The sequence below is a fragment of the Arvicanthis niloticus genome, chromosome 5 (genome assembly GCF_011762505.2).
Source record: "Arvicanthis niloticus isolate mArvNil1 chromosome 5, mArvNil1.pat.X, whole genome shotgun sequence".
NCBI lineage: Eukaryota > Metazoa > Chordata > Mammalia > Rodentia > Muridae > Arvicanthis > Arvicanthis niloticus.
This window is the reverse complement of record NC_047662.1, coordinates 94,948,215-95,001,959: the sequence shown is the minus strand read 5'-3', so window position 1 is coordinate 95,001,959 and position 53,745 is coordinate 94,948,215. Positions and strand designations below refer to the sequence as shown.

Genomic DNA, 53,745 nt, shown 5'->3' with positions numbered 1-53,745 from the left:
AGACAGCTGAAAGCTGTAATCTCAGCTATTTTATGTTTGTCAAGAAGGCATAAGCCCCTGTTAGAGTTCAGGGGTGAGGGCAGAGATTTTTTTGACAGTGAGTTAAATAGCAGTAGGGAAAGGGAGGAGGGTAGGGGCTATATGCTATGCATACACTTTCTATTTACATTTATACTGCCATCTGCAATCTTTTGGGAATAAAATCTGTCACAGCAGGAGTAGGGGAATAAGGGAGCAGATGATAAATTAGATGAATGGGAAACAGATACCAAGATGAAAATTTTCAACATAATTATATTTAAGATTGCATCATAGGGCTAAAAAGACAGCTCTGTGGTCAGGAACACTGGCTGTTCTTCTAGGGGGAAGAAGATTCCCAGCACACACATGGTGACTCATAACTGTCCATGCCTCTAGTTCCAGATATTCTGATGCTTCTGCAGTATGAGGCACACAAGTGGTATATGGACTTACATGAAGGCAAAACACCCACAAACATGATGTAAAAATGAAAATGAGAGAAAAATAGAGGGATGGTTAAAGAGAGGTGTGATGGCTATTCTTGGTTGTCAACTTGACTACATCTGGAATGTATGAGGGACAGTTATATCATGATAGGTGTAATTATGACCTGGTTAAATATATAAAGTGTGTGTGATTGTATGTGGGGTAGCTACATTTTGTTTAGGTGTTATTGTGATACCTGGTTATTGTTATCATTTTGCAATTAATCATGGCCTAAGGAAATATGATTGTGTGTAAAGTTGACAAATGGTAGACTTGTGGTGGCTATTCTTGTTAACTTGATTACATCTGGAATAAGCTACAATCCAGAAATGGAGGGTTTGCCTGTGAGAGATTCTTTTTGCTTCTTTTAAAGTGGATGAAAACAGTTCTAGTCCAGACCTTTGAGGCTGGAAGATACACACATTTGACCTGGCTCTTGAGGAAGGAATACACATCTTTAATCTGGGCTATACCTTCTGCTGGAAGTTTATGTAAGGACATAGAAAAAGGAAGCTTTTGCTCTTTGCCTGCTTGCCCTTGCCTTGACAGCACATCCATTCCTTCACTGGTATTAGAACCTACTTCTTTGAAATTCTAGCATATACTAAAGACCAGATGAGACATCAAGTCTTGTGGACTTTCCATCACAGCCAGCCACCGCTGGGTTATCTGAACTGCAGCCTGTAATATTATTCTGTAAATTCTGTTATTCTAGAGATCTCCAATACATGTGAGCTTGATTTGTGCCTTATCCATGCTTCCCCCAAAAGCTCGTTTTGACATAACACGGCAGCAAATGATTTATTTTGAGGGGTTAAAAGATACACAATGGGGCCGAAGAGATGGCTCAGAGGTGAAGAGCACTGACTCCTCTTCCAGAGGTTCTGAGTTCCATTCCCAGCAACCACATGGTGGTTCACAACCATCTGTAATGGAATCCAATGCCCTCTTCTGGTGTGTCTGAAGACAGATAGATACAGTGTAGTCATACAAATAAATAAATCTTGAAGAAACGAAAAAGATATACAGTGAATGGTTGGCTGGGGTGGTTGCTTACACCTACCTATACACACACATGAAGAGGTGGGGCAGACAGATATGAATCAATGTGAATTATTAGCCAGTAGAGAGATGTGCTAAGGGTGAGACTCTATACTTGTCTCCTTACAATCTCCCAGAATTTGAGGACTTACAATCATGTAGGAGTGAGGAATGCAATCAGGAGTGGAATCTGTATCTCCAACTCTGTTAAACTGATCTGTAAGAATTTTCCCAGTGAGTCACTGAAGATTAGGTACAGCCCTGTTCCAAGCTTTAGAATTCCATCCTGCCTTATCATCAGGCTCTTCTTAGATTTCCCTTGTCAACTAGTTTATCCAAGCAGGAGAAACTGGTTCTAATTGTTTTTACTTGTTTTTTTTTTTAAATACCTATTCTTATTCTATTGATGGTTGATTATTGTTCGCTACCAGAAAGTATTCCCAAATTGCATAGTCTTGAGGTTCCCATTTCATGAAGTATTTTCAGACTGCAATTCTAATGCATCATAATCCTGACCTTAAAAGAAAATCATCTTTTAAATGAAACATAAATAGTGCGGGTTAGCTAGTGTTCCAGACTAGAGGTTTTTGTCTACCATATTCTAGAAAAGTGCTAAAAGGAGGGAGAACTATTCTTAGAGATTAGGATAGCATGAAGAAGAGGGAAGTGATTTCTGGTAGTCTTTCATGTCCCTCAAAAACATCTTAGTGAGCACAGGTCTCCAGTAAGCACTGTACTGCTAGCACTTGTGGGAACTTCAGAGCTCTCCAAGATCATGGAAGAAGCAAAAGGAGTAGCTGTCCTTGTGAGATACTAAGTGCCAAAAGCTAGAGAAAAATATTCGATTTTTATTCTCAGTTTAGTTGTGATTTTTTAACGTAATTTTTCTAATCAACTCAGAGCGAACAGCTTTGATGATAAACCAACCTGTATTTCTTTTCCCACTTGAAGCTGCTTTTCCAGCAGGAAAGGGTAAGGACACAATGTCAGTTGCCCTAAGACGAAAGCCTCAAATGTTCTTGATATTGCAATTTACATTGAGTTACAAAGCAAGCAGCATAAGCCCTGCTCCCTGTCCCCTTTCATGCTCTGGCTACCTATTAACTTACATTGTAGGGAACCTAGTGCCCTTCGCTCTTCCTTTGTGTTTTGCTTTAGGAGGTTTTTAAATATGATTTTTTTATACAATATATGTGTGTATACATACATAGTGCGTATGTGTATATGCACACTGGCACATGCACATGCAACATATACTCCATATAAAGGTCAGAGGACAATGACCTATAGTACCTTTACCTGATGAACCATCTCCCTGACCTCTTGTTTGTTTAAAACTCGACTGCGACTATTTGTTTTTATCTGACCACTAATTTAAAAACAAAAAAATCAATACAGTTACTTCAGGACTCTGAACTTGCAAAAACATACCTTTCCAGGCCTAAGTTCAATACTACGAAACTAAAATAATAAAAGCAAATTATGGGCTGGGGGTGATGACTCAGTGGTTGAGTGTTTGCTGTACAATCAGGAAGACTACAGTTTGGATTCTAGCATCCATATAACAACCTGTCCTTCCTGCAAATACCTACAGCTTCAGCTCTGAAGGATCTGATGCCCTCTTTTGGCATCAAAGGTACACACATCTGCACATCTGTACACACAGGTGGGAACACACTTTAAACATTTTTAAGATGATGCAAGCTGAGTTGCCTCAATAAATGTACAACATTGAAATACTGTACTTTCTGTGTGCAGTGAAATGAGAAATGATAGAATCCTCAGGATCATCCTACCACCAGCAGACGTCTGGTTTCCACACAGCACTGATAGTAGGTGTGCTCAACCTGTAGCCTACAAGCTGCCTTCATCCCAGGGTAACTATGAACAGAACACAATGTGTTTGCAGATGATCCAAAGGTTGGATTTATCCTGATTTAAAGCTAAGAGAAGCTCGTGTGAATTTGGCAATGTGATGCTGCAGTAGTTTTCAGATGCAGAAAGCAGGGCTGGGGAGATGGCTCCATCAATAAAGTGCTCACCACTCAAACTGTGAGAACCTGAGTTCCACCACTACCTGTGTAACAGCTGGATGAAACATGATTCTCTGTACATATGTGCAAGCACACTCACATACAACACATATCTGTAGAATAAAAGCACAGAAAACACATTTATTCTTTTGGAAATATGTTGGAGTGTTTCACTATTATCTGTATACTGAGGTGATCTTTTCCTTCTCATTTTTGATGTATCTTCTATTTTCTAAAGTGTGGCTACTATAGAAATCATAAAATTTCCATGGTGAAACAAAACCCAGCAAGAGAGGGAGTCTCTTATGCTACTTGAAACTTGAAACATAAAGTTTATGTAAGACAATTGATCTTGAACTGCTAACAATTTTATTAGGTTTTACCAAACGCACACTGAGCTCATAGGTTCAACTATGTAAAACTGGAAAGCTTATGCCTTTTACATTTCATAACGTTTTTTAAAATATAAAGCTTTTGTGTACGTTACCTCAGTAAACAAACAAACCTGTTCCCTTGGAAACTGTAAGGTCACTATTCTAAAACAGTGTATTGAGCTGTGTGTAAAGCAATGATGCCCTCTGGAGTTACTGACAGACATGCAGCCAACCTGTTTTACAGAAGGGTACTTGGCTGCCTCTTAATGTTATTTCATGACCCAGGGACCATGTTACTCCTGAGTATTAAAAAGATGCACAAGTTTACAATCACTCCAGACATTAACATCACCTCCAAACGACTCATTTCTATATAAATTTTGAACAGCATTGCTCTGGAGTAAAAAAAGAGTAGCTTCTATCTTAACAATAACATGAATGGTGAATTTTGCAGTCGCTTATCCAGTTGTAGCCAAAAGTGTTTCTTTCCATTCTAAATTCCCACCTTTTTACTTCCAGTGCATTCTTGTATGGGAAACAAGATAATCAAATTCTGCATGTACAATCCAAATGTCCCCATGCTGAGTCTCCTTCTCAAGAAACAGGGGCCATTATGGTTAAACTATAGGGATCCAGACACTGAGATTTCAACTCATAATGTAATGAATGACATTAATGTGTACCTACTATTAGGTACTGTGACTTAGGACAGTGTGGGTACACCCAGCTGTGTGCACACTGAGGCCAGAGCAGGACATAGTTTTCTCTCTACTGACTTCCACCTAATTGCCTTGAGAAAACGTATTTCATTGAATGGGAATCTCATGTTGACTAGCTGGCCACTGGGCTTTTACCTGTGTCTATGCTCTAATGTTAAGAGGCACAGGTTCAAGTGGCCATGCTCAGCTTTTGGATACTGGGGGTTTAAGCTAGGTCCTCCGGCTTACAGGTCAAGCACTCTTAGCCACTAAGCCATCTCCTCTGCCTCAACTGTTTTTTTTCCTAATGAATCTACTAGATTCAATTATATATTAATATAAATTATATATTAATTTATATATGCAACTGATTCAACAAAGTCAAGAGAATAAATGCAATTTCCCATGCTTAAAACCTTCCTACCATGATTTTTATATAATCACCAATTTTGTGATTCAGATCTATCTGGTAACTTATTTAAATCATCTCTACAAAATAAGCACATCAAATACAAAAAGATGTGCCATCCTCAGAACTAATCACAGGTGCCCTAAGGCCACTTCTAAAGCCACAGAAAAGACAGTTTGAAATATAATTTGAGAATATGAAATTAAATGTAGAATCTAGAAATAACACTTTAAAACTTAATAATTGCTAGATACTCTATTTTTTATTTCTAATTCTCATTTTAAAGAAACAATAAAGTGATACATAAAAGTGAATTTCATTCAGAAAGAAAGTAAAGTCATTACCCTTTAACAAATTTGCTTTAATCCCAAGAGATAAGCCCAGAAAACAGTGTCTTCTCTTCCATCTTGACTCATGGAGTAAAACAGAGTGGAACTTTCTATAATGTGTACCAGATGTTCACGTTTCCTTCAAATGTCTAATACATTTTGTACAGCAGCTGGTCTTTTGGCAACTTTGTGGCTTCTTTTTCTTCCGCCCTTCTCTACCTTTCTTCTTCTTCTTCCCTTTCAACCCCCTAGATAGCACAGAAAAAAAAGGACAGAGGGGAAAGGGAGTGATGTTATCATTAGACTTCCTGCCAATTAGGGGCATCAAGTTCCTTGGGGCAAGCATCAGGACATCTATTTTCTTCTTGCTTCTTCTTTGTTCATGACTGCTTAACAAACAGCAACCAACAGCAAACAATCAACAGCTCACCTTTCAGGGCCCTAACATTTATACTCTGAAGAATCCCCAGAATTCCAAACCTCACACAATCACAGAAACTATCTGCAGCTGGAAAATTCATGCCTCTGCTAGAGCACCAGGCGAATTGTAGTCACCTGCTGTGGACGATCTAAAGCAGCCCATATCCCACACCTGGGATTAAAAAGAAAACAATCTTGCAATATTTCTGTGTTTTTTAAAGACACCAAAATTCTTACTCTACATTTTCTTACTTGCACACACATATATATAATAACTCCATATCTTTGAGCCTTAATAAGATTAGAACATTTTATTGAAACTACTACTTTAGCTATATGAAGGGCAAAGAAAACATCTGAACTTGCAATTGCCTCCTATCTGAAACCCAAGTTACTTAGTATGTTTGTGTGACGGTTAATCTTGGTTGTCAACTTGGCTGATCTGGAGTCAACTAAAAGACAAGTGGCTGGCCATTCCACTGATGGATTTTCTTAATCAGACTCTCTCTCAAGAAGGAAGTGCACCGTAAAAGTGGGCAGAACCCATGCAGAAGGAAGGTCTGGCTTTCCACCTGCTTGCCTTCACTCTACTGACAAGTACATCTATCTTGTTCCTGCCATTGCTGCATCTCTTCATTCATATTTGAACCAGCTTCTTCAGGCGGCCAGCATAAACTGAAGATCAGTAAGCTTTTCAAAGGATCCCCAAGGCCCTAAGCAACAGCTTGGTGCTGCTGAGACAGTCAGCCTCGTGAAGGGTGCGACTACCAGGTTCTCAGCCTCTCTAGTGTGAAACAGCCATTGATGGAGTACCCAGATCCTAATGTAAGCTAACATAATAAATCCCCTTTAAATATGTTTTCATGCTATCATCACTTTTGTTCCTCTCAACAATCCTGACTATATACCTTAGAATAAGAACATTTTCATAAGTTATCAAGACTTGATTTTATTGGGAAAAAATAGCTTTAGCAAATGTGAAAATGTTTTCTTTGTTGATTCTCCACGAGGGGAAAAAAAAAAAAAACAGATGTGATCTTCTACAAGGAGAAAAAAAAGTATACAAAGAGGAAGTTTTGAGACAAGTTCTGATGATAACATCTCACAGTTTGTCAGTCACCCTAGTGAGGAGAATAAGAATGATCTCAATGTGTTCTCTGACTGGACTGCTCAGTAACTCCAACTGATTTTCAAATTGGGGGGTAAATTACTAGCAACAAGTTCATCAAATTTAGATTTGTCTTGAACAGGAACATTATAGAAATCAAGAACATCTCTGACTCTGCACATTTGGTGAAGCCTGGAGTTAGGTACTGCATGGCCCAAGTCAGCAGCTAAGTCTGCTAAGAGTCTGAACTTCACATGTCCATCATCCAGGGAGATATCTTGCCAATTATTAGGAAGAGAAGAACCAAGAACTTCTTTCATATGAGATTCCACTCGACTCTGGAGATCATTGGGTGGTGTGTACGCTCGACTTCGTAAGGGCGGACACACCAAAACAGGTTCTTTTTTCACTTCTTCCACTGTCTCAACCACCACCGGCTCCTTCTCCTTCCTGAAATGATCAAAAGCAAACATCTGAATGTTTGACGGAAGCCAATAAACATGTGACAGAATCTTACTTTGCAATCAAAATCAAGTATTTTGCACACCTAGGACGTTCTAAGCACAGTGGAGCGGAGCAGAAGAGTGAGACGGAAATCTACTCTTCAGACGTGCAGTTGAATCAACTGCTACAAAAGAAAACAAAAACACAGTACATATCTACATACTAGTACAAATTCTAAAAATAAGTGAAGGACAAAGATAAGAGAAATTGTTCTCTTATATAATTGTTCTTATTATAGGAATGGGAGTCCTATCCTCTGTCTTAGTTTGGTTTCTATTGCTATGACAAAACATCTCAACCAACTTGGAGAGGGAAGGGTTTAATTTCATCTTACAGCTCCATATCACACTGTCACTGAAGGTGTCAAGGCAGGAACCTGGAGGCAGGAGCTGATTCATGGAAGAGTACTGCTTACTGCATCGCTCCCATGGCTTGCCCTGACTGCTTTCTTACAGCACCTAGAACCACCTGCCAGGGGATTGCACCACCCATGGTGAGGCAGACTGTCCCACAATTTTCAATCAAGAAAATGACCACAGTCTTGTCGACAGGCCAATCTGGTAGGGACATTTTCTCAGCTGAGGCTCGCTTTCAAATGATTCTAGCTTGTGTCAGACACAAAACTAGGCAGCACATCCTCCAAGACCTAACCCCGGTACACCTACCTAAACTTACCTCCTGCCAATTTCCATTACAGGCCTGCTCAAACTAAACTATATTGTTTTCCAAACACATTGCCACGTTCCTGAAACTTGTTAGCTCATGTTATACATCCTCCCTTACATGAAACACTTTGATCTTTACTTATGGAAATAATACTTACTCTGGAAGTCCTAAGACAAAACACATGTCTCCTAAGAACTTTAACCTGACTTCTCTAATCAATATTAAGTTCTTCTGATCTTTGCAGCAGTCTATACTGCCCATTATATCCCATCCTATATAAGTTTTAATCTTCATATATTCTACCTCACTTACAAGATCAGAGCTTGACTGGAAAATTTCCTGCTGTATGTGAGAGACCAGTCTGTTTACTGTAATATATTTAGTAGCTGGCTTCAATCTACTTGATGACAGTAGCACTCCTGTCCCGGGTCACAGCAACCAACGACACTGCCAACATTGTCTCTTGAGAACCACCAAACCACTGTAAGATCTTTAATATAATGGACTATTTTGTTAATTTGATGTTCTTTAAAAACAAGCTTAGCAACTGCTTAGAAGAGAATCTAGCTGACATACCATTCAAATGCCTTGGTTTGTGAACTACCTGTAATGTGTTTTTCATAGACGTGGCATCTGACTGAAATTGACCATCCCTACTGAAAACAGAGCACCAGAAATGAAATGTTTAGCCAAAAATATGCTTTGGAATACAATTTTTTTTTTTTGTCTACTTAAGACTTTGTTCCACCAACTATAAATCATTCATCCTTCATAACTTTTGATTAACATCTCAGTACTTGTGATGGCCTGAATATATTCCTCAAAATTTCTTGTCCTGGACACTCTGTAATAGGTCATTTTAGAGACAATTAGAGGACGTGAGACAAGGAGATTGGGAACTTCATAAAAGCATTAGTGGTATGACAGAGACATGCTTGCTGTCTCACCACATGCTACCCTCCACTGTGTTATGACACAGCAAAGAAGGCCTTCTACAGCTATAGTGCAGATACCAGTGCCATGCTACTTATAAGTCACCCATGTTCAGTCATTTTGCTATGTCAATGGAAAGGAGACTAAGACTCTACTAAAGTATTCTAAAATAAACAATAGACTGAAAGAGCTTCCATTTTTGAAGAAAGCTAATCACTATTTCAACAAAAGTTCTCCAAAGAGTTGTTTGTTGAATTTTTGCTCACTCACCTGCCATAGTCCTCCAGTCTCTTCCCATACATTTCATCACTTTCAGAATAAGATGAAATTCAGGTAAAAGACTCAACACTCCAAAAGATAGAGTGGCTAAAAATTAAAAAACAAGGGCTAGAGAGATAGCTCACTCACTAAAGGTGAGGCTCAAAACATCAAAATAAAAACCAAACTCTATATGCTGTCTACAAGAAACTTTTTTTTTAGAATCAAGGGCTACACTGACCAAAACTGATAGAAAATAAGGTATTCTATGGGAATAGAAAACAAAACAAAGTAGGAATAGCTATACTTATATCAAACCAAATAAGCTTTGAAAGGTCATTAGATAATAATAAAATGATCAATTCAATTGGATATAAATAAACATGTACCCAATACCAGAGCACCGAAATATACAAAGTAAATAGGGACAGGCATGAAAGAATAAATTACCAAAATAACAGAACTCAATAACACACGTTCAACAAATAGTGCTTAGGCGATTCACATAGAATACGAATAAATGCTGAACTTTAATAACACTGTATACCAAATACACACACACACACACAAAGCTTTTAATTTAGCATCCTCCTTTACATGAAAGAAACACTTTCATCTTTATTTCTCAAGCACATAATGAACATTTTTTAGGATCGATTACATTATACCACAAAATAAACCTCATGAATTTAGAAGTTCAAAATCATACAAAATAGCCTTACTGACCACAAATGAAAAAACTAGTCACCAGTAATACAAGAGAAAAAGAATAATAACAAATGTATTAATACTAAGCAATACGCCATTGGGTCAAAGAGGAAATAAAAAAAGGAACTTCCAGGATTATCTTGTTATGATAAAGAACTGGAGACTTGGCTTTGTGGGTAAAATGCCTGCCAAGTGTGGTGGCTTGAATAGGAATGGCTCCCATATATTTGAACGATCGGTCACCAGACACCATTAGGTGGTATGTCCTTGTTGGAGGAGAATGTCATTGGAGGAGGACTTTAAGGTTTCAAATGCTCAAGCCAGGCCCAGTGTTTCTTATTTTTCCTGCTGCCTGCAGAGACATAGAGCTCTCAGCTACCTCTCCAGTACCATCCCTGCCTGTGTGCTATGCTTTCTGGCATGATGATAATAGACTGAACCTCTGAAACAAGCCAGTCCCAATTAAATGCTTTCCTTTATAAGAGTTGCTGTGCTCATAGTATCTCATCAATAGAAACCCTAAGACAACAAGCAAACACGAGAACTGAGTTCAATACTCAGCATCTAGGAAAGACAACTACCAGAATGTATACATGTCTGTATCAGAGATCTGGGGAGATAGAGAGGAGGTCTCAGGGCTGGTTAGTCAGTCTAGTCAAGTAATGGGCTCCAGGTTCAATGAGAGTCCATGTCTCAAACTATAAAGTGGAGCATGACTGAAGAAGACACTCAACTTTAACCTCTGTCCTCCACACATATGCACACAATCACACACACACACAATATCTTGAGTTGGGTGAAAATGTGTAACATAACAGCGCTGGCTACTTTTATGTCAACTTGATATAGCTAGAGTCATTTGGGAAAAGGGAATCTCACTTAAGAAAAGGCTCCCACAAAACTCGCCCACACGGGCAAGTCTGTGCCTGAGGTATTTTCTTGATTAATAATTAATGTGGGAGTGCCCAGGTCACCTTGGGTGGTGTTATACTTAGTCTGGTGGTCCTGAGTGCTATAAGAAAGCAGGTAGAGCAAACCAGAAAGCAGCACTGCTCCATGGTCTCTACATAGTTCCTGCCGCCAGGTTCCTGTTTTGAGATCCTGGCCTGACTTCTCTAGATGATGGACTGACTGAAAGCTGTAAGATAAAATAAACCACTTGTTAGCATCGGGTGCATCCACAGATAACTAGAAGTGATTTCACAGCAATTAGGCATCTTTACAGCTTAGCTATCAGACCCAGAGATGAGACACATAGCCGCTGCATTCATCCCTTCACACATGAGCCAAGACACTCCCCTCATACTCCCTGTCCATACTCTCTTTCCTTCCACCTTCTCCCAGAGGCTGCCTCTGACTGACTGCCTCCCAGTAAACCTCCCACATGAGACCTGCTGCATGCTGTCATTTGTTCAGGACCGCGCCACTTATTTCTAACACCCCTTCCTCCTCAAGTTGCTTTTGGTCATGGAATGCTATCACAATTGAAACCCTAACAAAGACAATAATAAACATAAAAAGAAAACCTGCTCTAAGTTGAATTTATAGCAATAAATGATTACATCGCTAAAGATTTTAAGGAACTTAATAGTTAAAAATTTTAAGGAACCACATGAAATTAAAAAAAAATGTAAATCCCTAAGTTAGCAAAACAAATGCAATAATAAAGAGCAGAGCAGATACAAATCTCATTAAAAAAAAAAACAACGAAACTAAGAGCTGATACAGAAAACCTTAAAACCTCATGTGATTAAAATTAGAAATACAAGGAGATACAAGAGATGCTTCAAAAATAAAAAGTCACAAAAGGGACCTGTACATGCTGCAGAACCTAAATGAGGCAATTGGAGGAAAAAAAAAACAAAAACAAAAACAGCAAAAAGCATCCCAGGAAATATAGGGACCAAATAGCTTCATGTGATAATTATACCATACATTCAAAAAAGAGTATCGGCCTTTCTTAAACTCTCCCAAAAGTGGGAAGAAACACTTCCAAAATCATCTTATGAAACCAGGACTAAAGTCAAAGATACCACAAGAGAGCTACAAGCCAATACTGCTGATGAGCGCAGATACAATAATGGAAATAAACCAAGTGCTGTAGCACATCAAGAAGACAACTATATGCCTGCAAAGTTTGTTCAACATACACAAGTCAATAGTGATAGGACACATTAACAGAACGAAAGTAAAAAATCACATAATCACTTCAATATTAGCAGAAAGAGTCTAATACAAAGCTTAACACTCATCCATAATCAAAGCTCTAAACAAAATAGGTGGAGAATCTACCACAACCAGATAAACATAATTTAGAAAAGCCTACAGCCAAAATCATAGTGAATGGGGCAAAACTTATTAGCAAAACAGTTTTCTTTCCAGTATCAGGTACAAGCAAGGATGTTCACTCTCACAACTTTCTTAGTGGGAGGAAGGGAACAGTTGTCCTTACTATGTAAAGTACACTGGCCTTGGTCATTTCTATCTCAACCTCTGCAAATCAATACATCATACTAGAAGGCATATTCAAGAGCTTTGAGAAAGGAAAAATAAAAGGCAACCAAATTAGAAAGAATTTATCTTTGCAGATGACATGAGCCTTTGAGAAGAAAACCTCAAAAAGATTGTGCAACACACACACACACACACACAATTGCTAGAACTAATAAACTAACACAGTAAAGTTGCAGGATACAAAATGAACGTTTAAAAAAAAAAAAAGTCAGAAATTGAGGGCTGGAGAATTTTGAGCTCAGAAGTTAAGAGAACTTGGTGCTTTTCCAGAGTGCAGTTCTCAGCAGCCACATCAGGTCGCTAGCTCACAAAGTCTTGTAAAGGCAGCCCCAGAGGATCTGATGCCCTCTTCTGTCCTCAGACAGCATCAGCACACATATATTTATAATACACATATGTACATAAGTTAAATAAATCCTCAATAAAATCAGTGGTTTCTTTAGAGAAGTAATAAATCATGCCAAAAATAAAAGATCAAGACATCTGGTTTGTTTACAATAGCAGGAAAATAATATTTAGGAGAAAAAAAAAAGCAAGCTGAAGATCTATACTCTGAAAACTGCAAAACACTGATAAAAGAAACAGAAAACACACATAAACAAAGAGATATTCCATGTTCAATTATTGATGAATCAATACTGTTCTGTCTGCACTACTTAAATAATCTACATATTCAACTCAAAAAAATCGAGTGGCATTTTTCAAAGACATGAAGAGCAATCTTAAATTATGAATAGCAGCAACAATCTTGAGCAAGAACAATGTGGAAGAAATTATGATTCAGGATTTAAAGTTCTAACAGAGCTATGATGACTGACCATAAACAAAACAGAACAAATAAAAAAGAAAGAAAGAAAGAAAGAAAGAAAGAAAGAAAGAAAGAAAGAAAAAGGATGTAAAAAGATGGAATTAGCCTGACTGCAGAAATCTCTTCTCTTAAAGGATAGGTAACTAAAAAAATGAACGCAATTTATCATTAACTGCCCCCTCCTATGAGAATAAAGATTTGGTCTAATCAATCACGTATCTTTAATACTTATCATATAGTAGACAATAAAATATTTATTGAGTGAATAAAAGAAGCGAACTTAGGACATCTGACACTAACCGGAGACAGGTTAGAGTTAATACATGAGGTGATGAGTCAAACTTCTACTTTACTACATTCGTTGTTCTTTGAGGTCCCGGCGGTAAAGTTTTCATGCCCTAAATATTATCTAGGTCATGATGTAGTGAGGAAAACTGTAGATAAGCAGTTAAGACACGGGGATTCTAGATTCACCATGTGCAGGCTTCTTCTCTTCAATGAAATCAGTCAATCTCTCTCTCTCTCTCTCTCTCTCTCTCTCTCTCTCTCTCTCTCTCTCTCTCTCTCTCTCTGTCACACACACACACACACACACACACACACACACACACACACACACACACACAAAGAGCCCAACGGGAAACACACAGTTAAGCGGATACCTTTATTTCCGATTTTGCTTAAAAATAGCCAACCCTCGCCAAAGAGTTAGGCTTATTGAGCACCTACGTTCATGATTTAGGTTGACCAATCCATATGAGTCGTTTGCTTGCAGACACCACACTGGGTGCCTTTGACACGTGGCTAAGGCTGCTGGCTAAGGAAACAAGACGAGGGGGAAAGGGCACCGTATTGCCCTCAGGAGCTGTCCTGCCAATCGCGGAAACGTAAGATTTTAGCTCGGATCCCTACTCCACGCTAACTCGTTCAGGCTCAGGACCACGGTCCCATCTTAACCCTCTGAACTCGTCCCCTCCGCTTCTGATTATTTACGTGGAACTTAACCCACTGAGAAACACTCAAATTTACCTGGATCGAGACCAAAATTCTCTACGTGTAGCCAAGGGAAGCTTCCACAGCCAGCCTCTTCTTGCAAACAGAGACACACATTGGGCCGCCATCTTCCACAAGCACCAGCGCGCCGGGCGTGCCCGACTCAGCCAATCAACTGAGAGCTTACTTCAGCGGTCTCTGACGTTGACTAAATCTATGCACTCCGGGAAATGTAGTTCTCTTATCATTTACGGAAGAAGGCGGTGGCTCTCTCCCTGGGCATGTTGGGAGTTGTAGTTGGAGAGATTCCGCGAAGGCACCGGGTAACGCCTTCTAGTCCGGGGGTGGTCGGTAGTAGTGCAGCTTGACTTTGAGGCGGAGGAATTGGCAACAAGGAGGAGATATTACAGGGAGGCCCTAAAGGCAAGGCAGAGCGGCAGAGGGAAGGGACTTGGGGTTGGAGGACAGCCAGACAGAACGTCTGATATGCCCCTGGGAACTTGACCGCTCCAAGACAGAGGCAGGACCTCACCGGACTCATCCAGTGAGCCCCTTCTCGCCGGGCCTTATTTCCAGCAGCCATCTAGGCCTCATCAGATCCCTAATGCTGTGTGGCTGCTATTCCTGAACGAGGCGATGGAGTCCCCAAGCCCACCGCTGGAGCCAAAGGTGAGTTGCCCCTTAGAGAGATCTCCGCTATTTCGCCACTCCTTAGACAGCAAGGCCGCGCGCCATCACCTCTTCCCCTGTCCCCAGCTCCTGGCCATCTCTACAACTCTAAGGAAGGACCCCATCCAGCGCCTGTGTACCCCCTTGCTGTGGGACGTACCCCTTGCTGCGGGACGTACCCCTAGCTGCGGGCTGCTTTTAGTTCACTTACAAACTACCCACAGGCCCTTTCTCTCAGTCTCTCTCTCTCTCTCTCTCTCTCTCTCTCTCTCTCTCTCTCTCTCTCTCTCTCTCTCTCTCTCTCTCTCAATCTATCTATCTCTGTCTTTTCAAGAGCAACTTGATAAATCGGCTGGGGAACATTAAGACTGCTCCAAGTTAGTTCTCATTTGTGAGTGTCTCAGGTGAGGCACTTTTTAAAATCTCGTCTGTCTTCTGCAGCTAGCACAATGTCTGGACTCAAGGTGAGTGTTTAGAAAACCTAATGGAATTGAGTCGAATTGGGTCACAAGCTGGTGTGGGTAAAACATTGGGGCGAACAGTGAGGCCAGGAAAGGTTGGGGAGGTTTTAAGGCTGTTAACTAAAATTAAAACAGTAGTGATATTAGCGTGTAATAACTAAAGCAGAAAAGACCATTGGTTTGGAAGGCACGGATCCGAATCAGTTCCTTTCAAGTCTGGGGTGCCATGCATTTTGGTACTCTTACTTGCTGTGTTCCTCCTAGTGAATGGGTAAGTGGTAACATCTCTCACTTTCAGTGGGGGAATTGTCCTTCAGACACCTGGAACTGACTACAGAAATAAAACTGTTCCGGCAGTTGCTGACATTTGAGGATATGGCTATGTTTCTTACCCAGGAGGAGTGGGGTTATCTGGATCCAGCTCCGAGAAGCCTGTATAAAGATGTCATGATGGACAGTTATGGAAAGCTGGTCTCGCTGGGTAAGAATGTGCTGTTTCTCTAAGATATCTAATAAGGTACTAACGCTTAGACCCAGAATGCTTCAAGCAGTATTACTGACACCAGTACTGTTTGGTCCCAACATTCTGATTCAGATCTTTCTATTACTCTGGTATCCCTAGCTTCCTTGTCAGCAAAGGCCAGCTTTGAAAGTTTCCTAATCTCATTCCCATACGGCTCTGTTCTTTCCTTCTTCCCTTCGCGGTTCATCTTCCCACGGCTTTCCTCCCACCCTCTTTCACTCTGCCTTCTGGGGCCTAGGCTGCTCATCACACAGTGTTCCTTACAGCTCCGGCCTACACTGGAAGCAGGCACATTGCCAAGGACACCACTTCTCTGGCAGACCTTCAAGTAGGGACTGCTCCTTCTCCCAAGTCCTTCCTCTTGCTTTGTCTCAGGATTGGGAGGCAGAAGTTAATTGTTCTCCCAGCTCTCCCAGTGCTGTTCAAAGCATTTGTTTTCCACCTTCTGAGAGCACATCCCTGTGTGGGGTCAACAGTCCTATTTCACCCACTCTTCTTGTTTATCGCTATCTGTCACCTTTTTCTTTAAGTCTTTGCCACTTAACCCAGTCATTGAGTGAGCCGCAGTGGGTCTTGAGCATGAGGACTTCAGGAACCCTGCTTTCTGGACCTAGTAACTACTCACATAATTGATCCTGGTCTTAGTTTTGTTATAACAAGCAAGTCTAAAAACACAGTATTCTGGTCTCTGACCACTGTTGACCATAACTAAACGAAGAAGAGCCAGAACAGGCTTGTTTCTTGCCCTGGTGGAGCTTAACTGCAGCTTACATTTCTGTCTGTCCTTCGCCTTCCCACCTGAACCAATTTATTTGTAATGTGTTTTCTGTTCCTTGATGTGTTCATGTCTCCCCTATGGTTTCCATCCTTTCCCGACTTGGGAAGATCTCTTCTAATTACAAGCATGTTGTCTGGCTACTTTGATACTATGCTGTACTTACCCTGCAAATTTCAAATCATGTATCTTTTATAATATCTGTCCCTTTATCCCCTTCTACCTAATTCCCAAGCACCATAGCAAAACTTCTCTAATTAAAAGGTTCAGTGTCATATACGTAGCTACTGAGGAGGTTTTTTGTTTGTTTTTGTTTTTTGTTTTGTTTTTTGTTTGTTTGCTTGTTTTGGTTTTTGTTTTATTTATTTGTTTGTTTGTTTGTTTACACAGGTTCTCAATGTGTAGCCCTGGTTGGCATGGAACTCACTCTGTAGACAAGGCTGGGCTAGAGATCACAGAGCTTCACCCACCTCTGCTTCCTAGGTGCTAGGATTAAAGGCATGACCCACCATTCCCACCATAGCCCATATGTGTTTCCTAATTTACACACTGGGTTTATATCTGCGATATTGGGTCATGCCACATCTTTTCCTCTTAATTTTAGTCACAGCTTCAGAATTTAGAATTTTTCCATCACTCTGTGGGCTTCATCTTCTATTTCACAGGCCACATGAGGTCACTAACATGAACTCTTAACTCCGGTGCCTCTTATCCACACCCTTACGTAAGGCAGCTTCTGTCATTTCACCAGACACTGAGCTGGAGTCTCTGTTCTTTCTCCCGTGCTACTTAAAAGAATGGGGAGAGTGTTGCTGGGGACCCAGCCAGCCAGGGGCCTTGTTTATGCTAAGCATCTTCTCTACCAATGAGGTACATCCCTGGCTCCTTACCCTTAGTAACCCTTGTTCTAATAATAGGTTTAAATCAGTCTTCCCAACAGGGGGGAGTGGGGGGCTTAACTGGACCAGTGGCTCCTTCTTGCTGTTTTCTCTGATGTACTACATTTCTTCTGCCAGCCAAGATTTTATTAGTTCATGTATGTTTTATACAACTCTACCTTCTCATGTCTGTGTGATTTTTGTCTTGCCTCCTCAGTCTCCTCAGACACATTTTGAACCCTATTCTACCTCATTATAAATGTGTATGACTTTGTTTTGAGACAGGTTTTTGCTTCATAGCCCAGGCTGGTTTCAAATTCACAATCTTCCTGCTCCAGTCACCCAAACTACTGAGATTCCAGGCATGCCCCACTGCACATCTGCTTAAAACTCTTCTTTCTGTTTGCTTGTGTTCCTTACTATCTATACCCTTTCCTCAGAGAACCTTATCTATACACAGATCATTAGCTGCCACCACTAGATGGTAAGTCTCACCTAAGAGAGGTAGTGTGATACCCACCTATCTCCTAGGTGTAAATCCGACTTCTTCCACTGACAGTTTTGTGACTATGGGGAAATCTTTTTATTTTTCTTCAGTAAATGGGAATAGTAACAACATGTACATCTTAGGTTGTTGTTTCTATAACTGGGTTAATATATAGGTAAAGTACTTCAAATGCTCATCAGATAATAAAAATAATGAGTGTCTTACTTGATGTTTCCTTTTTTATACCTGCCCCCTCCTTCTTTTGACTGGTATTTTTTTTTCTTGTCACCCCTATTGAGTTCCACATTTGCAGTTTTCTTTTTTTTTGGAAACAATGTAAGTTGCGTCTGACAAGTCTCAGGTGCTCCACTGGTCTCTCAGGAGTCTTCTCTGCACAGTGAAGTTCCCCCTCTTTACTACTTTGTCTTGACTGCCATTTCTGTCATTCTGCAAATCATTCTTTATGTTCATTCTCATGACACACTGATCAGCACTGAGGACAGTAACTGTCTTTCCTTGCATAAATCTAGGCTTGAATTACATACTTCTGAAATAGTCATGCTTCTGAGTAAGTACACAAGTTAATTTAAAAGCTGGTTCTCATAGTTGGATCATGGCCTTAGCTCTAACCTCCTTAGCGCTACACTAAGTTCTCACAACCAAGATGATTTTGTACTAGTATATATTTAAAACTGTTGATGGTTTCTGATACTTTAAAAGGAATAAAAATCTTATTTTCTATCACACTAGAGGCTGAACAAATTCACTGACAAATTGCTGCCATTTGAGACTATGGCTATTTCTTACCAGAAGAAGTGGTATTATCTGGATCCAGCTCCAAGAAGCCTGTATAAAGATGTCCTTATTTAACATTAAATATAGCTTTTCACTGTTTATTATTACTCCTTCCACAGTCTCTTCAGTAGATGCTACTTCCATTCCCTTGATGAGTGCTCCCTTTCCTTGATGAGTGCTCCCTTAAGCCCCAGATCACTGTGCTCTACTGGTCCAATGTACTATTATCCATTTCATCTGATATTTTTTTGAAGCATATCTCTTTATAATATTGACTCTTCATACCTTTTCATGTTGATTTTTTATCTTTAAATTTTTAATAGCTACATTGATGCTACAGGTAATAGCTAATCACTCAGTTCTTTGGTTTTTATTTCGATGACTCATACTGGATCTTATAAGAACTGAGAGTCATTGAACCTACAAAACCTTGAGCTCAACTTTTGTCTTCCCTTTGACCATGTTCTCCCCTCAGTTAAAGTACTCATTCAATTAACAGTTACTAAGCACTGTGCTAGGTCCTACCAATTCCAGTTCTCCATTCTCCTGTTTTGTTAAGCAGATAGCAAAATTATCAACTGTGGCCACAGCAACCATCAACACTCAGGGAGGCCCATGCCCTGCTAGCTCTGATCTAGGGGCAGGAACCAGGTTATTCTGTCCCTTACATGGCCAAGCAGGACTTTGCATTTATTTATTAAAAGTGGGCCCTATTATTTTGATTGGAATATAAATAGTTATAGATTTGTTTGAGAAGAATCGTGGTCTTTATAATAGAATATCATTAGCCATTTGGTTGGCTCTGTTTAACTATCCTTTTTTTCTTTAAGAAAAAAAATTGAATGTGTTTTTTAGATCTTATTTTGGGGGTTTGTTTTGGAGTTTTGTTTTGTTTGTCTTTTTTGTATGTGTTATGGAACAGGGTATCTCACTTTGTGGCCCTGGCTGGTATAAAACTCCAGGACTTAAGTCAGCTTCCTACTTCAGCCTCTGAAGTATGTGGGTGTATAGACCTGCATCACTACAACTAATTTGGTCTTTTTGTTTTGTTTTATATTTTGAATCATAGAGTATTGCTATGTAGCCCAGGTTAGTCTGATCACATTAGCACTGATTAGCCTCAAGCTGTAATAGTTTTTCTGCCTTGATCTCTTGGAGTGTTGAGGTTATAGGCATATACTACCATACCTGATTCTAAACTTGTATTTTTTTTTGTTATGTTTATTTCTGGGTTTTATATTTTCTGCTACTACTCTAAAGAGCATATTTCATTTTTCTATAGTATTTACTAGCTGCTTTTTGCGGTAATAAAACAATGCACACATACCAGAAGTTTATCTTATTTTCTTGAATAAACAGCCAGAAAAATTACAGAGTAATCAGAGTACTAATAATTTCCAAGGAAACATGTACTTACTGTGGTTATTAACAAAAATAATTGGCAAAACAAACAAACAAACACCTAAATCTATTTGGTGAACTTTGCAAGAACTTTTTAGGGTAACTCCTTTGGGCACTATCTCAAGAATCCAAGGGTATCTTTGGTAAACGATGTTAAAGAATTACTGTTAAATGAGATATACAAAGATATGATGTAATAGACCATACAATCAGTTTCCTCATAAAACATATCATCGCTATCAAATAGAAAGTTTGATTGAGGCATAGAGGCCATATCATGAAGAGTTCTGAGCACGATAATATCATTATCAAAAGGAACTATCATTTCATCTTAAAGTGATGTGGTTGGTGAATCCTCAGGTAATGACGTGAATAGAATTGTATTTCTAAACATCTGGATCCATAAGGCTAATGCAGTATGGTGGCAACCTTATGATAAATGGTATCTGACTGTGAAAATTAAGATAAGAAATAGATATTAGAAAGAAATCCATAGTTTCTTCAGATTAACTGGAAGGAAAAAAAAAGGAGAAATCTAGGGTTTGAGAATAATAAATAGTGGTGTTAATCAGAAATGGAGAGACATTAAGAAATGATAATGGTGGTGGTGATGGTGATACATTTAAGTGGAGGATATTTTTAGAAAAATGTTTTAGGGATATAAGCCTGAGTAACAGCTACACAAAGCAGTTGTCAAAGGTAGATGAAGTAATGAGGTAAATTCAGTAGAAAAAGCCAAAGGAGAGAGCCAAATTTACACACACACACACACTCAGAGAGAGAGAGAGAGAGAGAGAGAGAGAGAGAGAGAGAGAGAGAGAGAGAGTGTTTGTTAGAAAGTCTTTAGTAATTTGATGAGAAGTTCTCTTTCTGTCCTAGAAACAAAATATACTTTGTTGTAGCTTACAGAATAAATTGAATGGGAAGAAGGTGAGGAATAAGGAAAACAATAGAAAGCTGCAGGGTAAGATTTTGTTTCAGGTAGCTTCTGTCAAGAAAAAAAGATTTCAGGCTGAAAATGGAGTTAGTCTGCCATGGTAGGAAGATGTCAATGGCAAGTGAGATTGAAAGAAGAGGAAAGAACTGAACCACCTGCTCAGAGGGGCCAGCAGGGGTAGTAAAACACTTTTGGACATGAATGACATATACATCCCATTACAGATAGTTTTTATAAGTAGAGGCAGAAAGTTGAGTTTACATTCTTTATTGTTGTGTTAAAGGAAGAATTTGTGAACTGAATCTGAGAGGAGATACTAGACTAAGAAACAAGTCAAGGTTCTAGTAGTTGCTTAGGGGAATAAGATTTTTTTTTTTATTTTAATTGGGGGAAGATGTGTTACAGCCCGAGCTGCCCCACTTTGGGCGCCAAAAATGTTGAGAACTGCACCAGCCTACATTTGGGGGCCAAAATGTCACGGACAGCTCTGTCAATGTTGGAACCCGCACTGCCAAAAGCCTTGGGGGCTAAATTGTTAGAACCAGCACTGCCCCAAGCTGCTCCGGTCTGAGGGTCGGGGTCCAGCAAGAGAGAGAGAGTGAGGATGGACATGAAGAATGGAGACCAGACAGTGTGATTCAATCCTGTTTATTCTTCAGTCTCTCTTCCTAGTCCAAGTCCCAAGTCTTGAGTTCCTAGTTCTAAGTCTCAGGTACTTTCTTAGTTCCAAGTTCCTTCTTCCAAGAGTCTAATTCTAGTTGCCTGTCTCGAGTCTCAAGTGCCTACTCCTAGTGCCTAATACTTAATAATCCTTTCTTCTGTCTGCCTCTCACCTTTTATATGTCTCACTTCTAAGTCACACCTTTAAGTCACGCCCTTAGGTCTTGTCTCTAAATCTGATCTCTAAGTCATGCCCTTAAGTTACACACCTTTAAGTCTCACACACCCAAGGAAAGATCCTGGGTATCTAAAACAAGATGTTATCAGAGTGTGTTCAGCTGTTGTAGGCTATTGTAATCAAGTCTCTTGTCAGGGTATATGGCTCAAGATGGCTGCAAGGATGATAGCCGCCTTCTGGCGGCTCCCCACAAAGGTGGTATACACTAGCTTCGTAATGTCTGAAGTTACAAAAGAAAAAAAAGAAAAAAAAAAAAAAAAAAAAAAAAAAAAAAAAAAAAAAAAAAAAAAAAAAAAAACAACCCTAGAAGGCAACAAGACTGTGTGAAAACACACTTATGGGAAAGGAACTTGTTTAGGCTCAAATATGAAGTAGAGTTATCAAACAACTGGAGATAGAAAATCAGCCTGGTACTCTGCTTTATCATGTAGCACTATATTCTTTTTCCCCTTTACTTACATAAGGTTTGTGTTAAATGGCTGAAAAAAAAATATATGGCATAGTTTGTTTCAGATGATATCATAAGCTACCACAGACAACTATCTTTTTCATTAACTATGAAGATAGCTCAATCCTTTATTGTAGGTGCTGCTATTTACTTACTAGGTTATCATTTTTTCTTGATATTTTCTCTCCAGTTGTAGCTGTCCAGCAGCTATGGATGAACTGGGTTCACCTGAAAGGGAGGCTGGAAATGTAAAAGAGATGGGATTGAGAGAAACATGGAACCAAGACAAAGTTCTCTGATCAAAGCTCAAAGCACTGCTGAATGAAGGGAAAGCCCACCTGAATCCATCCTTTGTTTCAGCTGGATAATGTTGCAAAGCAGGCTCAGCAGGCAGTCTCTTCTAAGGTCTTGTAGGAAGTTGCAAGTGTAAACAAAGTGGCTGACTTTGCTTAGGTGTTAAAGTCCTGTGTGGCAAACAAGGTCTGTTTGGCCTGCTCAAGGCTAGGATGGGCACATCCAGTTTTACTTAACACCATTTTATTTGGTAGTGTTTTATGTCTCATCTTTGAATCCTGGGTGATAATTTAGTATCTTGCATGCATTGGTGGTCAGTCAGTAAATTCTGGTAGAATCCTCTGTTCTTTGTTTTTCATCCTTCCTAGGATCTTCCTTTTTGTCCTTTCCTCTCAACTGTTGGTTACTTATATTCCAATAACTTTCCAATGCTTTCTCATCCTAAATGTCCTTACCATTTTCTTTCCATGGTATCTTTTCTTTGATCGTTTCAATGCTATAAAAAAAGACAATAAATAAATCAGATAACTAATGGTGACTAATACTAAACCAAGTACAGTGATACACACCTACAGTCCTAGCTATCTTAAAAATGCTGAAACTGAATCTTAATGAGCCCAAGAATTCAAGCTAGTCTAGCCTATATATCTTGCCTCTTAAATTATTTGGTAGAATATATATTATGAGCTAGCTTTAAAACTTAAGTAGTAAAAGAAAATACACATTAGCTATAGTAGGTTGATTTATCTTGATAACCATGTTTTTCTAATAATTTCTTCTTTTCATTAAAGAGCTTGGGTGCTACTAATATATTTTTATTTACAAATATTTCAGATGTTTTAAACAGAAATAAAGATGAAGAGCCAACTGTGAAAGAAGAACTTGAGGAAGACGTCAAACCACAGGGTGTAATAGTTACAAGAATCAAAAGTGAAATTGATCAGGATCCTATGGGAAGCGAAACCTTTGAACTTGTTGGTAGGTTAGATAAACAAAGAGGGATTTTCTTATGGGAAATACCACGTGAATCTTTGATGGAGGAACAGAAAATGTTCAGAGGACACACTAATGTTCGTAAGAGACCAAACTCAGAAGAGAAATGTCATAAATGTGAAGAATGTGGAAAACGTTTTGTCCGCAAGGCCCATTTCATTCAGCATCAAAGGGTCCACACTGGTGAGAAACCTTTTCAGTGCAATGAGTGTGGGAAAAGCTTTAGTCGAAGTTCATTTGTTATTGAACATCAGAGAATTCACACTGGGGAACGGCCCTATGAGTGTAATTACTGTGGGAAAACCTTTAGTGTGAGCTCTACCCTTATTAGGCACCAGAGAATCCACACTGGAGAAAGGCCTTACCAGTGTAATCAGTGTAAACAGAGCTTCAGCCAGAGAAGGAGCCTTGTGAAACATCAAAGAATTCACACTGGTGAGAAACCCCATAAATGCAGTGACTGTGGAAAAGCCTTCAGTTGGAAATCCCACCTTCTTGAGCATCAGAGGACACACACTGGTGAGAAACCCTATCACTGTACCAAATGCAAGAAAAGTTTTAGTCGAAATTCATTGCTTGTTGAACACCAGAGAATTCATACCGGAGAAAGACCTCATAAGTGTGGTGAATGTGGAAAAGCTTTTAGATTAAGTACGTACCTTATCCAACACCAAAAAATACACACTGGGGAGAAGCCTTTTCTTTGTATTGAATGTGGAAAAAGTTTCAGTCGGAGCTCATTCCTTATTGAACATCAGAGGATCCATACAGGTGAACGCCCTTATCAGTGCCAAGAGTGTGGGAAAAGTTTCAGTCAACTTTGCAACCTTACTCGTCACCAGAGAATTCACACAGGAGACAAACCCCACAAGTGTGAGGAGTGTGGAAAAGCCTTCAGTAGAAGCTCAGGTCTCATTCAGCATCAGAGAATACACATCAGGGAAAAGACTTCTCCATTCAATGAAACAAAGGAAGGTTTTGATCCAAACTGCAGTCTTGTGATACAGCAGGAAGTCTACCCTAAGGAAAAATCGTACAAATGCGATGACTGTGGAAAAATGTTTAGTGTTAGTGCTCATCTTGTACAACACCAGAGGATCCACACTGGGGAGAAGCCTTACCTGTGTACTGTCTGCGGGAAGACCTTCAGTCGGAGCTCCTTTCTTATTGAGCATCAGAGAATTCACACTGGGGAGAGACCTTATTTGTGCAGACAGTGTGGCAAAAGTTTTAGTCAACTTTGTAATCTCATCCGACATCAGGGTGTCCACACAGGTAATAAACCCCACAAATGTGAGGAATGTGGGAAAGCCTTCAGTAGGAACTCGGGTCTTATTCAGCACCAGAGAATACACACAGGAGAGAAACCTTATAGGTGTGAAAAATGTGACAAAAGTTTTAGTCAACAGCGCAGCCTTGTCAACCATCAGAAGATCCATGCGGAGGTGAAAACCCAGAACATTTATGAATGTGATGCTTGTGGCGAAGCCTTTACTTGCCAGATTTCTCTAATTCAGCATCAGAAGTTGCACATTATGTGGATGCAGTAAAATTAGAGATGTTTTATTGCTCAAATCTGAGACTAGCTACCGAAGTGCAGTTTTAGTATGGCCCAACGTGGGTCAAATACAGCGATAAAGCAAATACTCGTCGGCTTCATGAAAATTAGTTTCTAAAGATCCTACGAATAGTGGCCAGTGCCTGTGGGAAACTGGCTTGCGATGACTAGCTGCTTTCATAGCCACAGAGATTTGTTGATTTATCTAAGCCTCTAACCTTTCAGTAGAGTCGACTGGGCAAACAAATGAGAAATATTCTGAAGGACACCATGTAATTAGTGTACAGGAACTGGGAGCAACTGATCCTGGGAAGCTAGGAGTAAGTCAAAAGTCCTATGTTACCAGCTCCTGTAGTTCCCTTCAGTTCTGGGAAGCTTGGCTACACATGTAAAAGCTCAGTGATTAAGCAAATGTAATTTGTGAGTTACCAAACAGTGTTTATAACTATTTAAGAAATTTGTGTGGAAAATTAGTTGGTAAAAGTTGGGGGCTCCAGTACTTTCCAGGTTGATAAAAGGTGTGAATCATTAATTTGTAAAGGTATTTGATAGAGTTAACAACAATAAAGGTGTTATCAAGAAATCTTTGGGAGTGCCTTCCCCTGAGCTCCAAAATGGGCCCCAAAAGATAATTACTGATTTATTTTGTGCTGTCTCTCATCTGTGAAATCTGTTTGTAATACTATATCAGCATTACTTTATTATTCCCACATAATCAGGAACATGTAAAGATGTATGTATTTTGATTACCAAGACTTGGAAATAATAATTAAAAATGACCTAAAATATATGCTAGAAAGCTGAGCTCTTTTGGTATTGCTTTAGGTTTTATGGTAGATTTGCATGCAAGATTTAAATTTTTGGGGCGGAGGGTCATTGAGACAGCAGTTCCTGGCTGTCCTGGGACTCTAGACCAGGCTGGCCTCAAACTCAGAAAGCCGCCTGCCTCTGCCTCCCAAGTGCTGGGATTAAAGGCGTGCGCCACTACTGCCCGGCAATGCAAGATTTAAATTATTTCTTAATTCTAGGTCCTCCTTTAGTTAACACTTATATACCTATTAATTTATCTATTTTAATCATTAAAAACTACATGGGTTTTTGTTTTGTGTGTTATTTGTTACTTTAGTCTAACACCAGTCCTAATAGACTGCTGTGATTTGAACATCAGAATCACAAATTTGAAGGAAATTCCTCCTGTTCTCCTTGTGACTCATTAACATTTTTCTGGAGTACTTCAATATAAGATTAAGTTTGGGTTCTTAAATATCTGAGTATATGTAGGAAGCCGCTGTTAGCGGTGGTATAATCTGCCATTCCAAGATGGTGCTGACATCGTGTCTTCCCAGTAGTAAACAAGTAACTGCGCAGCTGCAAAGGCAGAAAGCCCGCCAAAGTCACTGCCAATCCCAAGGTGTAATATTGGGTGGTGAGCAAACAGCCAATCAGAAGTGAATACGTCACTCTAGGGTGTATTTAAGCGGTGCCTCTTCCTGTGTTTGGCCCTTCCACGTCTTTCCACGTGTGTGATACAGAGTAAAGCCTCGTCTGTGGTAACTACCCGAATTCTGCCTCTCGTGTTTCTCTCCCATGAGCGAGGGGGGACACGGGAGGCGCGCGCAACAAGTATAGAGTTCTAAGTTATTAAAACACCAACTCAAACCTTACTAATTTGAGCAAATGTTCCCTTCCCTATATAACTGCCAATCCTAAAACTCGGAAGTTTCCTTCTCACTTCAAATGTTGTGCGTGTTCCTATAAATGTTGAGGCTGTGTATGTATGGTAAGATACCTGTCTGTACGTTCTTTTGTTATATTGTCATTATACCACTTAGATGTTTAAAACATAGTTCATTTTAAACACTAAGTTCAGGTGTTAGATGCCTTAGTTAATAAAGCCCCCTGATACCAAGACTGGAGTTCTGGTAGAAGGAGAGAGAACAAGTGCAGATTATCCTCTGACATCCACATTTCCACTTGGCAGGCACATAATCTCAAACACACAAAATAATTTTTAAAACTACCCTACATACTAAACTGCACCTGCTCTAGAATGACCCAGTCTATTTTATACCAGTGGTTCCTAGGTCAAGATCTCAAATAATGATGAGGCTTCTTAGAACTCCTCTTTAAAAAAAAAAAAAAAAAAAAAAGCCTTAATGCAAAGTGTATTGTCACTAATGCTTAGATAAACTAATTTATTCTAAGGATAAGTCTATAATTCCTTATTCTAATGCCTTAAGACCGTGTGTTTCTAAAATCAGATCTTTTCAGATTTTTTGGAGAAAATGTAATGCTAGCACCATTTATTACATAACTCGCCACAGGTCCTTGGCAGTGCCTCAAACACATTAATACCTTTATTACACCAGTGATGACAGACAACCCTGAGTCAATTTTTCCACCAAGTAATTTCCTGCAAACTTATATGAAAACTTGAAGTTTTCAGAACATTTATTTTAGAACTGTCCATAACGGGTTGTGAGCTTGTTGTTCAGATGTACTGTCTTGTTTATTCTCTCAACAATACATGAAAAATACATGATTTATAGATGAAAAGAGCAAGAATGTTCATGCTCCCATAACTAGGTGGTAAAGCCAGCTTTTGAATGTAGTTGGCGTTTGTATTGCTGTGACACTATGACCATAAACAACTTGCAGAGAAAAGGGGTTATTTCATCTTGCAGCTTACAGTCCATCATGACAGGAAGTCGGGGCAGAAACACAAGCAGGAATCTAAAGGCAGGAACTGGAACAGAGGCCATGGAGGAATGCAGCATATTGGCTTGCTCCCCTCCATAGCTTGCTCAGCCTCCAGTCTTTAAGCACCCAGAACCACCTGCCCAGGGGTGGCATCACCCACAGTTAACTAACTCCCCCACCCCAGGTCCATCTGATGGGGTCCTTTTCTCAAATGAGGTTCTTCTCAAATGACCCCAGCACATGCCAAGTTGACACAAAATTAGCCTACACACAAAATTTAAAATCTTGCCTTGAAGAGGAGTTTTAAACTACAGAAGCCTAAGTCTCCCCAACTGGATTTGAGACCTTGGATGACTTCTTAGGGCACTGGAACTCAGTCTGCTCCTCTTGCTGTGAGACCTCTAAATCATGTGGACCTATAGTCCATGTTGGGCTTGGCTTTTGGCCTTGCCTTTCCCATGATGTCTGTTGTCTTTTACAAGCTTATTTCTCATTGTCACATCACATACAGTATGAATTATTAAAAATAGTGTCCTTTTTATAAAATATAATATAGGCCCATGTTTGAAATTCAGCTTTCTCTCATAAGTCTCTTTAGATTATTGGTGGTTGCCTTTGTCTTCGAAGGTCTTTCTGTTACTTCCTCGTAATTACAATTTGCTTTAGCTTTTTTTTCTCCCTCCTTTCCCACTTCTTTCCCCCTGTTTCTCTAGCTCCCCACGTCATGCCCTGATTCTTCAGAGGGGAGAAAGTATCACATTTCTAAGCTTATTACTCTCATCATTTAGGCAATTCTTTTTTGGCTCTTAGTATTTATGTCTTCAACTATATCTTCTAGTAACTAATCAAAGTTTTCTGGCATTAAGACAGTTTGTTTTCTAAGTGTCTCTTTCCCTTGATTCTTTCTCATCTCACTTAAATGTCACCTCCTCTTGTATTACAAGTACCTAGTAACTCTTCCCCACTTACCAACCCCAAGTCAGTGGCTTCTATGTTTTTCTTTACTGTTTAAGCTTGTTTGGCATGAGGATATCACATTTCCCCTAAAGACAAAATTTCTTGTACTAAGTTTATAATCCTTTTATTTTAGCATCTGTTTATTTGATCAGAGAGACAGTAGGAACTGAAGCGTAAAGTCATATAATTGTTCTCTTCATGTTACCCAGAATTCAGGAAATTAATGTAAGTAATATTTCAATAGGTAGCTTTTCAGTGCAAAATGTGTATCAGTAACTAGGGAAAGTACCTTATATAAATCCTCTCCCCCAGGAAAATGAAAATTAATCTTGACCAAAGATAAAAGTCTGGTTATAGTAACTTTGTGTTTAACCATTAATGGCATCTAAAAGGTTTGTTTCTAACATAGATTAATATAATTTTTAGGCACAAGAGGTCTGTCACTAGTGCTACCCACAAGCATATAGGTAGGACATAGAAGGACTGATGTTCCTTGTCATTACATTAAAACCTGTATTATCAATGTTCCAAGTTCTAAATTCTAGTCTGTGAAACAATGGCAGAAACATTTGACAGTCTCAATGCAAAAGAAGTTGAATGAAAAGCAGTACCTCTACCAAAAAAAAAAAAAAAAAGTGTATTGAAGACATCACCTGGTTCCTGGGATGTAAATCTGAATTCAAATTGACTACCAATGTGAGTTCCACCTTCTCCCCTACATTTAATCCTTCTTTGTCACACTTTGCCACCGATTTGATAACACCTCGGCTACTTGTTTGAATTTTCTTTCTAGTTCTTTATTCTCTGTAGTTTCATCTGGATGCCACCATACTGTCATTTTTCTTTTCTTTTTTTCTTGTTTGATTTTTGTCTTTTGAGATACAGTTTCTCTGTGTGGCCCTGACTGTCCTAGAACTCACTCTGTAGAGCAGAGTAACCTCAAATTCACAGAGATCCACTTGCCTCTGCCTCCCAAGTGCTGGGATTAAAGGAATGTGCCACCATCGCCCAGCATGTCATTTTTAAATGCGCCTTCTTGATATCCTCCAGTGAGGATATCATGTCTTTGTATACCTGGACTAGTAATCTTCTGTGTTTTCACAGGTGGGGAAAAGTCTGGAATCTGAAGCCTATACTCCTCACTTGCTCTACTGAGACTAACTCAAAGAGAAGCTTATTCAAGGCCAGTTGCTGAAGAAACTATAATCTTTGTCTCAGCTCTTCATGATGCAGAGCATAAGTTTTAGCTTATTGCCTGAAGTGAATGCAGTAAGAAATGCTGTACTACACCAACGGAAGAGTCATTGAACATTGCCACTGGCTTTACCATGGCCTTCCTCCTTAGCTCTATATCCATTATACGGCTGAATCCTGAGTGCGCTAGCCTTTATCTGTGAACTAGAAGCCCTTTGCTAAATGACCTAGATTTATCCTTAAGGTTAGTTTTGAAATACTTAAATGAATATGGTTGCTTCTAGGAAAGTACTGACAAGTACACAGAAACAAATATTCAAATGTGTATGGCACACAGTAAAATGCACTTTCCTATGCGGCATTCCAGGGCTGCCTTAGAAGAAGCCCCCCTGGATGAATTCTCTTATTCCTCAAAATCATGTTTTACGCCTCCATTTCTTAATTTACTTTATCGAGTATCATTTACTTTTCTATTATTCAAGAAATTTAGTTTGCTATGCCCTGTATCTTAATAATAGTTATGTGTGTGTAACTGTGTCTAGTTCTTGCATCATTTAAAACATTGCTTCGTAACACATGTTTTATCCCTAACACCCTTTGTTCTGTTCTCTTCTCTACTCATCATATATCCACATTCCCATCAGGTGAAGTTTTCTTCCTGTGTTGTCCAAAGTTTCAGTGTTTAAATTCTCTTGTGATTATGATTTTCTTAAAAAATTTTTTGAAAACCAAGTTTGAACATTGACAGCCAAAAACTAAAACTATGTAACTAAATGTTTGTTGCACAGCCAAGGGACAAGCCTGACTTTGAGAGGAAAATGTGGTTCCGTGTCACAAAACCTGGATTCCTGGAGAGGAGCGTACCAAGCCGGAAGGTACATCGACTCATTCCTTACACTCCGTAGGTTCGAAGAGGTGATTCTCTGTTGTAGCTTAGAATTTTCAAATATTCTCCAACTAGAAGTCTAGACTGGCTGTTCTGATATGGCTGCATATCAGAATCAACCTAAAGAACTGTTATTTAATTTGGTAGAGTTTCTAGCTAAAGGGAACCATCAGCCATTTGACTGCAGTGGATTTCCCAAGCTGAGGATGCTAGCTATTGATGCCAGTCTTATCTTGTATAAGCAAAGACAATGAAATGCAGGATCCATCAACAAGAGCAGAAAAGTGAAACAGCACCAACTGAAGGTTTATATACTTTTTATTTCTTTTTCTGTTGCTGTGCCTCGTCTATAACCAATCCCTGGTAAGTATGTTTATTAAAATGCCCTTCTCCGTCCTCTGCTTCTGAATTGCTTTTCTCAGTAATAGCTGTGTGCATGGAAGACTGACTTTCCTTGGAGAGCCTGTTCTTTTCTTGGAAGAATGTTCTGGAACACGGGGAACTGGAGGTATTCAGAGACTATTGGGTGACAATGTTCATAACTCGTGTTTCAACAGCTGATTCAGCTTTTCTCCTGTGTTTATGATTCGCATACGTTGTGTTTTCAGAAGTTAAATCAAATGCTATCTAATTTCCAGGGTTGACTGGTCTCCAACCAAAATATTTAGGCGAACTGGAGCCTGGCTGGTGGGTGACCATATCTAATAGGTATAGGAAGCCGTGAAGAGCGACTGGGTAGCAGCAGCACCCGATGAACCTGTGTGAACATACTGTCCTTGGGCCGCCTGGCAGTTAGCCTGAAAACCAAACAGTAGAGAAGACACTGAATTAAGGAGCTGCAGCGCCTGGCTTATACTGTCTATTGCTCATTTGAACCACCTACACTCCCATTTTGTGATTTTAACTCTTCGTACTAATGCTGCTAAATATTGCTGTTGGTGCCCCTTCCTTCTATGTCTTCTTCCTTATTTTCTCAGTGTACTGGTATTTGTTTGTCAGGTTTGAGGTTTCTGTCACTCACTGCCCATTGTTTCCCTCCTTCCTGTCTTTCTAAGACCAACAACAGTCCCTTACAGTCCTGTATCCTGTAGTTCCTTTTAGCTTCAGTGACCCTCATTCCCTAACTTCACTCTCGTTTAGGGCTCCTTTTGCTTGGTATTCATTCATGCCATCCTCTCTCCTAGTGCTTTAAACTTAAACTCCCTGAGCACAGTGCCTGTATCTGCTTTGTTCACCCCAGTCCTTGTTATCACAGAGCTTATTTCAAACCTAATATTTGCTAGTAGACTAAACTTATTTTGGTCCTTGTTTCTCCTGTACACCTTTCTAGTTTTTCCCCAATACTTTTGTTTTTAAGTAGAATAGCTTTCACCTATTCTTCAACAATTTTATATGTGTAAACTACATCTTGATCATATATGTAACTCCAACTTGTCGGCCCCACTTCCTCCAGGAATGCCCGTACTTCACCTCTATGCTTCGTGTCCTGTCCTTTTTAGTTTCTGTGAATAACCTACTGAGTCCAATTAGAGCTGCATGTTAAAATTCCTAACAAAATCCTTAAATGAGCATCTTTCTCCTCTTTGTTGAAAATTTTTGTTGAGGGACACTGGCATGCTCCTCAATGCTAATCTCAGGGCCTTTGATTTTAATTTCTCTCTTGTATGTTATGTCGTTTCTTTGAAGCTCTTGTATCTTTTCCTGTGATCCTTGGGTCATCCTACAGTATAATTGCTGTTTTTTTACCATGTCCCTTCTTGTGACAATTTTCAAATGAAAGACATCTCAAATTCAGGAGACAAGAAGAAGTGATCTTTTTATCTCCTTTCCCCTGAAGTACGTTAATTGACAATCCTTTTCTCTTTTATTATCAACTGTCTGACTAGGGTAGAAAACCTCAAACCCTTTCTAACCACACTCTTCTTATTGAGCTGTCATATCACATTTTTTAATACCCAGTAGACACTATCTGCAAGAACATTTTCCAAACAAGAAATGCCAGGCCTCACAACTCTGAAGAAGACAAGAGAGAGCAGCTTCTTACCACAGCCCGCTTCATGAAAGCTTCCTGGGTTGCCTTCTTGTTTGCAGCCTTGCCACCCCAGGCAGCCAACGCACTGGCCTGGAGGGCTCTTCCATATGAAAAGCTTAGTTTCCAGGGCCTTGGTAGAGGGCAACGGTTAATAGCATTGAGATTAAGTGTAGCATCCTCCTCACTCATGCCTCCAGACAAAAAGCAGATACCTGCAATGAGAGAGGTCTTTGTACTCTATAGTCCTAGCTTGGAAAAACAAGCAATAGGCCTAAAAGCAATATGATGTCTTAATCTTTCTTCTACTGGACTTGTGGAACTGGGTAACATGTCAGTTTGCCCTTTCTGAGAAGAGAGGGAATTGAATAGGAGGGCAGTGAAATGTTGAAAAAATGAACATATATGAGCCTTCAAGTAGACTGAAAAGGATACTTAGCATCATACAGTAGGAGATAAAAGCATTGGATGCCTGTGAGGTAGAAGATAATATCTTATGTCAAGGATCCAAACAGGCTCCACACCAATATAGATGTTTGTGGCTATCTTCTGAAGAATAAAAACTAAGACCTTAAGTCTGAGGAGAAAGGAAGCATTACCAGGCACTGCTGCAGGAACAGTTCTGTGAAGAGCTGTCACGGTGGCCATAGCCACTTGCTCTGGTGTATACTTCTTGGTGCAAGCATGCCCAGCAGTCACCATGTTTGGCTTTAGCAGGGTGCCTTCTAGGTAAACATGATGATCATTGAGAGCCTTGTAGACAGCAGCCAAGACCTGAAGAACAGGGGACAAATAGATAAAACTTGGAGTAAACCTTAGAATCACCTGATGCTGGCCCTTCTGTATTACAAGGGGGCAGGATGAAGCAACTTCCATGTGTATCTTGGTCACAGCTTCTAAGATCCCCAAGTCTCCTCTGGGCCATGTATTTGCAAACTATATCATTGAGCCCTACCACATGGGACAACTAGCTGCCCCTCTGCATGAACTATTGACATGGCTTTATTTCCCAGACAGTGCTCATCTCCATTTCCTTGTTCAGTGTCATCATCTGAGACAGCCTTGATTCAGTAGTTTGGGACATCTAAACTTTCCTATGGAATCTTGATGATAATAAGTAACATGCATTTTAGAAACAGTTCTTTCATATCCTATCTCAGACCACACTTCTTTTCAACATGTGGAGAAATTCAGGTGAGGTAACATTATATCTGTCATACCTCCTCATGATTTATCAAGAAAATCACAGTTTTTTTTTCAAAACTTCTATGACTGGTTTAGAAAATCCCATGAGAACAACATGGTTTATAGTTTCTCATGTGAGCCTTTTAAGATTTCATAGTGTACACACAGAATTGAGGTTCAAAAGAGGCAACCTGCCTTGTCCCAGGTCCCACAGTAGGCAAAAGGACTGTCAATTCCAAATCTTATTCCTACAAGACACTACACGCTGAAATGTGAAGGGTTGATAGGCACCTCTTTCTCTTTCCTGAGCTACCTAATGATACTGAACTAAAGGTTATTCTGAAATTCATCTATTATGTGTTTAAGTAAAAGCTTTTTCTTAAAAATTTTTAACTGGAGTCAAGAACTTTATGTTCCAAACCTACCTTCTCAGAAACATACTGGCAGTGCTCTAGGTCATGGTCTCCATCAGGAAGCACCTCAGGCTCAACAATAGGTACCAGCCCATTCTGGAAAAAAAAATGGGAGGAGACACACAGATGAAGTAGTGCTCACTGTGGTCCTCCACTAGGGAGCAACCAACAGATGTGGCTGAAAGAAAAGAAAGGTGTTAGGGAGAAATGCTGTTTTGTTTAGTTGATGATGGTTAAAAGAAATGTATGGAGTATCTAGTGAGCACTTGTGGCTTAGACACACAGACAAAATCGAAGTTAAAGAACTTTTCTGGAGTGGGTGTTAAAATGCAAACATTTGATTTCTATATCTTATTTTAACTACAGACCATTCTAGCTATCTAAGAAACTAGAGGCTATCTTTTTCAAACCACCAAATTTAACACTAAGAAATATCTGAATTCATGGAGAGCTGACAGTTCTTACTGGAAATTTCCAGGTACCCACAGCTACAGTAATCTTAACAAAATATCCACAGTTGCAAGTCAAGTTTAAGTCTAACACAGAAATGCATCAACACATGTTGGCTAGAAATGCTAGCATCCAGTCATCATCCTATGAGAAAAAGTTGTGACAGAGGCTAGTTCCAAGTTACACCCTCTAGCTAGTGATCTAAGATGATCTTCTCTGGGACATTATGAAGTATAAGCAAGCAGATTCCCTGTCTTTAGAGCAATCGTTCTCAACCTGTAGGTCACAACCCCTTCAGGGGTCACATATCAGATGCTCTGCATATGAGATATTTATGTTATGATTCATAATAGCAAAATTGCAGTTATGGAATAGCAACAAAATTATGTTTGAGGGTCACTACAACATGAGTAACTGTTTTAAAGGGTTGCAACATTAGGATAGTTGAGAACCACTGCTCTAGGGCTTTATTTATTTATTTATTTATTTATTTATTTATTTATGAAGTTGAGCTGGACTTCATTAAAAGTTTTTATTCTGCTCTGTGGTGTGTGTGTGTGTGTGTGTGTGTTGCTGTTTTAGGTCCTTTTATTTACTTATATACCAAACAATGCCTCCTCCTGATATTTTTAAGATTTGGCTTATAGAACAGTTGTAGAGGGCAGAAGTTGCTAGCATTGACCATGAAGTCATAGGTTAATAAGATAAGATTTCTACTGGCTTGTAGAACCAGCGCTCTTCCTTCACAAGTGGCTATAATTAAAGTTGTGTGTGTGTGTGTGTGTGTGTGTGTGTGTGTGTGTGTGTGTATACATAAATATTTTTGATTGTGTCCAATTTTACATCCAAGATTATATCTGACTATAATGAAATTGAAAAGCAAGACTCTGAAGAAAGGAATAGTCTATTTTTATCACAGGGTGGAAGGAGAGCACCTGCTGACAGATGCTGGCATAGCGAGCCAGAGCATTGGCATTTTCTTGGATAGCAAGGCTGGAGGGACACTGGTCAGCGATCCTCAACACAGCACGCCACTTCCCAAAGTCAACTCCATCTTTCTTGTACTGAGCACAGCGCTCAGAGAGGCCATCAAGTCCTGCAAGTCACAACAGAGAGAGGGGAGGGGCTTCTTTGCACCCTATGCCTAGTCCATGGGGCTTCTCATTAAGTAAAGGACTTTTCCAATGGGTTGTGTTTGAGAACTAAGAATCCCAAACAAATAAGAATTGATCCCAGGATGGAGCCAGAAGGCCCAGATTTAATAACCTCAGTTTTGACATATTTGATGTACTCTGAGTAAAACCTAAGGAACTCATAGTCAAAAACAATCCTCATAAATGTGGAAATTGATGGTGTTTAAATGTCCTGACCATAAATTTGGAATAAGTGGAAAGTGAAAGCTGAGATTCAAATTCTGCTGAGCTAACCTGACAGGTGGGACTAACTTCCTGGACAGGGAATATCTTTCAAAAAGATCTGTTTAGCATGTTATGGAAAAAGGATCCAAACTGGCCCCCAAACCTGAGGTCTTTCCTCTACTATTCCTGGAATTTTCTGTAAAAATAGTGTTTCCAGGTACAGTGTGTCTTTTCTAGGCAACAGACTGAGGTAAGTATTATATATAAGTATGGTGTTTAAAATATACTATAACTAGTCTGCAAAGTAGGTACTGTCACCCATTTTATTGTGATAGAACTAAGGATTGGCCCAGGGTCACACAGTTATTAAACAGAAGAGGTAGGATTGCTACGTTGAGAATGTAGCTCAGCAGTAGGGTGCTTACCCTGCATGTGTGAAGCCTTGGGTTCAATACCCGGTACCCACAAAGCTGGGTGATCTAGCTCATTCCCATAATCCAATACTCTGGAGACTGAGACAGAGGTTCCAGGCCAGCCTGAACTACAGAGTGAGACTATCTCAAAAACACAAACAAGGTTGACTACACACCTCAGTAAATAAAGATGCTTGCTGCCAGTGGTGACCAGAGTTTGAGCCCCAGAACTCCCATACTGGAAGGAAAGGACTAAGTTGTCTTCCGACCTACACACACAGTATGGTACAGACACATGTGCCTATCACGTGCTTGCACACACACATACCATAAAAAGAAAAAATATTAGGGATATAGTTTAGTTGTAGAGTGATTGCTTGGTATACTGAAGGTCCTGGGTTCAATCTGCAGTGGGTGCAAGAGAAAAAGGAAGGGAGAAAGGGAGAGAGGAAGGGAGGAAGGGAAGAATAGAGGGAAGGGAGAGAGGGAAGGAAGGAGAAGAAGGAGAGATAAGGAAGGCTGGCAGTCTGGGCTGTGTATGTATCTCAGTGGCAGATTTTGTCTAGTGATACTGGAAAGCTGCTGGGTTCCATCTCCAGCACCAACGAGTGTTTGGGGAAACAAGGAGAAGAAAACAAACATGCAGGTATACCCACTGGTGTTAGAACTGATAGTCACCTTGTTTCCTCCTTTCCTTCACTTGCCTTCAACTCTACCCTACCTGGCATCCTTTGTCTCATCAGTAGACAAGGTTCTTACCTTGAATGGTGGTTTCTTTGTTTGTTCCTGCAAGCGGGGCACCTCCTTGGTCCAACTGTGGATAAAACAATGAACAGTTTGAGGAGGGTCAAGCAAGAGTGAGAGGAATTCTCATCTTTCACAAGCATGTCAATTAGGAAAGCATCTGAGTCGCTGTGGGGACTCAAATCCATTCTGCAGAAGGGAGACTGCCTGCTGGGAACCCAGCGTCTGTCCTGACATTTACAAAGCATCTGCTCCCCCAGGCACTGTGTTCAGACAGGAGGTAAGAGATAAGAAGTGCAGTGTCTGCTCAAAATAAAAGAGAGGCAGGTAGCCTGTGTTTCAGCATCCCACAGGCTCCAGTTTTCATTCCTCCTCTAAAGTAAGGAGAGGAGTTAACTCTACCTCTGTATTTTGCATGATGGATTAAGTAGTGCTTGCAGATGTGTGTATTCAATACGTGCTCATTTTCCCTGGAGAACTGCATGCTGTATTGAAGACTCAGGACAAGTGGTTTAATAAAACCAACTGTTGACTGATAAACTACAGGACAGAGTCTGCTTTAAAACCAGGTTCGTTCCTTATATCATTCGTGAAGCAGATATTCATTGTCTCAAGAAATGAGGAAATAGGTATGCAGAAACACTAAATGCCTGGCAAAACAAAAACAAACAAACAAACAAACAAACAAACAGAACCCCCCTGGTTGCAAAGAGAGCACTACAGTAGAAATCTAGAAGAGGATCCCGGTCTCCATCTGAGAAAGAGAATGGAAAGGGGTGAGAAATGAAGGTGCACTGCTAAGTTCAGGCCGCGTACTATCCAGAATGCTGGGAGTGTGCCTAGGAAAAGTCAGAGTGAAATAGGAATCGGAGTATTCACCTTGATGCCCACCACAATTCCCTTCTCCTTGAGAATGTTTCTGAACAGTTTTCCCTGGCTGTCCTTCTGGTAGAGGGTCTCATGGAAAAGAATCACTCCGCCGATGCTCTGGTTGATGGAATTGTCCACACTAAAGAGGATTTCTCGGAACTGCCTTCGGTTCTCTTCCGTGTTTTCCACCTTTATCCTTTGTAGGCGGTTTCCCATGGTGCCTAGGGAGACCAGCCGAAGGTAGGATGAGGGGGAGCAAGCCAGTGCTATACTGTTATCTTTGTCCGTGCTCAGTATTTCTCATGGGGTGAGAAGCAAAGACCCCTTCGCCTCTTTTAAACCTAGATCTTCAAAGTTCCTGTGTGGATTTTGGTCCTCAAAGAAGGAGGCATTAGTTGCTCTAAGACTTTTAACTGGAAAATATACAAACTGCCATGTAGGGGTCAGGTGGACATGAAGGCTCTTTGGGATGTGAAAGGCCCTCCAGCCTTCTCCTGTCCCCCCCCTCTCTTCTCTCCTCCCTGTCCTTCCCCTTCTCTCCTAAATCTCGTTGGATACCCACTCAGTGGATGGAGGGATGAGATAGCCTCTTAACTTTAACTCTTATAATTTTAGTGTAGACTATGCAAGACGTCTAGCTCTGCCCTGTGCATCCTGTGACTTCTTCAGTCACTAGCCCTGCCCTAGTCTAGGTGCCTCCCTGTCTAGGCTGGTTTAGTCTAAACTGACTTCTCCTTGGCCACAGGTCCAAACTGGGACAAGGCAGAGCTCACTAACCACTTATGTTTTGCATGAGAAATCTAGCTCGTTTTCTGTTTCCCTTCATGGTAAGTTCTCAATATGCTGTTCACAACACACAGTTATAAAGAAAGAACTGGCAGCTGTAGATTTTCCTTGGTTATTGAACTTCTGACTTCTACAGACTAGATTCCTAATATGGAGGACCTGAGTTTCTTCATTTGGTTTCCAGAATGTTCTTATTAATATTCCAGGGCTCTAATGGTCTATCTACACTCACTAAGTACATAAGCCTTTACTTCCTCTGAGAGGAAGGAGACTGATTATCAAGTTGCCTTTTCCAGGGTTCAAGCACAGTATGTTCTTCTGTGGCATAACTTTCTTACACTCACCCACAGATTCATCTGCAGCCAGGATGCCCTTCCCATTGGCAACAATGCGCTGGGCAATTTCAGAGAGCTCCTTCTTCTGCTCTGAGGTGAGGGCTGGAAATCGGTGAGCCATGATGATAGGTCTACAAAAGAGAATACAGGACACACAATTGTGGGTGTCTCCCATGGATTAGTGGCCAGGACAGTTAAAATGTGCAGACAGGCTAGATGGGCCCCCTTTGTCACTTCTGGCCCATTTCCAACAATCCCTGTTGTGTCGTGTCCCCTTCACCTGAATAAGGGTGGTTATTCATGATGAATAAGGTAAGATACCAGATGTTCAGGGTGAAGGTAAGAAGTCAAATACTCTTAGTAGCCCTAAATAGACTTCCCAGGAGACCTTTGGGATCACTGATCCTGAGGCTGAACCACTAAAGTCTGTCAAATGGAAAAAACTTTAGTAATGGGTTCTCTGTCCTGTGGATTTTTGGGTGCTGGAGGGTATTCCAAATGGCCCTGACTACCCCTCACTTTCCTTTGTTAGTCTAGTACCAGCAGATTATTCTCTAGGGAACAATTCTAAGAGGGGAAACATATGGTTGTCCTTAAAGTTAACCTCCCTCTGACTTTGGATTAGAGCAGATGAAGAGCAGGGTTAATTTTCCTTGCTTTTAACCATCTGTGAAACTACTTGGGTTGCACTACTGAGAAGTTTTCCCAAGAGCCTCTGGACTAAGAGGAGTTCTGGCCTCTACTGAAATCAAATGGTGTTCTCTGCTGCACATATCCTCTCTGCTAAGCACAGAGAGACATGTCCACATACCCAAGCAGCCCTCTCTGTAGCAGCGTGAGCTCCAAGTTGGAAGAAAGCTAACTTGCTACCCAGCTTTATCTTTTACCCACTTCTTCCCATTCTCTGTATCCCTTTGGGGAAAGTTCTCAGTATCCTGTCCCTTGAGATACAAGGAACCAATGCCTGCTGAGCTAATTCATGAGAAGGTGTACCTGGTGACATCACTACTGCTACTCTCTACTTCCCAAATTCTTGTCCTAACTCAATACTGTCATTGGGCATTAGGGAAAGCCAGTGGGCAACATTTTTAGGAAAAAAAAAATATTTCTTAGACTCTTTCTAGTCCCAGCTACAGGTAGATGGCATTTTCCACGTTTCTATAGTATGTCTACCTTGTCTAGCTTCAAGGAGTTTTAGCTTCACTTCAAAGGTCTTCAAACGGGAAAAGGCTAAAGTAGTAACCTTCAAATGAAGATACAAAATGCCCCTCTCGATTTAACGATTGGCAGAAATAAGTTGACAGTTGCCAAAAAAAAAAATCCCATAATAAAACATGAAAAATTGATACAGTAATAATAACAGATTATTGTTGTTTGTCAAGCATGTTGCCAATTGCTTAACACTTACCATGTAATTTATTCCTCACAGGAATCCCAGAAAGGAGACTGATTCTTCCCCTCTCTGTGGTAGTTTAAATGAGACTGATCTCTGTAGGCTCATATATTTGAATACTCAGACCCCAACTGTTAGAACTATTTAAGACAGATCTGGAGGTACGGCCTTGTTGGAGGAGATGTGTTACTGGGAACTGACTTTGAGATTTCCAAAGCCTATGTCATTGCCAGTTAGTTTTTTCTCTCTCAGCCTCATGAATGTGCCTCAAGATATAAGCTCTCAGCTACTAATCTAGTGCCATGCTTGCCTGCCTGCTGCCATGCTCCCTGCTATGATGGTTATGGACTGCAACCCTCTGGAACTATGAGCCCCAAATTAAATGCTTTCTTTTATAAATTGCCTTGGTCATGATGTTTTGTCACGCAATAGAAAAGTTACTAAATAACACACTCCTATCATATTAGGAGGGACTGTATGATCATCTAAATTATTTGTTTGTAGGGCTAATACCTGATAATGTACAGAGTTAGGGGAAAGGGTGGTGTTCCTTCTTGTTCCCTTTTATTCAAAGGGAAGAGTGGACCTGGTGGATGGAATTGGCCTGAGGGAATCCTAATCTCCCAATGACAGTCTAGTGTACCTTGGGTTATGAGTTCTTAAACCAAGATATCACCAATTCACAAACATCTGACATTCATATGGAGATTTACTGCCAGTTCATCAGACAGAGCCTTGGTTCAAGGACCAGCAATCTGTCTCTAGTTAGAATCTTGGGCAAATCGTAAAAGGTCTCTGAGTTTTATTTTAATATTAATTACTTGACACTAATACCTGCTTTAGATATCAGGTTACAGATGACTCGCATGCAACCTCTGAACACTCTGTTGCTCCAAGTGTAAGCTTGTTAAGCTGTATGATAAGCATGAAGATGTTTCATAAATGATGGGGAAACACAAGGTATTAGTGTTTCCATTTTTTAGCTTTTGAAAGAACGGTCATGTTCACCTAAAGAGCACTGCTGTTTCTGTTACTCATGGGCTATTTTTCTCCATGCTGGGTATGCCGACTCAGCAAGAATTACAGAGAAAAGTCAAGTCAAACTCATCCTGTTAACAGAAAGTTAAACTTTTACAAAGGGACTAAAGGTCTGTACCACATCAGCACAAATTTTGCCCCTCAGTTAATCATAAAACAGAGTCACAGGTCAATGTTCGTCACTGGAAGACAGAACGGCCAGCCTGGAATACTTAACGATAGTGAACTTTACTCCTTTAAACTTCTGATTTCTAAGGTCCCAAGTCACTTTATTTTTAAAAGTGTGATGGAAATTTTTCATTAATTATCAAATGAAAAGCTTCAAGGGAAATATGTACTGAATGCTTATTGTCCTATAAAAAAAAAAACAACAAAAGAAATGACAGCAATATATTATGTGTTAGTCTTTCTAAACTAAAAGAAGCCACTTGACTGTTATTTCTACAGAATGGAAGAGAGTGAAGCAGAGCCTTACATCTTGTTGCATACATTCTTTGCCATGTTTGATTGTGCATGTGTGTGTGCATGTGTGTGTCTTCTGCATATGTAAACCATGGGAAAGGTGGTACATATTAACATATATGAGGAGACAGTATATATAGTAAGGCAGAGCACAGTTGCATCAACTTATTTTGGTGTAAGTTTCTGAAAAGCAGGCATACTGTGAGAATATGTTGTCTTTTTATAACCCCTCTTCAGCCAGTTACCTAGGGCTCCATAGGCCAGTTTAGCTCAGCGCATTGCTTGCACTGTGCTGCTCTGGTACATCTGGAAAGCACATAGGTTCAGTTAGAGTTCAAGGGGGTAGGAGAGGGAATGGGATATAACTGCTGAAAGACTTATAGATATTTATATCAAGCCTACCACCTTAAAGATGAGGAAACTGAGGCTCAGGCAGCCCTGAGTTATATTCTGTGGCTGCGAATCACATTTTAGTGGCTTCTGACATCGAACGCTATGTCCGGTCTTTCTACAAAAGGGTGCATAGAATCTTGCTGTGTGGTTCTTCCTGTGTTCCTTGAAGAGGTTCTGCAGTCAATCATTTGTAAGATGTGGATATTTAACTCCTGGGGAAATGTAAGAGCAGAGCAAAAGCTTCTCTGTGCTCGAGACAGGTGGGTTTTCAAGACAAACACAGGGGTGAGGCTGTAATTCATTGAACGTCTGTGATTACCAAGCCGTGTCCACAGCACTTATGTGTATGATGTATGAGAGCATGAAGATGCACACAGCTCTGTTGCCCACTCTGCTGCTACAGAGGCAAACCTGATAAGCTAGATGGCTTAGGGCTGCCCTTTCCTGGTGTTCTTTTCCCAAAACTGTGTCCTAAACCACAGAGACTGTCAGGTTTTCAGCAGCTGTACCCCATTCTCTGTCCTCCCACCTCTAACCTGGACCTGTGTGCTCCCCAGATGTACCACAGCAGCAGAGTGTTCAACCTGGCTGAGCCAAACTGTCCTATGGAGCCCTAGGTAACTGGCTGAAGAGGGATTTATTAAAAAAACAAAACAATATATTCTCACAATATGCCTGGTTTTCAAATAGTAGAAAAAACATATCAAAATAAATCAGGAGGATTTAATTCCTAACATCTGAAGCTGCAATGGCTATCACAGTGTTTTCTACTTCAGGTAGATAATACCAGGGAAACTATCAAGTATGTTGGAAGGCTTGGGAATTCACAATGGAAGATGAACACTCTGAAGTGGCCAGCCCTGCTCCGTCTCTTCATTTGAGCAATGGAAGAAGGCAAAAAGCAAAGGCTCCAAGGATTCATGTGAGGAAGAAACTCCAGCACTGATAGGCTTAGGTGTGGAAAGAGAACACAGAAAATGAGGAGGCAATAGATACGTAAACAAAACAGTGCAGTAAGTAGTTGCTAGGGAAAAAAAATAGAAGTGTTTACAGTATTCTTCTAAGACAAAGACTCAAGAGGTGCCTCACACAGGCAAACAGTAACTGCCCATTCATCTGGAGCAATATTTGCCACCTCCAGGAAAGGTATGAATGGGTGGGTATTCATGCTCGGAGAGAGAAAAACAGTCAGTGAAGCAGGTCCATCAAGGTTTTAGACACCACCAGGCAAACGTCCATTCCCCTCTCCAGGTACTACATTATCATTAACCCAGCTTGCTGGACCAACCCAGGTTTCAGAGGAAATCCTTTTACTTACACAGCAAAGGGGAAGAGAGTCCTCCAAGATGTCAGAAGCTGTGTGAGGTGGCAGCCGCCAAATAGGATGGATCTGCTTGGGAGAGCACGGTTTTTATAGCCCTCTTATCAAGGTCTGGTGGATTTTTTTTTTAACTTTTGCCCTCCCCCTCCTACAGTGACACAGTAGGGAGGTGTTTATTCAATAACTCTGATTGGCTCGTGAACAGCCAATCTTTGTACAGGCTCACACACTCCTTACACTCACAGAATGTTAAGAGCTACAAGGGAGCCTTTAGGTTGCACAGCTCCCTGTCCAGACCTGACTCTCTATAGGTGAGGAAAATATGAGACTTCTCGCAGATCACATGGTGAGGGATGACTGAAAGCTGGATCTTTCAAGAGGCTCTGGAAGGGTGCTGGCTGAGCTCTCGTGCTTTCTAAACACATACATTCCTCAAGGACGTTCACGTATTGGTTTATTTATTGTTAGTCCTCTGAGCCTTAATTTCTTTCTTTGGAGAGTGAGCCTCTCCCTTACAAGAGCACCGGGTTCATAGAGTCTGCATACACAAGACACTGCAGAATTAGTAATTAGAAATTAACCCAGCAATATCTTATTTCTGTTGCTTATCTCTGTGCTTCTTCAGTAGCCACTTGCTGCACATCTTCTAAACTTTATAAATAATTTCTCAATGATCTTTCAGCAAAAGTAAAATGCTGACTCTCGAATTTCTATTTATTGTTTTATTTTGGTGGAAATAATTATCTATCTGTCTATCTATCTATCTATCTATCTATCTATCTATTTGGGGGGACATCATGGTGTGAATGTGGATTTCTGAAGAAAATTTAGGGGGATAGTTTCTCTCCTTCTACCGCATGGAACCCTGAAATGAAACTCAGGTATTAGGCTTGGCAGCAGACATCTTTACCCATGAAGCCACCCTCCCACCTCTCCAAATTCTATTTTTAAATAAATTATTATTTCCCCACACATGTCCCCATCTCCAAAAATTCCATTGCATCCCTGATGTATTTCATGCCAGACCACAGTCAATTGTTCACTGTTCTCATCCTACCTCAGTATCTCCACCTTTTAAAAAGTACTTTTCATTCATTATAAGTTCTATACATGAATACAGTGTATGTTGATCAATTCCATCTACCACTACCCCCTCCAGCTCTCCTAGTATCCCTATTCCATCTCCCTCCTAGTTTAATGTCCTCTCTTTATTCACTTGTTGTTGGCAGTAAGAACCCCAAGTCCAACTAGCACTGTCCATGTGCACATGGGTGCATAGCATCCATGGGGCATGACCAACAGACCAGCAGCCATATCCCTGAAAAATAGTAACTCTCTCCCACAGCAGCCATCAACTACCAATGACTCCTCTGGTGATAGTAAATCTTCAAGGGTCTCTTTTCCATCCATGCTGGATTTTTGACTTCTTGATCTTGTACAGGTCGTGTGCAGGTAGCCACATCTGCTGAGCATTGAAGGATGAAATACCCATGGTATGTCTGGAAGTCAGCACTTCACAGTTCACCTTTTCATCCACAGTTCATACATTCTTTCTGATTCATACTCTGTGAATTTCTCTGGGACCTGGAGATATGCTCAAGATTAAAGGTTCAAATGAGTATAGGGGAATTTGGGAGAGGAAAGGGTAAGGGCTGGTTAGTCAAAATTAAGAATATGTGAAGATATGGATATCTAGTTTATAAGCTAATTAAAAGCCCATGATATATTTTTAAATGGGGAATTTGAACAAAAGTACCACACATGAATGGAGAATGATGCTTCCACAAGATATGAGTTGTGAAATAGAAATGAAATACTTTCCTAAAAGTTGTTGGTCAGGGAAGTCCCAGAGGCACCTAAAACGACATGCGATACTGTTACTGCTCTTCGCTGGCTCCCATAACTAGACAACATTACATTGTTGAAAACACCACTCACTTTGGACATAGTGATATCACCCTTGAGCTTACCAGGAAACTCAATACTTAGTGCCACTAGGTACTTTCCATGATGCCGGGGGGGGGGGGGGGAAGAGACATCAATGGTCTTACCCAGCACTTCATTGGTCTGCTGGCAAGATGTGTCTATTGGTTCAAAGAGGTATGAATGTTCGAAGGGTAGCCAACCACTTTCTGATTGGATTTGAGTCCACAGGAGGGATTTCATGCTGAGACTGTAAGCCAGGTTGAAAGCCCACTAGGGAGATAGATCATAGGCTCTACAGGCAATCTCCATTGTTCTGTTAAATGATCTTGCCACCAGATTCATTTGAAATATTTATATGTTTACCTGCAGATTTATACTGCTCTCAACTTTGGTCAGAGGACATTCCATTCTTTCTGCAGTGGGCTGTAGTTAATGCAGAGATTGATAACTATTAAGCATGGAGCATAAACAGAGGTAGGTAGGTCATCCCTCTCGCTCCTTCTACACTGTCTTCAAACTTAATGTTTTTGTCCTAATCTTTCAGAACCTCCCAACTATGGCACAAAGTATGAGTTTATTGTATAGATTTCCCCACTGAGGATTAGATCTAAATTTAATGTTAAAGGAAGTAAATAAAAAATATTAAGTATGGGCTGGAGGTATGACTCAGTGGTTAAGACCACTGACTGCTCTTCTAGAGGTCCTGAGTTCAATTCCCAGCAATCACATGGTGGCTCATAACCATCAGTATGGGATCCCATGCCCTTTTCTGGTATACTCACATATATAAAATTTAAAAAAAAATTTAAATTAGAAAAAAAATTAAGTATTTCCTGAGGCAAATGATGAAAGAGGCATAAATCGACGCACAGTGGAATTATGACACAGGAAAATATAAGTTCTTTGAACCACATTGCTTTAAAGTGTCTCATAAAATGGAAAGCCAAAGCAAAGTGCTTAGTGTTGCAGAGCGCAGCACTAGAATTCATTGGCTAAAATGAGAAGCCGTGTGTTTAGAGATGGCTCAATGGGTGAAGGGCTTTCTGCGCAAGCATGAGACGCTGACTTCAGATCCCCAGCACTTAAGTAAAAAGCAAGGTGCAGAATGTGCCTGCAGTCTCAGTGCGGGGAGCAGTGCGAAGGCAACCCACAAATTCTAAGGTCAGTGAGAAAAACTGTCTCACAAAATAAGGTGGAGAGTGATGAAGAAGACAGTCTGTGTTAACCTCAGTCCTCTGCATCCACACCCAAGTACATATGCATACACACACACACACACAAATGCACAGAGTACACACATGCACACAGAGAAGAGAAAGCAAAGTTGGAATGAGACAAAATCTCGCCGAATTCAAGCTTGGACAGCTTCTAAAAGCAGTAAATGTTAGACATAAAATTGATAATTCAAAGAAAATGAGGTGTTTGAAACAAACTTGAGGTTCATTTGGCCAGAGATGTTTTGATCTTGTTCTGAGCTTATCCTAAGTGCTTCAGAGAGCTTCATCCAATGATCTCCATCAATCCCTGACTCCATTGGCTACCCAATGGCTCGTGTTCTGGTTCCCACATCTCCACCAGGTACTACTCCTCAAAGCACTTGGTTTTAAACTCTGACAACAAGATGGCCTGTGAGATCTGTGAGGTTTCGTCATACATGATTCTTCTTAAATGAGAATGGAGGGGGCTGGAGGTGTAGCTCTGTGTAGCTCAGCTCTACGGCACATGCTCAACATGCAGGAACATCTGAAAAGAGAAAATCAAGAAAGAGCTGAGTGGTGACAAAGGAATTGTGAGTTTTACTATGAGTGTGATGATACTCATAACCCCTATCATTTCTTTTTGAAGGCTATCTGATACACCTTGCTCTTTGCATGTGTGATCGCCATGCTCTTGCACACAGTTGATTACTGCACCTTCTCAAGACAGGTTTACTGTCTCTATTTTATACTCAAAAAAAAAAAAAAAAAAAACTAAGATAGAGCAAGAAACTTGCCCAGACTCACGAGGCAACTACATGGAGTGTCAGTTGCTTTCGGCCATAGTCTAAAGCAGACTCAGCCATGTTTTGGTGGCCAGAGACAACATGAGTTAGTTCATTCCCCCATTCACTTCTAAGCAGTTTATGACCTTGGACATTGAACCTGCATAATTCAAAGAGGAATGACTTACGTCGGCAGGTAGGCATCCTGCTTAGGCTGGACATTGTTTCACGTGAACAGCTGCCTGGCCAGGCATGTCAGAGGTGCAGGAGTACCCCTGCCCCTGTACAGTACCACAGGATGCTGCATCTGTGGCATCAGCATGCCCACCACTGGGGCTTGTAGTGAGACTGAAACTCAAGGTTCAAGAGAGCAAAGCTAACACATGTCGAACCTCAGAAAAAAAGCCAACTGCTGACTCAAACAGATTGTCTGCAGGATTACTGTATTGCTGTTCAGCTGTTTGGTTTTTGTTTGTGTTTTTTTGTTGTTGTTGTTGTCCCTGAGGATTTGTGTTGTTTGGTTCCTTTTTGGCTGGGAGAACGGTTGTCCTTTGTAAAAGTCTCTTAGGTATAAAATGTTCAAAGTTAAGCCATGATCTGTATTGGAAGACTAGTGGACTGGGAGGCTGTGGAGCACTGAGGAATGTCCTATTGTTGTAAATGGTATGTAATAAATCTATTAATTCTTAAGATGATCCAGCCAGCCCTCCAATAACTGAAGCAAAATCCTAAGGATTTATTTAATCAACGTTAGCAAAATTACTGGGTCAATTACTCCTAATCTAGTTTTCTATGTGCTAGATTGTTAATTCCTAGCAGAGTTCCCCATATACTTGCTGTCTGAGTCTTACCTGAGTTATTTCTGCTCCATCAGTCTGTCCTTAGGAAGCACTTCTCCTGGCCACCTGCTCATGGTCCATCTCCTCTCGTGACAGCCTCCTCCTCTCTGTCTTCCTTTTTCTTCTCTCTTTCCTCCTCTCTCTCCTCATGGTCCCTACATGGGGGTCCCCCCAGCCAGGCAACTGAAACCCTGCTTACCTCTATTCTCCCTGGGGATTGGCTGTAACTATTTTTATTTAACCAGTCAGAGAAGATTGGCAAGAAAAGTTTATACAACATCACTTGGTATATGTGAGAATGTACTTGTCAGACTGCAATCAGATTTTGGGGGCCAGTATTTAGCATTTGAATATATAGCAATCCTAGATCAACTCCCACCCAGCAATGTCCCAATCTTATGGATGCACATTTTTCACCATAAATGAAATGAGATAGCAGTGCCTCCAGCAGAACTTGATTGTGAGCACTAAGGGTGTGATGTGCCGGAAAGTGCTTGCCTGGCACATGTAAAGCCCGAGATTGAATCTCCACTACCACAAAAAACAAAACAAAACAAAACAAAACTAATCAACTGCACAACAAAACACCAGAAACTGATTATCAACAATGAATTTAATAACATGAGAAGGGGTCTAGTAGAGAGCAAGATTTTTATTAAACATCTGATTTATATGCCAAATTCTGAGAGGTGTCCAATTACAGATTATTTCAAGAGGCAATGTAATATCATTCATGCTCCTTAGCCTGTATTATCTAGTTGCTGCCCCACTCTCAGTACTTGTGATTTGAATAATAAACAAGTTAAATGTATTCACAGATAGCATGAGGTGTGAGTCACAAAGAAACCAGCACCTGTAAGCATGGACCACTGCCACGTTAATGATATTGAGGGGAAAGAACTCTAAAAAAAAAAAAGAGGCCCCATCCTCATGTGGCAGCTGGAATAATCAAAACTGAGATTTAAAAGTATGTATCTTTTCAGAAATGCAGTGGAGGTATTTCCTTATTGTTTTGCTATCTACTTTTGAGGCTAAGCTGGTTCTGGACCGTCATTGTTTTAGTCATGGAGTTGTGGGCTAGTGTTATCAGCACAGTTTGCCTAGTCTTTATTGAGATTCTATAGTTGGCCTTTGGTTAGCTCTGTGGATGCTTTTTAGAGGATATACTGTATTTGAGAGTACAGGACAAGCAACATTGGTCTAATCTTAAGGAACTCACAACCTCAGGGGTAGGAGAAGATTGAGGCCACAAATCAAATCAAATGGAACTGAATACAAAGAAGCTAATAAATTGTGATGGAAGGGTGGCGGTGGTGTGTGTGGTAGAAGTGGTGGTGGTGGTGATGCTGGCGGTGGCAGTGACGGTGGTGGTGATCACAGTAAAGAGGGGCTTGTCATGGCAGTGTCCATGAGTGACTCCATGAAGCATCATAAAGGAAGGGATGCAGGAGAAGTGTGAGTGTTACAGTTTTGTACACTGCCAATTAATGCTTCATGCTGGTAGTTTCAGCCAGCCTGTTAGACCTACAAGAGTTGGTGGGACAGTGATGCTTCACCACCCGCCCCCAGCATCTAGTGCTGTGACTGGAGTACACTAGGTATCTAATCGTGTTGAATAAATGGGCCAATAGGAGCACGGATTCATCCATGCAAGTCTTGAAATGTCTAGACTAACTGGCTCACTTATTTTTATTCCCTGTGATCTTTGAAATAACTGACGGTAGAATATGGTATGCGCCACCCTAAATTTTGAAAGCTTCTGTTATTCCTTTGCAGTTTCACAGGAACCCCCTGTCATGTTACACAAGAACCATAGCCCCCCCCCCCCACTTCTAAAACAATATCCTGATAAAATACACATGACATAAAGTTTGCCAACTTGATCATTTTAAGCACCCAGTTTAGTATCATCAAGAATATACGCATTGTTAGGAATCAGGTTTTTACAACTTGTGGAAAACTGAAACTCTACCTATTAAACAATGCTTCATTTCATCCTCTCCCCTGAGCCTGGCAGCCACTATTCTCTTCTCTACTTCACAAGGTGAACTACTCTAGCCTTTATATAAGTGGGATCCTATAGTTGTCTCATAGCTGGTGTGCTTTAGTTAACATAATATCCTTAAGTTTCATTCATTTTGTAGAACCCAGACTTCATGCAGCCTCATCTAAGTACTTTGCTTCGGACACACCATGCCTTTCCACTGAAGGCTGAGAGATATTCCATTGCATTCTTGTGTCACATCTTGTTCATCTGCTTACCAGTAAATGAACCCTTGGCTTGTTTTGACCTTTGGTTACTGTGGATAATGATGCATCAACCTAAGTGTGCAAAGATCTCCATAAAAATCACGCTTGCCTGGGATGGAGAGATGACTCAGCGGGCAAGAGCGTTTTCTGTTATTCCAGAAGATTCAAATTTGGAGCTCACTATATAAGCTGTGTGGCTCACAACTACCTGCAATTTCAGCTCCATTGGACCCGATGCCCACTAATGATCTCTTGGGGCACCAACCCACAAAGGGCAGGCACACAAACACACAAGACACATAAAATAAGAGTAATAAATCTTTTAAATGTTATGCTTAGCTAGCATGTGAAAAGCCCAGGCTTGATCTCCTGCACCTAAAAATAAAAACAAAACCCCCTGCTTTCTGAAATAAGCTAGGCTCAGAGGGATACATTTGCACACTTTCTCTGATCTGTGGAATCCAGGGTAGGTAAAAATACATAAAGTACATAAATATAGATGGCGGTCTATGAATGAGGAGGAGGGGACTTGGAGGGGGAGTAAAAAGAGAGCAGTACGGGTGTGAATATGATCAAAACATATATAACAAACATCTAGGAAGGAAAGGTCATAGTAACACCTATTATTCGTGCAATTAATATTTGCCAATAATGTTTAAAATTTTTACTTTCAATTCCTTTATCTTCCTTTTCTTAATGCTTCAGCTTTTTCGAGATAAAATATATCATTCAGTTCACCATATTAAAAAAAGATTTATTTATTTTTATTTTATGTGTACGAGTGCTTGCCTGCATATATATATATATATATATATATATATATATATATATATATATGAAACATGTGTGTGTCTGTGTGTGTGTGTGTGTGTGTGTGTGTCTGTGTGTGAACCAAATGGTCAATGCCCACAGAAGCCAGAAGAAGGTGTCAGATCCCCTAGAACTGGAGTTATAGAAAGTTATGAGCCACCATATAGGTGCGGGGAACAAAATCTGGGTCCTCTCCAAGAACAACTGATGCCTTTCATCACTAAGCCCCCTCTCCATCCCCTCAGTTCACTGCTTTTTTTAAATCTTAGAACTGGATGGCCTTACATCACCAAAATAAGTCTCAGAGGCCAGCATTAGAATGAAAGGGTTTCACCTTCCATTTCTTTATGGCAATGTTTTGACAGTCTTCATTGCTAAGCGATCTGAGATGTTCAATCAGAGTCAAGTGCCTGTGTGGGTTGAGCTATCTGGAGCCAGTAAATTGAAGAGTCTAGGTATCAGAAAGTCCACTTCCCTAGACACAGAAGACTAAAACTGAGTCCTTACATGGACAAAGAAATTTCCCTAAAGTGGCCATATTTGCATGGTTCAACTGGAAGAATCTTGGCTGGAATTGGAATGTATTTTCTCCAGGCTTTATTAGAGGATTTCTTTCTTGAAACCTGTGCCGGTGAGTTTTTAAGACTCTGAAATCAGCACTAATTATTCATTAAGAATTTGAGGTCTTTCTTATTTAAGGAAATGTATTCCATCACTTTAGATGTGACAGAGATAGACCAACTAGAAAAGAACTTCAGAGTTACTAAGTAACCAAATCTGAGGGGAGGAGTTAGAGTGGTCTCCAGTGGCCACCAAGCTCTGTGCTTCCATGTCCCCTCGGGCCATGCTATTTACCACCTTGTCTGTGTTTTCTCTTTGCCTGTTGCTCAATCATCTCAAAGTCCAATTCCTCCCTAGCTATCTAATCTGGCAGTTAGCTACTCATGTCATTTATGAATCGCAGCCTAATACTTCTTTCATTGACTTTATCTCCTAGCAAAGCTGTTGGCCTTTGTGTGCCCGTAGCAGGTCACCCAGATGAGGAATTACAAAGCCTGGATTCTGGGGCTAGTTCTATCTCTGACTAGCCACCAGACGGAGATGAACCAGTCTCCCAGATGCCATCTCCCCAGTGTGTAAAACGGGCCTAAAAATGACACCCTATCCACTCTGCTGAGCTATTACCTAGCTCAAAAGGTGCCATCTAAATGTGACCTCTAAAAATAATGAAGCTCTTCATAACTACAAAGTGCTATCAATGCTACCTCACCAGAGCAGGCATCACGGTGCTCCTGTGCCTATGGTACACACAAGCACTGACACACACACACACACACACACACACACACACACACACACACACACGAATCAGAAAATATCCCTCCCTAACAACTCTGTCTCTAGTAACTACATGATGTTACTCACAGGAGATATTAGCATTTGTTGAGCACATACTTCTTACAAGGGCTTCTCTAAACACAGCACAGAATTCAACATTCCATTTCATCCACCAGTGGGGGGGGGTATCTTGTCCAGTGGTAAGCAAAGCCTGAGATGGGGGCCATCTTAGAGCATAAAATATCTTCTCCTAA

At 40.4% G+C, this 53,745-nt stretch overlaps 3 protein-coding genes across 4 annotated transcripts; 1 reads left to right on the top strand and 2 right to left on the bottom strand.

Moving 5' to 3' along the window:
* Positions 1-5,302: 5,302 nt before the first annotated feature.
* Positions 5,303-14,493, bottom strand: Mrpl50 (mitochondrial ribosomal protein L50). The gene is made up of 2 exons (XM_034504116.2): positions 14,340-14,493; positions 5,303-7,369 (listed from the first exon to the last, which is right to left on the bottom strand). The coding sequence occupies exons 1-2, from the start codon at positions 14,429-14,431 to the stop codon at positions 6,982-6,984; spliced, it is 480 nt and encodes a 159-aa protein (XP_034360007.1). The 5' UTR covers positions 14,432-14,493; the 3' UTR covers positions 5,303-6,981.
* A 21-nt stretch (positions 14,494-14,514) lies between these two features.
* Znf189 (zinc finger protein 189) lies at positions 14,515-26,983 on the top strand. Of its 2 annotated transcripts, XM_076934979.1 has the most exons (4): positions 14,585-14,972; positions 15,414-15,436; positions 15,830-15,914; positions 23,704-26,983. In XM_076934979.1, the coding sequence occupies exons 2-4, from the start codon at positions 15,422-15,424 to the stop codon at positions 25,410-25,412; spliced, it is 1,809 nt and encodes a 602-aa protein (XP_076791094.1). In that variant the 5' UTR covers positions 14,585-14,972; positions 15,414-15,421; the 3' UTR covers positions 25,413-26,983. The 2 variants fall into 2 exon arrangements, with proteins under 2 accessions (XP_034357593.1, XP_076791094.1); XM_034501702.2 differs by lacking the exon at positions 15,414-15,436 and having other exon boundaries at positions 14,515-14,972.
* A 4,474-nt stretch (positions 26,984-31,457) lies between these two features.
* Positions 31,458-44,502, bottom strand: Aldob (aldolase, fructose-bisphosphate B). The gene is made up of 9 exons (XM_034503253.2): positions 44,345-44,502; positions 39,750-39,871; positions 38,629-38,840; positions 37,765-37,819; positions 36,170-36,330; positions 34,797-34,880; positions 33,786-33,960; positions 33,202-33,401; positions 31,458-31,954 (listed from the first exon to the last, which is right to left on the bottom strand). Exons 2-9 carry the CDS (start codon positions 39,859-39,861, stop codon positions 31,859-31,861), a joined length of 1,095 nt encoding a protein of 364 aa, XP_034359144.1. The 5' UTR covers positions 39,862-39,871; positions 44,345-44,502; the 3' UTR covers positions 31,458-31,858.
* Positions 44,503-53,745: the final 9,243 nt, after the last annotated feature.

Excerpts from the sequence above, each read along its gene's own strand:
- Mrpl50 (XM_034504116.2), bottom strand. The coding sequence starts at position 14,431 with ATGGCGGCCCAATGTGTGTCTCTGTTTGCAAGAAGAGGCTGGCTGTGG. Across the intron at positions 7,370-14,339 it reads GAATTTTGGTCTCGATCCAG|GAAGGAGAAGGAGCCGGTGG; the intron begins GTAAATTTGAGT and ends TGATCATTTCAG.
- Znf189 (XM_034501702.2), top strand. The coding sequence starts at position 14,940 with ATGGAGTCCCCAAGCCCACCGCTGGAGCCAAAG. Across the intron at positions 14,973-15,829 it reads GCCCACCGCTGGAGCCAAAG|GAGGAGTGGGGTTATCTGGA; the intron begins GTGAGTTGCCCC and ends TTTCTTACCCAG. Across the intron at positions 15,915-23,703 it reads TGGAAAGCTGGTCTCGCTGG|ATGTTTTAAACAGAAATAAA; the intron begins GTAAGAATGTGC and ends CAAATATTTCAG.
- Aldob (XM_034503253.2), bottom strand. The coding sequence starts at position 39,861 with ATGGCTCACCGATTTCCAGCCCTCACCTCAGAGCAGAAGAAGGAGCTC. Across the intron at positions 38,841-39,749 it reads GGCTGCAGATGAATCTGTGG|GCACCATGGGAAACCGCCTA; the intron begins GTGAGTGTAAGA and ends TGGTCTCCCTAG. Across the intron at positions 31,955-33,201 it reads CTTTCATGAAGCGGGCTGTG|GCTAACTGCCAGGCGGCCCA; the intron begins GTAAGAAGCTGC and ends TTTGGTTTTCAG.